This window comes from Chiloscyllium punctatum, chromosome 25 (assembly GCF_047496795.1).
Source record: "Chiloscyllium punctatum isolate Juve2018m chromosome 25, sChiPun1.3, whole genome shotgun sequence".
Classification (NCBI taxonomy): domain Eukaryota; kingdom Metazoa; phylum Chordata; class Chondrichthyes; order Orectolobiformes; family Hemiscylliidae; genus Chiloscyllium; species Chiloscyllium punctatum.
In genome coordinates, this window is record NC_092763.1 from 17,607,279 (window position 1) to 17,679,367 (window position 72,089).

The window sequence follows — 72,089 nt, forward strand, 5'->3', positions numbered from 1 at the left end:
CTGCCAGGCCTGATGACTTTTTTCCAGCAATTTCTGTTTTTGTTTCTGATTTGCAGCATCTGCAGTGTAGTGATTGTAATGAGATCATCCAGGTGGACCTCATAGAACATTTGTTCCCTGCCTGGGGCTGTTAACCGAGTTGAATCGGGGAGTCCTGGCTGACAGAGAAGTGTCAGAGATTCTGTTCACTCTGAGAACTGGCTCTGAGGCAACTGGTTCAGTGTCAAGGACTATCCATGTGTAAATAAAGGGTGACTTTGTAAAAGGATACTGGTTTCTGTGTAGTTATTTAACATAATACTTGTTTCCTGAAGAGTTTAGGATTGTCAGTCAGGCTCACAGTATGGTGCACTTACATGCATTGGAAGCTCTGCATATTACAGACAAGGAGAACATGCACACACTCTGCACCTTTTTAAAATGAACAAAAGTGGCGTCACCCATTCTCTGGTATAAATGTGGTTTTACTTTTACTTTGGCATTTCTTGCAAATTATCCTGATATGTGGAAGATGAAAAGCTTCAAAAGAAAGTGACCTTTTACAGTAAAACTCAAATTCTGTACCCAAAAATGGCTAAATTGTGGGGCAGCATGGAGGCTCATTGGTTAGCATTGCTGCCTCACAGCACCTGGGACCTGAGTTCGATTCCCACCCCGGCCGACTGTCTGTGTGGAGTTTGCACATTCTCCCCGTGTCTGTGCAGGTTTCCTCCCACAGTCCAAAAAGATGTGCAGGCCATACTAAATTGCCCATAGCGTTCAGGGGTGTGTAGATGATATGCATTAGGCAGGGGTAAATATAGGGGAATGGGTCTGGGTGGATTACTCTTCAGAGTGTCGGTGTGGACTTGTTGGGCCAAAAAGCCTGTTTCCACACTGTAGGGATTCTATGATTCTAAAACATTTTGTGGTGAATTTATGGTAAATTTCTGCTGTTGCTAACCCACATTTCTCATGGAAAGACACCACCAGCATAGTTGATTGAAGTACAGGTAGTATTTAAGATACAAAGGACCAAGCATGAAATAACCAAAGCACAGTACAGACAAGACAAGACAAAACCAAGCTGCAGATTTGCCAGTTGGGTGGCTCGGTGATGTTTCAGTAATACAGACTGCTGGAATACCTTTCATTGCCAATCACACAGTAACACGGAATTTCAAAATTCTCATTTCTGTGCCCCAATGGCTTTGCCCTTTTCAGTCTTTGTTAACTCCCATGTATTTGCAATCGTCTGAGGTTTCTGCAATTCCCCAAATGTTGACCAATTTTCAAAGTCTTCATTACTCCATCTTTGCAGGCACCTTTTCAGCAACCTGTGTTCGAAGCTACGGAATTCCCTTCCTAAATCTCTCTCTTTCTCTCTCTCTTCCTTTATGATACTGATCAAACCTAGCTTTGATCAAAATTGATTTAGATTTAGACTTTTTTAATTGTCATATTTACTTAGGTGTAGGAGTACAGTGAAAAGTGAATAATATCACCACACATGGCGTCATCTTACGTCTCAAGGTATTTTAATATGAGAAAAACCTTAGGTACAAACTAGTAAGAGAAATGAAAGTTTCAGCATTTTTTCATAAAATAGCAGAAAAATATAGAAATAAGGTAATACTATTCATTGCTTTTGTGTTTTTGGCTTTGGATTTTGACTGATAATAGTCCTTGTGCAGCACTTTGGACTGTTTTACAACATTCAAGGCACTGCATAATTGCAGGATGCTATTATTATTGAGGAGGCATTAGGTGGACAATATTGTGAGGCTGCAGATAGGGTATCAAAGCAGTCAGGTTAGTCCAGAACTGTCAGCAATAGAGCAAACTAACTGAGCCCGACTGTTGCTGCTAAGCTGCTGTACGGGAAGTTAGAAGCTGTCATCTTATTATAAATCAGCAGTAATCTTGTGAAAAATTTATTTAGTGTTCACTGACAGAGGAAAGTAAACAAATGTCTCACTCAAAATAAATTCCTTTCAGCCTTGCTGACAGATACTAACTACAGAAATAAAAACACCTTTGGATAACCATGAAGAAACCCCAAATCAAGGACAATTAATTCAATAAACAGGAACAGAAGCAGCCTACTTTATTGATTTGACTTTGAGAAAATAGGCATTGTATCAGGCAGAACAGATAATCCAATTTTTCGCAAAGTCATACTTTTCATGTGTCTGAATCTTCTGTTTTACGAAGGTTTTAATCATAGGCTGGAAGAACAGCAGCAGTTCATAGCTATTTATTCCACAAATTAACTTGACAGCCCTGCAGCATTTGACCTTGAGATTAATTTAGAATTGGATATGAAATCTAAAGGTTGAAATGGCTGTGAGCAATTTGATCATATTGCTGCTTAACATACTTGCTCTAAATCTCTTTTTTTTTCTCAGCCTTTAATATTTAATGAAGCTAGTTCCCATTTGTGTTTATGTTAAATGCATAATATCGCTGCAAAATAGTCAAGAGAGGAGTTTTGAGGAATTGGGCTCTGTACATGTTGTTTGGTAACATTGTCAATGGTAAGCTTTTACCCTATGTTCCAAATACAGAAATATTGGCATTACATTTCTGCTATTCTTTATGCTCCTTTCAGAGTTTCCCCCCAATTTAACCAAACCTCTGCATAAAATGTTGGAATTTTAAGCCAAGCTGAACCCAGCACATATTTACCTTTTCTGTGAATCTGAAAAAAAAGGTAGAAGATGAATTTTCCTGAAAGATTGGCTGTGCCCATAAGACCCTGAGCTGTAGGAGCAGACATAGGCTATTCAGCCCATCACATCGGCTATGACATTCAATAACATAGCACCATTTGATTTGTCCTTATCACCATTTTCCTTCCTATTGCCCATGAACCTTGAATCCCTGACTGATTAAAATTTCTGAGTCAAGAAATGTGTTGCTGGAAAAGCACAGCATGTCAGGCAGCATCTGAGGAGCAGGAGAGTCGATGTTTCGGGCGTAACCCTTCATTCCTGATGTTGATCCCGAAACGTCGATTTTCCTGCTCCTCGGATACTGCCTGACCTGTTGTGCTTTTCCAGCACCACACTTATTGACTCTGATCTCGAGCATCTGCAGAGCTCGCGTTCTCCTCATTAAAATTTATGTTTACATTAGCCCAAGTCAAATTCATTGGTTTTGTTTGTGAGAATTTAAGAAGGTTCTTAAAATAAAGGCTTTTATTAGGTGCACATATTAGCATCTGGATTATGAGTTAGTGAAATGTGGGTATGGACTATGTCTGTGAATAAATTGTAAGCATTACTGTAGTCAGACTTTGTTTCTTATTATGTTCAGTATCATGTTTAAAGAGGCACTTTTAGTCATTGCATCAAGTCAGATCTTGAGTAAAGGTCGATCACTGACTTTGATCTGAAATCATTCAGTTTTTGTATTCCTTATGCATGGATGGGCCTTCAACTTTTAGTCAAAACACTCACACTCTCTCCCTACTCAACTATTTACTGATGAAGTCAAAATTGCCCTGATGCAAAATCTCTTGATAGAATTAAAAAATAGCACACCACTGAAGATGGCTCTAAGCTACAACTGTGTCTGCCCATATACTTTTGGCTCTTTTAGTGTTAAACTTGGGGGCCGGGGTTGGTGGGAACAGTCTCTAACTTATCCACTGTGAAATTGCAAAAGAGCAGATTTCAATGTCATTCAAACATTACTCCTGTAAAATTGGACTTCCTACTTCTTGACAAAATGTTAATTTTAGAAACTTGACTTTTGCACAAGTATATCTGCTAGTTAAGATCAGTTGACTCATAAGTGGTGAGCAGACATTGAAGTTATGTACAATTTTTAACGATAAACATTTTTCCAGGTGTATTTTTCAAACATCACCAAGTTGCCACTTTCGAATAGATGTAAGACTGGTCTAAAGCAAACATGTTTTCAGAGAATCATAGAATTTCTACAGTGTGGAAATAGATCATTTGCCCCAAGTCGGTGTGGACTTGTTGGGCCAAAGGGCCTGTTTCCACACTGTAAGTAATCTAATCTAATCTAATCTAATCACACTGACCCTCCGAAGAATAACCCACCCAGACCTATTCCCCATTCCATTGCTCAACATTTGCCCCAAAGTAATGCACCTAACCCCCACGTCCCTGAACACAATGGGCAAGTTATCAAGGCCAATTTATCTAACCTGTGCATCTTTAGACTGTGGGAGGAAACCAGTGCATCCGGAGGAAACTCATTCAGACATAGGGAGAATGTGCAAACTCTACACAGACAATCACCCGAGGCTGGAATTATATTTCAAAATGCTGCCTATTCTGTTCCATGGCAGATTTCCATTTGCTGATATGCAAATAATTTTGAACATAAATCTGAATCATCCTATCCCTAAGAATTGCACAATTTATGTCTGGATGCCAATTTCACCCAAAGTGGGAACTCCAGATCACCATATCCATTCTTAGCTCAATAAAATGTTTATAGAAAGCAGCAAAATCACAATTAATTGTTTTCACACTTGGTAGTAATGAACCATTTGAGTATTATTAAATCTGGTGCAGTGTGCTATATGTTCAGAATGTGTTCATTGCAGATTATACTTGAAAATGTCTCTTTGTGTCATGTCTGTATGGAAAATTTGAATCTTAAATTGGCCAAATAACAACACGCTTAAAGCCATTTGAATAAACTATCATTGATCAAGCTCAGAACTTACCATTGAAACAGTGGTCCTACTATTAAAGAAACATGAACATACCATTGAAGAAGGAGCAATCTGGTTTATAAACTGCCAAGAAAGAATCAGCGGGCAGCGAGAAGGAACTGAAAAGCACGTGCAACCAATGAAAGTAGGTGAAATATCTAATGCTTATTTTGCAGCACTTGATGTATAAAGAAACACTCTGAGGTTCCTGCCATAAACACAACAGGTATGAACGTGCAAGTATCTGAAATTCCCTCTCTATGGCATTGCGAGTCAACCTACAGCACATAGACTGCAGCAGTTCAAGAAGGCAGCTCACCACCACCTTCTCAAGGGCAACTAGGGATGGGCAAGGAATAATGGCCAGCTACTAATACCCACATCCCACAAATGAACAAGTAAAATGCACAAATCCATTCACACCAGCCCTTACACGGAGACTAGATTAGATTCCCTACAGTGTGGAAACAGGCCCTTCGACCCAACAGGTTCACACCAACTGTCCGAAGAGTAACCCAGGCAGACCTGTTTCCTTCTGACTCATGCACCTAACACTATGGACAGTTTAGAATGGCCAATTCGCCCAACCTGCACATTTTTGGACTGTGGGAGGAAACCGGAGCACCCGGAGGAAACCCACGCAAGAAATGGGGAGAATGTGTAAACTCCACACAGACAGTCGCCTGAGGCTGGAATCAAACCTGGGTCCCTGGCACTGTGAGGCAGCAGTGCTAACCACTCAGCCACCATGCCACCCCAAATTACCTGACCCCAAATTATGAAGATAGGGTTAGGTACAAATTACTGCAGATCTGTCCTAAAAACAACCAATGCTGGAGACCACAGCAGGTCAGGCAGCATCCATGGAGAGAGAGCAAGGCACATTTTGACTCTTCATCAGAACTCTGACAAAGAGTCATCTAGACATGAAATATTAGGCTGCTCTCTCTCCGTGGGTGTCGTCTGACCCACTGTGATCTCCAGTATTTGTTGTTTTCACTACAAAGGTAGGGTTGTTTGCACAGTCCAGGGTGGAGTGAGCTCTTATAAAGGTCCTCACCTTGATCCGCTGGACATTTAATCATGTCAGGGTAATGAATTCACTTTCTTCAGTCTTTTGGTAGCCTCTTCTGTTCAAATAAGACCAGGGGAAACAACGTTGAATCCCAGTCTGACTGAGTTCTTCTGCCGCCAGCTGAAGATCTCAAAACATCAGAAGAATTGCATCAGGATAAATCATTGGTGGCCAAGGATTGCTGCGTTTCAGCAATTCTAAATTTATGTGGGAACGTCTGTGTAATAGACAATAGACAATAGACAATAGACAATAGATGCAGGAGTAGGCCATTCTGACCTTCGAGCCTGCACCGCCATTCAATATGATCATGGCTGATCATTCCTAATCAGTATCCTGTTCCAGCCTTATCTCCATACCCCTTGACTCCACTATCTTTAAGAGCTCTATCCAATTCTTTCTTAAATGAATCCAGAGACTGGGCCTCCACTGCCCTCTGGGGCAGAGCATTCCACACAGCCACCACTCTCTGGGTGAAGTAGTTTCTCCTCATCTCTGTCCTAAATGGTCTACCCCGTATTTTTAAGTTGTGTCCTCTGGTTCGGCACTCCCCCATCAACGGAAATATGTTCCCTCCTGCCAGAGTGTCCAGTCCTTTCATAATCCTATACATTTCAATCAGATCCCCTCTCAGTCTTCTAAACTCAAGGGTATACAAGCCCAGTCGCTTCAGTCTTTCCGTGTAAGGCAATCCTGCCATTCCAGGAATTGACCTCGTGAACCTACGCTGCACTCCCTCAATAGCCAGAATGTCTTTCCTCAAATTTGGAGACCAGAACTGTACACAGTACTCCAGGTGTGGTCTCACCAGGGCCCTGTACAGCTGCAGGAGCACCTCTTTGCTTCTATACTCAATTCCTCTTGTTATGAAGGCCAGCATGCTATTAGCCTTCTTCACGACCTGCTGTACCTGCATGCTTGCCTTCATTGACTGGTGGACAAGAACACCCAGATCTCTCTGAACAGCCCCTTTACCTAATTTGATACCATTGAGGTAGTAATCTGCCTTCCTGTTCTTGCCACCAAAGTGGATAACCAGACATTTATCCACATTAAACTGCATCTGCCATGCATCTGCCCACTCACCTAACTTGTCCAGGTCACCCTGTAATCTCCTAACATCCTCATCACATTTCACCCTACCACCTAGCTTTGTGTCATCAGCAAATGTGCTAATGTTATTGCTGATACCATCTTCTATATCATTTACATATATTGTAAAAAGCTGCGGTCCCAGCACGGATCCCTGCGGTACCCCACTGGTCACTGCCTGCCATTCCGAAATGGAGCCGTTAATCACTACCCTTTGTTTCCTATTCGCCAACCAATTCTCTATCCAATCTCGTACTTTGCCCCCAATACCGTGCGCCCTAATTTTACTCACTAACCTCTTGTGTGGGACTTTATCAAAAGCTTTCTGAAAGTCCAGGTACACGACATCCACTGGATCTCCCTCGTCCATCTTCCGAGTTACATCCTCATAAAATTCAAGAAGATTAGTCAAGCATGATTTCCTCTTCATAAATCCCAGCTATTACTTCTTAAACCGTCATTCGCCTGAATGGGACGTCCAACCCTGTATCTGCAGGATCATGCAGCTGCTCCTTTAGGTATGGAAGCTCTTCTTCTTTGAGCTGGTGGAATGAATGAAGCAGTGGAGCATTTCACAGCTCCTGCACCAAACTGTTTTCTACAGCCAGTTAAACCATTTTGAAGTGCAGTCTCCATTGTAACATAACCCAGACCTACTACGAGTAAACCTTGCTCAGTCTAGGCTGGTGGACATAGCCGCACATCAGGATGAGATGATTATAGATGCACAAAGAAAGCCAGCAGGACTGCTGACAAAAATAAAGTAAGAATAACTGACAGTCTTAATCCCTACACACTTGTGCAGCTTGTTCCAAAAACAATTGATTAGCTTCATATTCATTCACCTAAAATATGAAAACCTGTGCTAATCAGCAGGTTTCCATACCACAACATATCCTTGATCTGCTGTGGTAAGGACTGGAGATCCCCAACCCTGGAAATCTTACCTCAATTTCTTTACAAGTTCAGACAGATTCTAAAGGGTTAATTTTGCCTCAGTATGAATGGGTTGCCTTCCCTCTCTTTCTCAGACGGATTCTAAAGGGTTAATTTTGCCCTCAGTATGAATAGGTTGCCTTCCCTCCCTTTTATGAGGGTCGTTGAAAGCAATAAATAGGTCATCGGGAGCAAAAAGTATTATAAGTTCCAGAAGTTAAATAAGCAACTCATTGTCAGCAGGCTATGAATCACGACTTGGATAATGACTTTTATCAAATGTCTGTCTAGGAAATGAAGCAAGGACATCCTCTTTGTGGAGTTACTCCCTGTCAGACAGGAGATTGTTTGAGTTTTATACTGTCACAATACAATGGTGAGCCAATCAAACAAACACTTTGGAATAAACTTTCTAATCGCTGGTTTTCTGCAGAAATTTACACTTGAAATGGACCAGAACAAACCCCCTTAAAATAGTTTAAGAAAATAGCCGGAGCTAAGTTTTTTCTTATTGCTCTAAAAACACTGCTCCAGGCTAACTTAGTACCTATGTTTTATATTTTAAATTTTAATCAAGAGATAGATCTCAATAAAACATATAAACCAAAAAGAACCCACTCTACTCACTATCAAAAAAAAAGACAGCAAGGTTACACTTAAAAACCATGCACTTATCTGTTCTTGTGCTGTGAGCTTTCCCACACACGTTCCTCTAAGGTCAACTGTGAATTTGGCTGTTTGTTCATTTTTCTTATTTGCACTCCGATGTCTAAAGATACATGAACTCAAACAGCAAAGGCAGTAGCTGTGCAGATTCACTGCTGTGTCAGACAGCAGTGTAGGTTTCTTCCTCTGTCTCCCTGGTTCTCTCTCCCTCACTCTTTCACTGACTATGTGGTCTCTGCCTTTGTTCTTTTCCTCCTTTATTTCCTCAAAGTTCCAAAACAATGCAACATCTTAGAAAACAGTGATTACTGCTCTTGGAATTCAAGGAAATCACCTCCAACACCTAAAATACCTCAAAAAAGAAGCAGCTCTTACATGCACAAATTTTTCCCGTTCTCCATCTTGGATCACCCAGAATCATTAGGAGATGAAAGACTCACCAGCAAGCAGTCTAACGTTGAAAAACATTGAGCTCTGATTTAGGAATGTGCGCTGAACTATATTTCAAGCAGCTCCTTAATGGAGTAGCAGAGATAAAGGAAGAATGGATTTGTAAATAAGGAGTGGAAGATTCTATCCATTTCCTTCTTTTCCAATTTCATTAATTTTTCTCAGAACACAGCCCCCTCATGAAAAATCAAATGGAGAAACAACCATTCACAAAGCACTCAAAGATTGCTATAAACCTCATCTCTGCTGAGGATACTAGTCAACAATTAAAACAGGTATGGTCTCAGGATGAAAAAGCATCGAACTACTTAAGGAGTCAAAAGAGTTTTAAACAGTGTAGCCTCCACTTTTTCTATCTGTACCAGATATCCTTTCCTTTTCAAACTTATTGCCTGTGCTTTGTGTGTGTATGTGTGTTTTTGTCACATTTTAGAGATGTTTTTTCTTAGTATTAGTAAAACTCCTCTTCCTTTCATGTAGAAAATCCATGTAATTGAGTCATAAAGTCATACACTACAGAAATGCATAGAATGGGGAAGGAATCTGCATGGGATGAACGTAATTGAAATGTGGGGCTTATTTAATGAACACCTACTGCATGTCCTTGATAATTATGTACCTGTCAGGCAGGGAGGAAGTGGTCGAGTGAGGGAACCATGGTTTACTAAAGAAGTTGAATCTCTTGTCAGGTGAAAGAAGGAGGCTTATGTGAGAATGAGACATGAAGGCTCAGTTGGGGCACTTGAGAGTTACAAGTTAGCCAGGAAAGACCTAAAGAGAGAGCAAAGAAGAGCCAGGAGGGGATATGAGAAGTCTTTGGCAGACAGGGTCAAGGAGAACCCTAAAGCTTTCTACAAGTATGTCAGGAATAAAAGAATGACTGTAGTAAAATTAGGGTCAGTCAAGGACAGTAGTGGGAAGGAGTGCGTGGAGTTTGAGGAGGCACTAAATGAATATTTTTCATCAGTATTCACACTAGAATGAGACAATTTAGTCAAGGCAAATACTGAGATTCAAGCTTTTAGACTAGACAGGATTGAGGTTCACAAGGAGGAGGTGTTAGCAATTCTGGAGAATGTGTAAATAGGTAAGTCCCCTGGGCAGGATGGGATTTATCCTAGGATTCTCTGGGAAGGCAGGAAGAAGATTGCAGAGCCTTTGGCTTTGATCTTTATGTCGTCATTTTCTACAGGAATAGTGCCACAAGACTGGAGGATAACAAATGTTTTTCCTTTGTTCAAGAAGGGGAGTAGAGACAACCCTTGTAATTATAGACCAGTGAGCCTTACTTTGGTTGTGGGTAAGCTGTTGGAAAGGATTATAAGAGATAGATTTCTCATCCTCTGGAAAGGAATAATTTGATTAAGGATAATCAACACAGTTTTGTGAAGGGTAGGTCATGCTCCCAAACCTTATTGAGTTCTTTGAGAAAGTGACCAAACAGGTGGATGAGGGTAAAGCAGTTGATGTGGTGTATATGGATTTCAGTAAAGCTTTTGATAAGGTTCCCCATGGTAGGTTATTGCAGAAAATACGGAGATATGGGATTGAGGGTGATTTACTGGTTTGGATCAGAAATTGGCTAGCTGAAAGAAGACAGAGGGTGATGGTTAATGGGAAATGTTCATCCTGGAGTTCAGTTACTAGTTACTGTAACCTGCAACAATTACAGGTTACAAAGGGACATAGATAAGCTGCTGAGATGGGCTAAAAGATGGCAAATGGAGTTTAATGTGGAAAAGTGTGAGGTGATTCACTTTGGAAGGAGTAACAGGAATACAGAGCACTGGGCAAATGGTAAGATTTTTGTGAAGTAGTGTGAATGAGCAGACAGATCTCGGTGTCCATGTAAAAGATCCCTGAAAGTTGCCACCAAGGTTGATGGAGTTGTCAAGAAGGCATACGGTGTGTTAGCTTTTATTGATAGAGAGATTGAGTTTCGGAACCATGAGGTCATGTTGCAGCTATACAAAACTCTGTTGCAGCAGCAGTTGGAGCATTGCATACAGTCTGGTCGCTGCATTATAGGAAGGATGTGGAAACATTGAAAAGAGTGCAGAGGAGATTTACTAGGATGTTGCCTATTAAGGAGGGAATGCCTTATGAGAAAAGGCTAAGGGACTTGAGGCTGTTTTTGTTAGAGAGAAGAAGGTTGAGAGGTGACTTAATAGAGAAATGTAAGATAATCAGAGGGTTAGATAGGTTGGACAGTGAGAGCCTTTTTCCTCAGACAGTGTTGGCTAGCATGAGGGGATACAGCTTTAAATTGAGGGGGTGATAGATATAGGACAGATGTCAGAGATAGTTTCTTTACTCACAGAGTAGTAGGGGCATGGAACATCTTGCCTGCAACAGTAACAGACTTGCTAACTTTAAGGGCATTTAAATGGTCATTAGGTAAACATACTGATGATAATGGAATAGTGTAGGCTAGATGGACTTCAGATTGGTTTCACAGGTTAGCGCTACATCGAGGGCCACAGGGCTTGTACTGCACTGTCATGTTCTATGATCTAAACTGATCCTTTGGTCCATCTCGTTCACGTTGACCATAATCCCAAACTAAACTAGTCCCACTTCTCTGAGCTTGGCCCATATCCCTCCACACCTTTCCTATTCATGTACTTATCTAAACACCTTTTAAATGTTGTAACAGTACCCGCATCTATCACTTCATCTGGTAGATCATTCCACATACGACCCACCATCTGTGTAAAAAAAGTTGTCCCCCATGTCCTTTTTAACACTTTCTTCTCTCACCTTAATGCGCCCCTAGTTTTGAACCCCCTTCCTTGGAAAAACAAATCGCTTGCTATTCACCTTATTTATGCCCCTCATGATTTTATCAACCTGTGGGACATTTTATCACACACCTCCCCGGGCAGGTGGGATGTGAAACCAAATAAGTGAAAGTGAGGACTGCAGATGCTGGAGACCAGAGTCAAGATTAGAGTGGTGCTGGAAAAGCACAGAAGGTCAGATAGCATCTGAGGAACAGGAAAATCAACGTTTCGGGCAAAAGCCCTTCATGAAAGACCTGCTGTGCCTTTCCAGCACCACTCTAATCTTGGGATGTGAAACCAGAGGTGACAGAATGTCTGGGTTCACTCCACCATCGGGTCACATAAATGTATGGACAACAAGTAATAAATGAAGGTCCAGCTGTTCCAGCGAAGCTCAGTGCAAGTTGGAAGAACAGCACCTCATTCTCCACATGGGAACTCTACAGCCTTCTGGACTCAATATCACGTTCAACAATTTATGGGCTTGAGGCAACTTCGCCCATGTCCTTATCCAAATGTCAGACCTTGTTATCATTTAGTCTGCTATTACACACAACCCATTGTTAACCACTAACAGCCCCCATTAGGAGCTATGCATTCTCCCAAGCTAATTGGTATCGACTCCTTTGTCTGTCCAACTGCTCTTCTCTTTCCTTGGGTTCTATCTCCAGCTATCATCTACTCCTTATTCCTGCCCTCATCCTATCTTCTGCATGTAGACTGACATTTTCCTACCTACTGACAGTTCTGCGGAAGGGTCACTGGACCCAAAACATTAACTCTAATTTCTAACCACAGATGGTGCCAGATGTGCTGAGCTTTTCCAGCAACTTCTGTTTTTGTATTCAGGATACAAAGAGTTCAGGAAAGTGAAGGAATCCAAATGATGAATCCAAAGGTTTCCGATAAGCATGTAACTAGTTAAAAAGCAGTAAAAGGAGAGAGAGCATTTACATGGGCAGGCAGGGGCATAACTGATGTATTAAATAAACACTTCCTCTTTAAAGATAACTTTTTAGGGTCAGGTGAATTGGCCATGCTAAATTGCCCATAGTGTTAGGTGCATTAGTCAAGGATAAATATAGGGTAGGGGAATGGGTCTGGGTGGCTTACTTTTCGGAGGATTGGTGTGGACTTGTTGGGCTGAAGGGCTGGTTTCCGTACTACAGGGAATTTAATCTAATCTAAACCCTTTGTCTTTATCAAGAAGGTGCTGCCAAGGTCATGAAGAAAGGGGGGATGGATGACAGATTAGGTAAGAATTTCCTGCTCGCCTTATAAATTATTCATTGCTCTAAGCTCTGTCACAGTCAAGGAGATGCTGGATAAATCCGGATTGTTTTCTCTGGAGCGGCAGAGGCTGAGGGGAGACCCGATGAAAGTTCATAAAATTATGAGAGGCACAGATAAGGTTGACAGTCAGGATCGTTTTCCCAGAGTTGAAATGTCTAATACTAGAGAGGGTGCATTTCACGTGAGAGGGGAACAGTCCAAAGGAGGTGTGAGGGCTAAGTTCTTTACACAAATAGGGGTAGGAGTCTGGAATGCACTGCAAGGGTTGTAGTGGAAGCAGAAACAATGGGGGCATTTAAGGGATGTTTAGATAAGCACATGAATAAGCAAGGAATGGAGAGATATGTACCATGGGTAGGCAGGAAGGATTAGTTTAATTTGCCTTCATGTTCAGCACAGCATTATGGGCTGAAGGACCTGTTCCTGTGCTGTACTAATCTATGTTTTATATTCTCTACATGTGCTGCCGAACCAGCTGAATATTTCCAACATGTTTTGTTTTGTTTTAGTTCAGATTTGCAGAATTTTGCTTTTGTACTATGCATTTTGAGTTTGGTATCTAAATTCACTCGACAATTTTCACCAATTCTTCCCTCAGAGATGACTAAGATATAGCTCCAAATATCCCAAGAGAACATGTGTTTAACTTCAGCTTCACTAAGAACGCATTGACAGTGATTTGTGTCGAGGTGAACTGGCAGCCTTTTGTTATTTTTGACAAGAAAAAGTCATACTTCTTTAATTCTAAAAACAAATGTGATTTCATTTGTAACAAATCACGTTGCTTTGAACTTTCCTGCTTAGTTTTGTCTTTACTCAGCATTTCTCTTACATTAATACTATTACTATATGTGGCTATGCGTTGTCTATATTCAGTCTTGTTAATATATCAAAGGACTGTCAGCACTGTGTTGAATCATGTTGTATTAGTCAGAATGTATGACCCTGGACCATTAAATTATTGCTTTAAATAGGTTATTAGTTCCCCTTTGTAGTCTATTTATTCATCCACAGAGAAAATGGTTTGTGAGTGTTTTACAGATTATGAGCTGTATGCTGTGCGAGTTGCATACTTAAAATGAACAGCGAGTGATTAAAAGAGACGCAGCTTAAAGGATATTCAAGCTGAAGGTTGTAGAATGCATGAATTAACAAAATCGTGAGTCTATAAAGGATTTGTTTAACTTATTAAACACATAAGGCAGGAATAGCATGCCTTCTCCCCTCTCCCTATTTGATGCCCTTATAGCTAAGGGGTTGATGATTTTCTGACTGCCACAGATTCTGATGAGCCAACTGCACCTTCTGGTTTCCTTCACAGCAACATCATGAAAGACAGAAGTGATACATCCTGCACTGTGTGAGTCTTACTGCTGTTGAGAAAAAGATCAGTATGTCGTCTCACCGGTCCCTCATCCACCATATATTTGAAATGGAATGAATTAAATCATAAATTCTTAAGGATGAAATGATGAATATTGCTCAATAGATGGAAAGCAGAGGGTAATATGTCTCTATCCAAAGTTAAAAGTTGTGAGGAAGTGACCATCATGAGGAATAGAGAAATCCCAGCCTTCTCCACTCCTCTGTCAATGGCGCCATCATTGAGTTGCCACCACCACAATTAGCAATGACCTTGTCGCTATGAAGAGAAGCTGAACTATATCAGTCAAAGTAACTCTGTGACTGCAGGAACATGTGGTAGAGTGAGTCATCTCGGATAAGTGTCTCTGAGAACCCTCCTGACCACTGACAAATCACAATGCAGGATTGAGGTAGGTGCTGCTAGAGTGGATGAATAGATGAATGGAAGTTTATGAAGGATTGAGGATGGGAGGCTGGCCAGAAAAATACCAGGGTAACCAAGTTTGGAGGTGATAAAGACAATGATAGTGAGATAAGTAGAGTGTTACAAAGAGGAACTAGACTCATAGTTGACATTGGAAATACCTGAGATATGAGGAGAAGATGAAGAGGTTGGGAACATTATGGATAAAATAGATTATTGCATTGATCAAAAAATTCAACAGAAGGTTAGGTAAACATATAGGATAGAAAGTTTCATAAATACTGGAACGAGCCAGTTGGATCCTGTAGATTTCTAAATCTCGTACAAAAACAATTCAGGTAGGTGAGAGAAGAGCTTAAATATATTTTCAAAAATCTTGGAACAAAAACAGAAATCACTGGAGAAACTCAGCAGGTTGGCACTATTTGTAAAGAGAAAGCAGGTCAAAGTTTTGCATCCCATAAGCCTTCTTCAGAACTTTGAAATAGACAGCTCCTGACAGGACAACTAGACAGCATACAGTCATAGTGATGTATGGCACGGAAACAGACCCTTTGGTCCAACTTGTCCTGAATTAATCTAGTCCCATCTGCTAGCGCTTGGCCCATATCCATCTCAACTCTTCCTATCCATGTACCAGTCCAGATGTCTTTTAAATGTTACAACTGTGCCAGTCTCCACCACTTCCTCTGGCAGCTCATTCCATACATGCACCACTCCTTGTGTGAAAAAGTTGTCCCTTAGGTCCCTTTTATATCTTTCCCCTCTCACCCTAAACCTATGCCCTCTATCTCTGGACTCCCCCAACCCAGTGAAAAGACCTTGTTTACTTACCCTATCCATGCCCCTCATGATTTTATAAACCTCTATAAGGTCAGTGAGGTTTGCATAAGAAATCTCTCCTCCACATGAAAAAGCAGGTATATCAATGTCGAGCTGTGTTGTCTCAGGTATACAGTTATATATTTAAGAGGCAGTGATGATCCAAGTGTATAACAGTATATTGCACACTAGCTGTGAGATAATTTAATAGGTAGTATACTGGTTCTGATGCAGAATGAATAAAATCAGAGGTCACTGGTTCTAATCCTACTTCTAAAAGTTGCAAACATTGTTGAGTACTGTGCAATTTGAACTAGTTCACAAAAAAAAACATTTCCCAGTCCATTCAATCACAAAGGGTTATTGGAATCAAAACATTAACTCTTTTTCTCTTCACAGATGCTGTCAAGCCTGCTGAATTTCTCCAGCAGTTTCTGTTTTTATTTCAGATATCTAACACGACAGTATTTTGCTTTTATTTGGTTCATTAATGTCTTCAGGAAGAGAAATCAATTATGACTCTACCGTCTGGTCAATATGTCTGTCAGGTACCTCTCTCGAATGGCCAAAACAACTTCCAGAAGAAAATGGCTACCAATCTTCTCAGACCAACTTGAGGCATCCATTAAAAGCAGAGCAATGCAGAAGATGGGGATCAGAAATATAAAAAGAGCACGTGAGAGAAGCTCAGAAGCTGCCTTCAGTTCTAAAGAAGAATCATCTCAGACTGAAACATTAACTCTGTTTGCCTCTCCACAGTTGTTGTTGTCGTCAGCCTGCTGAGTTCCTCCAGCACTTTTCTTTTTAATATTGGAGGCAAACAATATTAAAAAAGAAACAGAATATTATCCTGGGATAGGTGGAAGATATGGGAAGAGACTTGTGTGAAGCATTAACACTAGCATAGACAGATAGGTTGAATGGCCATTTCTATCCGGTGCCTTTTATTTAATCCTACACAAGGAACAGAAACAGGGACTTATTTTGAGGAAATGCAAGTGAGATTTCTTTCAACGCTGTAACACAGATTGATGTTGGAAAGTTTGCAGATGATGTCGTGTTAACTCTGTGCTCCTAAGGTTCATTGCAATCAGAGACAGGTAGCATTGAAGCAGAATAGAGGTCAGGATTGTGTATTACTAAAACATACTGTTCCCTACTTAATCCACCTCTGAAAAAAATGCCTTAAAGACAGATCACATTTCAGATGTCAGTTGACATGTTTAATTTTATATTTAACTTTAATGGATTAACTGAGAAAAGTACGCATCAAAGCAAGATTACAGCATGAACTCAGTATACAATAGACTTTGACTTTGAGATCATATCAATTATATTGTCTATGGGTCATTTAATAAAAGGAAAATACCATAAAGTGCCTACTTTAACATTGTTTTTGCACAGATCCCCAGGCCATGATTTATGGCTGCTAATGTTTGTGTTTATCTATTCAACTCATTTAAAAAAGTTTGGGTTTTACAGTTTGTATAAGCTGGTGACATTGTGCTAAAAGTATCCACATTTAACACTAATGAACAGTCCTTCTGGCTATGTGCACTGTACATCACAAGTTGGATAGCCCACACCACCACTTTCAAGTTCCCCTCCAAGCCACTCACCATCCTGAGTTGGAAATACATCGCAGTTCCTTCACTTTTGTTGGGTCAAAATCCTGGAATTCCCTGCCTCAGGGCATTGTGGGTCAACCCACAGTAAGTGGACTGCCGCGATTCAAGAAGGCAGCTCACCACCACCTTCTCAGGGCAACTAGGGACGGATAATAAATGCTTGCCCAGCCAGAGACGCCCACACCCCACAAACGAATAAAAAAATACTCAGCTGCCGCAGGTTTCTTCATAGTCGCTGGATCAAAATCCTGGGACTCCCTCCTCAGTAGCACTGTAGGAGCGTCAACACCACATGATACTGCAGTGATTCACCACAACTTTCTCAACAGCAATTAGAGATGTGCAATAATTGTAGACCTAATTGGTGATGCTTACATCCCACAAACAAAGAAAAATAAGCTAGTTGCAGAAATGAGCTATGATGATAAGGTTTCGGGTTTGATTTGCTTACTGCTGGGAGACTCCAAAGGTGATCACAGTGCCTTCAGCTATGATCAGAATTCATAAACCTGATCAATAATACTGTTGGAAACAGCTGGCTTACTCTAAGCTCAAAACTAAAGAATACTAATAATGTACAATGAACAATACTGCAGCCTGAATAAATGTCCCCAGAAAAGGAGGAGAGAAATTTGAACGGGGAACTGGGTATAAAGTTAATAAGAATTAAAGAAAATTACAGTTGGAATACCTCCTGATTCCATGAATTATTTAATTTTTCCAACCACACACAGAGATAAAAACGTCACTGCAGATATGAGTGGTAGTTTCTCTCACCAGTGTAAGTAATAATAGTCATAGAGTCATAGAGATGTACAGCATGGAAACAGACTCTTCGGTCCAACCTGTCGATGCCAAACAAATGTCCCAACCCAATCCAGTCCCACTTGCCACCATCTGGCCCATATCCCTCCAAACCCTTCCTATTCATATACCCATCCAGATGCCTTTTAAATGTTACAATTGTACCAGCCTCCACCACTTCCTCTGGCAGCTCATTCCATACACGTACCACCCTCTGTGGGAATAAGTTGCCCCTAGGTCCCTTTTATATCTTTCCCCTCTCATCCTAAACCTATGCCCTCTAGATCTGGAATCCCCCACCCCCCACCCCAGGGAAAAATACCTTGTCTATTTACCCTATCCATGCCCTCCATGATTTTATAAACCTCTTTTTGAGCTCACACCTCCGACGGTCCAGGGAAAACAGCCCTAGCCTATTCAACCTCTCCCTATAGCTCAAATCCTCCAACCCTAGCAACATCCTTGTCAATCTTTTTTTGAACTTTTTCAAGTTTCGCAACATCCTTTCGATAGGAAGGAGACCAGAATTGCACGCAATAATCAAAACTGGCCTAACCAACGTCCTGTACAGCTGCAACATGATCTCCCAACTCCTGTACTCAATGCTCTGACCAATAAAGGAAAGCATACTTCTTCACTATCCTGTCTCCCTGTGACTCTACTTTCAAGGAGATATGAAGCTGCACTCCAAGGTCTCTTTGTTCAGCAACACTCCCTAGGACCTTATCATTAGATGTATAAGTCCTGCTATGATTTGCTTTCCCAAAATGCAGCACCTCGCATTTATCTAAATTAAACTCCATCTGCCACTTCTCCGCCCATTGGCTCATCTGGTCACGATCATGTCGTAATCCAAGGTAACCTTCTTCGCTGTCCACTACACCTCTAATTTTGGTGTGTTCCACAAACTTACTAACTGCACCTCTTCAGCTCACATCCAAATCATTTATGTAAATGATGAAAAGTGGTGGACCCAGCACCAATCCTTGTGGCACTCCCTCAGAATCACTGACTCAATTATCAATGGCAGAGATTTTTAGAGGTAATTTCACAGTCTCATGTTCCCCAGTTAAACACCAAGAGTGTCACTGGCTAAGCTGCATTTATTTCCCATCCATAATTGCCCAGAGGGCAGTTGAGAGTCAACTACTTTTGTTGTGGGTCTGGAGTCACATATAGGTCAGACCAGGTAAGGATGGCAGTTTCCTTCCCTAAAGGACATTAGTGAACCAGATGGGTTTTTCCAACAATTGGCAAGGAATTTATAGCAGTCAGTAGATTCTTAATTCCAGAGATTTATTGAATTCAAATTCCACATTTTGCCCATGTGGGATTTGATTCTGGGCCCCTTGGACTTTATCTGGGTTTCTGGATTAACAGTCTGGTGATAACACCACTAGGCCATTACCTTGCCACAATCAGCATGGCTGGAAAAACTGGATTCACAGTATTACCACCTAGGCCTCTGAATTGTCTGGGTGGCTTTTCCATTAACCCTTCAATATCATGGTGTCACCTCTTGCTACCCCTAACACATTGTGAATCTATACGAGGCAAAAGTTGTTGCTCAACAAAGTTAGCACAGCCAACTATTAAGTGACAGCTTTTAGAGACTATAGTTGAGATCTATCATTGTATTTGACCAAGGACAGAACTGGAATTCTGCATTGTATTAGACTTAATTCAAGTGGATTGACATTGATAAGTGGAATAATAAAAATGCATTCTGTTGACCAGGACTTTTACATAAAATATTTAGATACAGATGTATGACTAGTTGAGGACCTCCCCTCTTTTTAATCCCCTTACAGTTTGGTCCAACAGTACTTTTCTTATTTTAAACATGCAGCTATATTGCAAAATGTGGTTGGTGGTAAGCAAAACTAATAGCAGATGGGGGTCAATGAAGATAGGTCAGCAGTACCCAGTTGTAGAGGACACCTTGGCTTGCTTATCAAATCGAACATCAAGGAAAGGAAGTTCAGTGTCCTGGTCCATTTCAAATTTCAGCACAAGATGAAACCCATGAATACATGGAAGGAAATTCTTGCACACAGTTGTGAATTTAAATATTGGAAATATGGCATCTAAAAAGTGTTAATAAATATGGTTCAATTTTTCAGCAATACTCAAGTTCTGAACTATCAGACGACTACATAATAACACACCACACTCATTGCCACACTCACAAACACACATAATAAATTTTTAAAGGGTCGGTGTTTGATACAGATAGGGAGAATAAAGGTTTTGCTGTTTCAAAGTCCTTAAAGTTCTCGAGGTGTTCGATTGTTAATCTGAGACAACGATAGTTTCACTGTTGACTTGTGTTCTTAACAGTGACAACGTTTTTAGTAGCCTTGAATTCCCAGTAAAATGTTGTTTTCCCAGTTTTCTTTTCCACTGGATACTGTCTTCTAAGATGATGAAGAGGAATCAACTAAAGATAGCAAGGCTTTTGGCTTTTGAGTCCATCATCCCTTCTGTTTGCTTTGCTGCTCAAAAGCAGATCATGCAATATAGTTTAGTGTGCATTCCTAAATCCGGCTTTATTGTCTTTCCAAACTGAATATCTTTTAAGTGAGCCCCAATCATCTCTCAACGTATGAAACTAATATACAAGTGCATTTTGACCACAATTATAGCATGGGTCACATAGCCAAATCAAAATACTAAATGGAATCAAATAGACTGTGGAGCGTGGTGGCCATGTCTGTCAAGTACAAGGAAGGTTAAGATCTGACATCAGGAGCACCTCCACATGTAAAGAGAGATTTGTGCTTGAAAAGATTCTTCTACAGGTAGAATAGAACATCCTTTATTGCCACATGTAGTCAAGTACAGGAGTACAATGAAAGTATTCACAATGCCATCTATTAAGGTGCAATCTTAGATCCAAGTACCTCGGCACAAACCTTGGTACAAAAAGAGGAATAAAAAAGAATAGTAGTTGAATTATTTTACAGTGCCTCACAGAATGTGTTATAAATAAGACATAGTTAAAAGGATAATCATTTCAGTCACATAAACAAATTGCACACAAAAATTACCTTGCAGTTGCTCAGCACAAGGGCTTCCACACATGGCCTGACTACCTGCACCAGACCCCAGCCCAACATCCATCCCTGCTCCAAACCTCTGGGTTGTTCCGCACTGACTCTCAGCTGCAATGGCGTCCACTCTGCGAAAGCTTCTCCACACCTGCCTCTGCACTGAGTCCGCATATGGGGGGAAAGCCTCTGGGGTCATTCGAGAGGAGGTTACACATCTTTATTAAGGGAGTTATATGTTACTCAGGTGGGGACTGTGGAGTATTCCTCATTCATATTTATCTTTATATGTTCATGAGTGCACAATATCGCTGTGTAAATTTCCAATTTATCAAATATCTAATCTTCTCATTCTAGTTACTCTCAGATAAACATTATGAATGCATTTATTACATTGATTTGTATTTGATGTTATAAGAGTAATCTGTTTTCCTATAAATCTTTGGTCACTAACCTGGCATGTGTAGTTTTCAATTCAATGATAACTTTGTGCCTGACCATTTATGTGTGACGCAATGGAAGATGTTTCGAAATGCAAATATGTTTTCATTTCTGACAACTTTGAATTCAATCAATTTTAGTGAATGCAAAGTGAAATGATGTATTAGAGAAAGTGATGGCAGCTTGGCCTGTGTACATGACAAATGGGTCATCAGAATAACACATACTCACTTTGCAGAAATGCAGCCCGTCGATTACAATGAGTGAATGCAGTGACTTTGGACAGCAAATGGCTCAGAATTCTTCTTTACAGACCTTTACACAGACGCAAGTTAATTGCAAGTGAAATTGTGAAAGACAAAAAGAAATGAAGCTGTTTCATTTTAACTAGCCTTAGGTGTCTGAAGGCAACCAATAAGGGTCTACATTATCTCAATGCCCTTGAGATTACTAAAAGCAAACGAGTCCTACTTATAACATTGACTTTTGTAATTGCATTGTCTTATGTTATTCCAGATGCAATCCATGTCACTTTTCTGTCTCTGCCTCTGATCCATTCCTGTATTTTCACATAACCACCTCTCCACTATTTCAGTGATAACCTTGGAACTTGCTACAGAGCTGTTCAAGGTTATTTGGCAGCCAGGGTATAAAAGATCTATCAGGGTCCTGTGTCTTGAACATAAACAGTGATACTCCTTGCAGTGCTGTTGACAAGGGTGCTACTGTCCTCACTGAGCGATGGCGTTCAGCTCTAACTCTGCCCTTCAAAGGAAGTGTCACTGTGAAAAGGATAAGATAAATCAAGGCAGCATCCTTTACCACATCTTAAATCACAAAAGAAATCCACGTCTACCCACCTGCAGCTGCAAGCACGAATCCAAAGAGAAGGCAGCACTGGGATCACCGTACATCGCCTGCAAGGCTGCCTCTGAAGTTCTGCTGAAGACTGTGAACTTTATGAAAAACCTGCCCTCTTTTTGGGGGCTGCTGCAGCCAGACCAGCTGCTGCTGCTGGAGAACTGCTGGGCTGCCCTTTTCCTGCTGGGCTTGGCTCAGGAAGGTGTGGATTTTGAAGTGATTGAACCGTCAAAGACAAGCATACTGAAAGAAATTCTAACGAACCAGAAAGGAAAAGGCACTGATGAGAAAACAAGCTCTGAGCCGTCTGCTGCGGAAGTGCAGAAAGTGAAATCATTCCTAACTAAGTGCTGGAGCGTAGATATCAGCACTAAGGAGTATGTGTACTTAAAGGGAATCGTTCTATTCAGTCCAGGTGAGCTGTCCCATTGAGACCCCTGACCCAATGCTTTGGTTTTTGTTTTTAGTGAACTCAGGTGAAAATGCTTGAATTGCTGTTGAAGCATTAGCATTATTCCAGAAGGATGAATTTTGCCATTGATTGCAGAGAACAGCAAATTCATTCACAGTGAAAGTGGCTATTCAAGGCAGCAGAGAGAAAAAAAAACAATTCTCTGACACTGGAAGGTAGAAAGTATATAACAAGCTGACACTCACAAACTTGCAGGGAAGATGTTTCAGTTAAAGGGAAGTTGGTGAATCCAAGTTAGGGAAGGAAGCTGAGGGTGAAAAGTGGGGAGAGAGGAGGGGGGGGTGAGAAAGGTCAGCTTTCGTTTAACTCTTATCACTTGGCAGATTTCCCATCCTCCTTTACCTTTTGAGGAATTAAAATCGATGCAGGTCTTTATGATTGCTGACTGAAATTTCAAGTGCTAAAAATACATTCAAACACATTTCAAAGAGGTACAATGATTGGATTGCTATCAAAGTAATTGTATTGTAATGTTACATTGGAAATGATCAGTTATATAGCTCTATAGTTACACATTACTATTGTTACCGGTAATGTTTGCTTTAAATTTTATAAGAAGGACAGATGTTTTTGCTTCAATGACAGTTTGATCAACATAATATTGTGAAATTTGTTTGATAAGGAACAAAAGTGTTCAACCTTGATGCAAACTGGTGGCCTTCAGAACTGATTGGCACCTTAGAAGTTCCAGAAACGTGCTGGTGTCAGTGTTTTCTGCAAAGGCTATATGCAAAATCATGACTGGCAGCTCACTTATTGGATTGCACTATATCCAGTAAGATGCTAATACATTTGAACACTTTGAACATCCCAAAGGTTGCCTGAGGAGATTAACAGCTAGTTAAAGTGAGCAAAATTAACCTCGCAACTTGAGCTTGTTCTGTGCTTGGTTTAACTGGTGTCCCATTCATCGTGAGGCAGATCCTTGGTAGCTAGTTTCATGAGGTACTCTCTGATGACATTACAAGTCATAAATTTGTGTACCAGCAGAGGAATGTGCAAGATCAAAGCTCATTGTTATCCAACTGGTTAGCCCCGATGACATGTAATAAATCGGGATGAGAAATGTTTGAAAAGGAGTGGGCTAATTAGTTCCTCGGGCCTTCTGTCATTCAAGGAGATTTGCATGCAACATAATTTTTACGTCCTTTGAAATTCTTAACTCAAAGACTCAATCTTGAAGTTTTCAATTAACCTGCCAACAATTGCAGGCAATAGATAGAGGGAAATGCAGATTTCCATTACATTTCTGTGAAAGAATGTTTATTCCAGAGAGGTTTGACTATTCTTTCCTAAAAGCAGTTGGGGAATGTGTTGAGTCCAGTTGGACACAAGAGTTTGCAATCACGTGGTCTGGGGGGAGTTTGCATCAACGTTACTTAAGAACATAGAGCTTTTTGTAGTTGAAATTATTCACCTTAACAAATGCACCACATTTGGTGCCTCTCAGCCTCACATTCCTGCTTTTCTCATCATGTTTCTTATTCATTTCCATCTCCAGGAAGACATATGTCTCTTAAATATATCTCTAATATATCATTGACTGCTTGATGTTCACCCCTTCCCTCTCTTCAGCTGCAGGTTGACCACATTCATAAATGTGCTTTCCACAAAACACCACATTGATATACTGCAGAGATTCCCCAGTGCTGTTAAAATGCAGGAACCCAGAACCTCATCTTTAAAATGAACACACAAAATGCTAGCAAACCTCAGCATATCTGACAGCCTCCATGCTGAGAGAAACAACATGAGTGGCTCAAGTCCAACAAGGCTTTTCTTCAGAACTGCTCATTTTCCTCCTTCTTCTACATGTTTAAAATGTATTCAATACCCAATGTTATTCTACTGCAGCTACAAACAAATCTCTCAGTCAGTCATGGAGAAGAGAAAAAGCAGACTAACATTTTGGATGGAGATTCTGAATAATATCTGTTGTTTTGTCACCATAGCCTTACCAGACTATAGCGGCTCCTCTCTCATAGAGAGGTTACTGGGGGTGATTTAACCGAAGGGCCACCAGACCTCAGGCAAGAGATAGGGAAGGAGAGCCCTTCATGGTAACCTCAAACCTGTGAAGGGAATTGGACTCATACTATTAGTACCACCCTGCTCTGGAAACCAACAATCCAGCCAACTGAGCTAAACTAATTCCCAGAATAATGGGCATGTATACATTGCTAAATGCATCCTTGTTAATATTCTGACTTCATACTGAGTCAACCACAACCAAACTGATCTAATTCTTATTTTCAAAGATGATGTACTCAGGCATAGAGTGGTGGATAGGATTGATTTGAATTTCTGTGTTTGCTATTGGATTTCCTCTGAAATAGCTTAAATCAAGAGCACTTTATAATATTTGGATGTTAGGATAATAGCAGGGTTGCCTCCTACAGGCAAGTGACCCAAATACACTGAAGCTAAAAGGCAATATTTGTTTGCAAATATCTGATTTCAGGAGGGATGGACCCAGCATAAAGAATTTTCCTTTCTATTGTTGTTTCTGACTTTTTTTTACAAATTAAGTAAACCAAAGCATGACATCACGTGTGTGACAAATGGAGATAAACTCCTGGAGCATTTTGATGCATTTTGTAGTTCATAATAAATTGCAGCTGGGGAGGTTCACGTGTAGGTCACTGAGTAATAGGTATAACTGAATGGAATAGGCCATTGTTAACCAAGCAAGTAACTGCATGGCTTGGGGCAGGAAGGCATGTGACAGGAAGTCCATATAATTGGCATTGTTGAAGTGACCCACAAATACCAATCCATCACCAGGCATCTTCATCAGTGATGGGGTGGTGTTGGGCATCCTACTTGTCTGTGGGTCAATTATAGATCCTAATTTGCTAATTAATGGCACTTAAAGTCTTCTTGCTACTGCTACTGGGACTTTATTTGGGGTTGGTGAAACCAGCACCAAGTACCCAGTTCACCAGGTGGACTGAAGGCCAGGCTGAAGGGGTGCTGCCTTCTTTACCAGTTCCCTGCATCCAAGATCTGTCTGTCAAATCCCCAAAGCACCCGCTTCACATTTACCTTGCCCTGAACCACACCCTGCTGGTTCTGCCAGCCTGGTCCCAGTGAGATTCTGAGCTAACCTTTAATTCTGTCTCCATTAGAGCACTCTTCCTTCTGTGACTTGATGCCGTTCCAGTAATGAGCCCTATTCTCAATGGGTACCAGAGAGCTGATGGCTGTTAAATGTCTGAGAGGCTAGTCTGTCAAGCCAGGGCGCGATCACCTTTGGCTGTTATTTCAGCTCCTTGCTAAAGTCAGAAATAAATAATTCTACATGTGTCTAACCGATGGAGGTCAGCTCTGAAGAAATGCTGTTATTCATTTCATAAAGCACCCTTGGCGGACTAACAGGCAAGAATATGATGACTTGAAAGTGCAGATGCCTAAAATTGCACAGACCATGAAAGTAGCCATTGAAATGTCATAATGCCTGATTAATCCATACCCATTAAATGTAACAACGGCAGCATGCTACTGTTTGATCATTTACATGGTTTCTATGCGCAGCCTTATCATGAAGCAGGCTGCATCACCGGGGACCAACCATTGGTACGTGCAGCTTCTAAGTAGAGCAAACCTGCACAGCTTGAAGCGGAGGTGCATGGTGCCTGGGACAGGAGCTCGGAGACATGTGAAAGTAACGTGAGAAAGACAGTTGAATGTTGAAATGTGAAAAAAGGAGCTGAAATGAGCCATTTGGTCCTTTGGGACTGGTCTAACATTCAACAAGAACATAGCTGATCTTTTACATAAACCCCACCTCCCGCTGTTCCTCTTATGTCCCTCGACTTCCGGATTTAAGTCATTTAATGAGGCAACAGGGAAAGGGGATGAGTGTAATGCAGTTGTTGTGGTCAACACAACCTTCCAGAAGACATTTGATTATGCGGCACATAGTAGATTTATCAGTAGAGTTAATGATCCTGGAATAAAACACAGTTTGAATACAAAGTTAGATGAGTAGTCAGAAAAAGAATCGCAGTTGCAAATGGTTACTTTGGGATTGGGGGTAGGTATACATACAATGGTGCTGTCCAGGTGTTGGTACTAGGATTAATGCTTTTCTTGATCAATACTAAATTCCAGATTTTGGAAATGTGATGAACTGTTGTGTGGGGGTGGAGGGGTGGTAGTGGGGGGGGCTATCATAGACTTCAAAAGTATGCAGAGAGGCTGGTGGAATGGATTTGATGGATACCAACAAACACAGAAAAATGTGAAGTTACATTATTTGAAAGGAGGAAAAAGGAAGCCAAGATAATCTAATGATGATTAAGGTAGTGCAGCAACAGAAACACCAAGGAGTGGGCAGGCTGAAAAGTGGTTGAAAAGGCATATGAGATTCCTGGCTTCCTAAATAAGAGCATTGACTACTAAGGCAAGGAAGCTATAATGCAACTTCACTCAATACTCACCTGGAATACTATGTACAATTCTAGGTCATACACCTCAGGAAGGACACGAAGGATTGAGAGGCTGCAGAAAAGCAGTATAAGAATTTTCTGAAAGTTTAGAGATTTTAGTTTCCAGAATAGTTGGGAGAAATGGCATTTTTTCTCTTTATAGGAGAAAGTTTTTTTTTTCTCTTGGTCGAGGAGTCCAAAATCAGGAGGGGGCTAACCAGAGTCATAGAGACGTTTCCATTGGCAGAAAGACATTGACATGAAGACATGCATTTTTAGACAGAGTGTCGTTCAGGTCTGCAACATACTGCCTGAAAGTATGATGGAGACAGGTTCAGTCAACGTTCTCAATAGGAAATAGATAAGCATCTGAAAAGAAAAGAATTGCAGAGTTGTGGGGAAAAGTTGGGAGAGTGGTGCTTGCTACATTATTCTTGCAGTGGGTTGCCATGGAGTTGAAGGGCCAATTGTCCTCTTCCTGCGTTGTGATTGTTGTATAAATTAATGGTTCTGAAATCAACAGCCTGGGAGAGGGTCAGAAGGTCCAGCTCACAATAAGCTCACAACAAGGCATGGCTACAGAAGGGAAATTAATTAGCACAGATGCAGTTTAAACTGCAGCACTGCTGATGTTGCAAAGGAAAAAATAGGTGGCAAACACACCATCTAAAAATGTAAACAGAGTCTAACTGAAAAAAAGGTAAGGAGGCTGTTGAAGATGCAATAAGAATGGACATCCATAATTAAAATCATGGTTCAGGCAGCAAGATTATATTAAGATCAAAAACAACAGGCTTTATTTGGGTATGCTTTATTGGGCTTTGAAAAGTGGGAAATTATCTAATTTGCCCACAAAAGAAATAGAGTCATAAAGATGCACAACATGAAAACAGACCCTTCAGTCCAATCCGTCCATGCTGACCAGATATCCCAACCCAATCTAGTCCCACCTGCCAGCAGCCGGCCCATATCCCTCCAAACCCTTCCGATTCATATACCCATCCAAATGCCTTTAAAATGTTATAATTGTACCAGCCTCCACCACATCCTCTGGCAGCTCCTTCCATACACATACCACCCTCTGTGTGAAAAAGTTGCCCCTTAGGTCTCTTTTATATCTTTCCCCTCTCACCCTAAACCTATGCCCTCTAGTTCTTGACTCCCCGACCCCAGGGAAAAGACTTTGTCTATTTATCCTGTCCATGCCCCTCATAATTTTGTAAACCTCTATAAGGTCACCCCTCAGCCTCCGACGCTCCAGGGAAAAAAGCCCCAGCCTCTTCAGCCTCTCCCTGTAGCTCTGCAGAGGGTGGGAAATGACAAAGATAAGGCTTTTTTTTTGCTCTCAGCAATTTGTGTGACTTGGGGACTCTCTGCCTTAGAAGATGGTGAAGCTGATTTTCTTTAAAACTGAGATGGATAGGTTTTTGTTTAGCAGATGAATCATGGGTGATCAGAGTTACATGAGAATGTGAAACTTGAAACACAAACAGATCAATATTTTATTGATCAACAAAGCAGGTTTGAGAAGCCAAATGGTTTATTTCTACTCCTATTTCATATGCAACCTTGATTTTGCCCATGAAAAAGTAGGAAACCTCTATTTTGATTGCAAAGTGAGGATATATTTAAAATAAAGTTCTTGAAAGAGCAAGAAATAACTGAAAAGTTCAGTACACAGCAGTATCGATAAATGCATTCCCTACAGATTAAAGGAAAACTGTGTCTGTGACGTTTTGCAAAGAATTTATAAAAGACAGAATTGTCTGACAAATATTTGATGAATCTTTGTCAGATTTATTACAGTCCAAAGAAGATTTAACTTTGAAGAAAGCAATTCAGATTCTGCTGAAAACAGAAAGCAGGAGGAATAACAAAGAAATCCTGAGGGGAGAAGGCCAACCTTATCAGTGAAAAGCAACAAACGCATTACGTTACAGACAAATGCAAAAAACCAACAAAAGGAGCTAGGAGCTAGACAGCAGCTACTAGGAGTCAATATCAATGCTATGGAAGAAGGAAGCTTTACAAACACAAACCTGCCTTAAGGTTTGAATGGTTATTGCCAAAGTGCAGCAAAACATTTGGCAGCTGGTTTAACTTAATTGCAGTATGCATCTATTAAAAAAAAAGAATGTGACATTTGGAAGACTATGGACCACTTTCAGAAGTTTGTCAAAGTAAAACACAGTTACAAAGCAGTAAAAGATGTTAATACCATAGAATTGTCAGCATAAGAAAAGATATCTAATGCATTCTGAAGGGAGCTCAGTGATCTGACCAACTTAGGCTTCACAGAATGTATAAACGTGCAACTCTCAATCTGGCAAAGAGGGTGACTTCAGTTCAGTCCATGGGATTATGCGTGTAATGTATGTAAGAAGGAACAGTGTTAGCCAGAGCTGCAAACTGCTAATACAAGAGACAACAGTGGGCATGACAGTTGGTGCAGTATGGTCAAGGATAACAGATTTGATAAGGGATCTGAAAGGAATGAGTCAATAAACCATCAGTGGTCTATTTTATTTTTATAGCTGAAGGAGTTGTACATAGTCAAGGCAGAAAACTTTTCCCTTTTTGGAACAATCATTCACAAATAATTGATTAAGATTAACCCAATGAGTAATATCATGATTTGTAGATATCACAAGGTCAATTAAGGTAATCACTCCTCAAGTCAAGTACCTATAAAGATGCCAAAGCAAAGAGAACAAGCTTGGGGAAAATAGTGAAACCTCTAGACCACTTGAATTTGTGAAGTCAGAGATTTAGAGGAGATGGGGTAGTCATAAATTTCACCTAAATGTAGAAAGCTAACAATGGGAAAAAGGACCTGGTGGCAGGGGTGAAATGGGAGGTGCTCTATAAAATAATGTTTCTGAAAGAGTTAATGTTTTACACTGCATTTTGCTCCATGCAATCTGATGATATGACAAGGATTTGCAGGGAGGAGGCAAATATTATAGAATCCTGTGGAATGATAATAAGCATACCCACACATGCACAGACATACCCACACGTACACCCACACATGCACAGACATACCCACACATACACCCACACATGCACAGACACACCCACACGTACACCCACACATCCACACATGCACAGACACACCCACACGTACACCCACACAGACACACCCATACAGACACACCCACACCCACACATGAACAGACAGACCAACATGTACACCCACACAGACACACCCACACCCACACATGCACAGACACACCCACACATGCAGACACACCCACATCCACGCATGCACAGACACACCCACACAATCACACCCATAAAGACACACCCACATAGACACTCCCACACATGCATAGACACACCCACATCCATGCATGCACAGACACATCCACACAGGCACACCCACACCCACACCTACACCCACACAGACACACCCACACCAACACCCACACATGCACAGACACGCCTACACGTACACCCACACGGACACGCCCACACCACCACCCATACATACACAGACACACCCACACCCACAAATGCACAGTCACACCCACACATACACCCACACAGACACACGCACACCTGCACAGAAACACCCACACAGACACACACACACCTGCACAGACACACCCACACCTGCACAGAGCCACCCACACAGGTATACCCACACCTTCACAGACACACCCTCACAGGCACACCCACACCTGCACGGATGTACCCCCCACACCTGCACAGACAAACCCACAGAGATACACCCACACCTGCACAGAGACACCCACACCTGCACAGACACAGCCACATCTGCACAGACACACCCACACCTGCACAGACTCACTCACACAGACACACCTACGCCTGCACAGACACACCCACACAGACACACCCACACCTGCACAGACTCACCCACACAGACATACTCACACCCACAGAGACACACCTATACAGGTACTCACACCTGCACAGACACAGACACACAGACACACCCACCCCTGCACAGACACACCCTCACCTGTATTGACAAACCCACACAGACACACCCACACAGACACAGGCACACCTGCACAGACACACCCACACATGCACAGACACACCCACACCTGCACAGAGACACCCACACGTACACCCACACAAGCACACCCACACCAACACCCACACATGCACAGACACACCCACACACACATATGCACAGACTCACCCACACGTACACCCACACAGACACACCCACACATGCACAGACACACCCATACCCACACATGCACAGATACACCCACACAGACACACCCACATACACATCCGCACCTGCACAGACACATCCACACCTGCAAAGACACAGCCACATCTGCACAGACACACAAATACCTGCACAGACACACCCACACCTGCAAAGATACAGCCACATCTGCACAGACACGTACACCCTCACTGACACACCCACACCCACACCTGCACAGACACACCCACATAGACAGAACCACACCTGCACAGACACACCCTCACCTGCACAGACAAACCCACAGAGACTCACACACACAGACACACCCAGTCCTGCACAGACACACTCACACCCACACCTGCACAGACACAGACACATCAGCAAAGACACACCCACATAGACACACCTACACCCACACAGACATACCCACACAAACACACTCACACAGACACACCCACACCTGCACAGAGACACCCGCACAGACACACCCACACCTGCATAGAGACACCCACACAGGCACACCCACACCTGCACAGACACACCCACACCTGCACAGACAAACCCACAGAGACACACCCACACAGACACACCCTCATCTGCACAGACAATCCCACACAGACTCACCCACACAGACACACCTACACCTGCACAGACACACCCACACAGACTCACCCACACAGACATACCCACACCCGCACAGACACACCCACACAGACACACCCTCACCTGCACAGACAAACCCACACAGACTCACCCACACAGACATACCCACACCCACACAGATACATCCACACCTGCACAGACTCACCCACACAGACATACCCACATCCACAGAGACACACCTACACAGGCACCCACACCTGCACAGACACACCCACACCTGCATAGACAAACCCACACAGACACACCCACACAGACACACGTCCATCTGCACAGACACACGAATAATTGCACAGACACACCCACACAGAAACACCCTCACCTGCACAGACACCCATTCAGACACACCCCACCTGCACAGACACACCCACACAGACACACCCTCACCTACACAGACAAACCCACACAGACTCACCCACACCCACAGAGACACACCTACACAGGCACACCCACACCTGCACAGACATTCCCACACCTGCACAAACACACCCACACCTGCACAGACCTACCCACACAGACACACCCACAGAGACATACCCACACCCATAGAGACACACCTACAAAGGCACCCACACTGCACAGACACACAATCACCTGTACAGACAAACCCACACTGACACACCCACACAGACACACGCACACCTGCACAGACACAACCACACCTACACAGACACACCCATTCGGACACACCCTCACCTGCACAGACACACCCTCACCTGCACAGACACACCCATTCAGACACACCCTCACCTGTACAGACAAACCCACACAGACCTACCCACACAGACATACCCACACCTGTACAGACACACCCATAGAGACACACCCACAGAGACACACCCACACAGACACACCCACAGCCACAGAGACACACCTACACAGGCACACCCACACATGCACAGACACACCCACACAGACACACCCACACATGAACAGACACACCCACATCCATACATGCACAGACACACCCACACAGACACACCCACACCCACACCCACACATGCACAGACACACCAACACGCAAACCCACACAGACACACCCACACATGCACAGATACACACACACAGACACATCCACACCAATGCCACACAGACACACCCACAGAGACACACCTACACAGGCACACCCACACATGCACAGACACACCCACACAGACACACCCACACATTCACAGACACACCCACATCCATGCATGCACAGACACACCCACACAGACACACCCACACCCACACCTGCACAGATACACAGACACACCCACACCTGCACAGACACACCCACACAGACACACCCACACCTGCACAGACACACCCACACAGACACACCCATACAAACACACCCACACAGACACATGCACACCTGCACAGACACAGCCACATCTGCACAGAGACACCCACACAGACACACCCACACCTGCACAGACACCCACATAGACAGAACCACACAGACACACCCACACCTGCACAGACACACCCACACAGACATACCCACACCTGCACAGACACACCCACACTTGCACAGACACACCGACACAGACACACCCACACAGACACACCCATACCTGCACAAACAAACCCACACCTGCACAGACCCACCCACACAGACATACCCACACATGCAGAGACACAACCACACAGACACACCCACACCTGCACAGACACACCCACACAGACTCACCCACACCTGCACAGACACACTCACATAGACACACCCACACCTGCACAGACACACCCACACAAACACACCCACACAGACACCCCCACACCTGCACAGACAAACCCACACAGACTCACCCACACAGACATACCCACACCTGCACAGACAGACCCACAGAGACACACACACAGATACACCCGCACCTGCACAGACAAACCCACAGAGACACACCCATAGAGACACACCCACACCTTCACAGACACACCCACACAGACACATCCTCACCTGCACAGACACACCCACACAAACACACCCACACAGACACACCCACACCTGCACAGACACACCCACACAGGCACACCCTCACCTGCACAGATAAACCCACAGAGACACACCCTCACCTGCACAGACACACCCTCACAAACACACCCACACAGACACACCCACACCTGCACAGACACACCCACACAGACACACCCTCACCTGCACAGATAAACCCACAGAGACACACCCACACAGACACACCCACACCTGCACAGACACACCCACACAGCCACCCCCTCACCTGCACACACACCCACACCTGCACAGACACACCCGCACAGGCACACCCACACAGACACACCCACACACACACAAGCACAGACTCATCCACACGTACACACACAAGCACAGACTCACGCACACGTACACCCACACATGCACAGACACACTCACACAGACACACCCACACAGACACACTCACACCTGCACATGCACAGACAAACCCACATAGACACACCCACATCCATACCTTCACAGACACACCCACACCTGCAAAGACATAGCCACATCTGCACTGACACACAAATACCTGCACAGACACAGCTATTCAGACACACCCTCACCTGCACAGACAAACCCACACAGACTCACCCACACAGACATACGCACACCTGTACAGACACACACACAGAGACACACCTACACAGGCACTCCCACACATGCACAGACACACCCACACAGACACACCCACACCCACACATGCACAGACACACCAACACGTAAACCCACATTGACAAACCCACACATGCACAGATACACACACACAGACACATCCGCACCAATGCCACACAGACACACCCACAGAGACACACCTATACAGGCACACCCACACATGCACAGACACACCCACACAGACACACCCACACATTCACAGACACACCCACATCCATGCATGCACAGACACACCCACACATTCACAGACACACCCACATCCATGCATGCACAGACACACCCACACCCACACCTGCACAGACACACCCACACAAACACACCTACACAGACACCCCTACACCTGCACAGACAAACCCACACAGACTAACCAACACAGACATACCCACACCTGCACAGACACACCCACACAGACACACTCACACCCACAGAAACACACCCACACAGCACACCCACACCTGCACAAACCCACAGAGACACACCCACACAGACACACCCTCACCTGCACAGACACACCCTCACCTGCACAGACAAACCCACCCAGACTCACCCACACAGACATACTCACACCTGCACAGACACACCCACACAGAGACACCCACACAGGCACACCCCCACCTGCACAGACACACCCTCACCTGCACAGACACACCCACACCTGCACAGACATGTTCACACAGGCACACCCATACCTGCACGGACACACCCTCACCTGCACAGGCACACCCACACAGACGCACCCACACAGACACACCCACTCATGCACAGACACACCCACACAGACACTCCCACACACATCTGCACAGACACACCCACACAGACACACACACGTACACATGCACAGACACACCCACACGTACACTCACACAGGCACACCTACACCCACACATGCACAGACACACCCACACAGACTAACCCACACGTACACGCACAAGCACAGACTCACCCACACCCACACATGCACAGACACACCCACACAGACACACCCACACCCGCACATGCACAGACACACCCACACATACACCTGCACAGACACATCCACACAGACACAATCACACCTGCACAGACACACCCACACGTACACCCATAGACACACCCACACCCACACATGCACAGACACACCCACACAGACACACCCATACCCACACCCACACAGACACATCCACACAGACACATGCACAGACACGCCCACACGTACACCCACACAGACACATCCACACCTGCACAGACACACCCATTCAGACACACCCTCACCTGCACAGACAAACCCACAGACTCACCCACACAGACATACCCACACCTATACTGACACACCCACAGAGACACACCCACACAGACACACCCACAGAGACACACCTACACAGACACACCCACACATGCACAGACACACCCACACAAACACCCACACATGCACAGACACACCCACACAGACACACCCACACCCACACATGCACAGACACATCCGCACAGACACACCCACACCTACACAGACACACCCATACAGACACACCCACACCTGCACAGGCACACCCATACAGACACACCCACACCTGCACAGACACACCCACACCTGCACAGGCACACCCACACAGACACACCCATACAAACACACCCACACAGACACCTGCACACCTGCACAGACATAGCCACATCTGCAGACACATCCGCACAGACACACCCACGCCTGCACAGAGACACCCACACAGACACACCCACACCTGCACAGTCACAACCATACAGACATACCCACACCTGCACAGACACACCCGTACTTGCACAGACACACTCACACAGACACACGGACACAGACACACCCATACCTGCACAGACAAATACACAGAGACACACCCAGACAGACACACCCACACCTGCACAGACACACCCACACCTGCACAGACACACTCACACAGACACACTCTCACCTGCACAGACACACCCACACAGACTCACCCACACAGACACACCCACACCCACAGAGACACACCCACACAGGCACACCCTCACCTGCACACACAAACCCACAGAGACACACCCACACAGACACACCCTCACCTGCACAGACACACCCACACAAACACACCCACACCTGCACAGACACACCCACACAGACACTCCCACACCCACACAGACACTCCCACACCCACACAGACAGACCCACACCTGCACAGACACACCCACACACCCACACAGACTCACCCACCAAGACACACCCACACAGGCACACCCATACCTGCACAGACACACCCACACAGACTCACCCACTAAGACACACCCACACAGACACACCCACACCTGCACAGACACACCCACACCCGCACAGAACCACCCACACCTGCACAGGGACACCCACACAGACACACCCACACATGCACAGACACATTCACACAGACACACCCACACACCCACAGACACACCCAAACGTACACCCATACGGACACATCCAGATCCACACCTGCACAGACAAACCCACAGAGACACACCCACACAGACACACCCACAACTGCACAGACACACCCACACTAACACACCCACACAGACACATCCCCACCTGCACAGACACACCCTCACCCGCACAGACAAACCCACACAGACTCACCCACACAGGCACACCCACATCTGCACAGACACACCCACACTTGCACAGACACAGACACACCCACACAGACATACCCACACCCACAGAGACACACGTACATAGGCACACCCACACCTGCACAGACACAGCCACACAGACACACCCACACAGACACTCGCACACCTGCACAGACACACCCACACCTGCACAGGCACACCCACACAGGCACACCCATACATGCACAGACACACCCACACAGACACACCCACACAGACACCTGCACAGACACAGCCACACCTGCACAGACACACCCACACCCACACCTGCACTGACACACCCACATAGACACTCCCACACCCACACATGCACAGATACACATGCACAGACACACCCACACCCACACATGAACAGACACACCCACACGTACACCCACACACACAGACGCACCCACACATACACCCACACCGACACACCCACACCTACACACCCACACCTGAACAGACACACCCACACATACACCCACACCGACACACCCACACCTACACACCCACACCTGAACAGACACACCCACACATACACCCACACCGACACACCCACACCGACACACCCACACCTGCACAGACACACCCACACATACACCTGCACAGACACATCCACACAGACACAATCACACCTGCACAGACACACCCACACGTACACCCATAGACACACCCACACCCACACATGCACAGACACACCCACACGTACACCCATAGACACACCCACACCCACACATGCACAGACACACCCACACGTACACCCATAGACACACCCACACCCACACATGCACAGACACACCCACACGTACACCCATAGACACACCCACACCCACACATGCACAGACACACCCACACGTACACCCATAGACACACCCACACCCACACCTGCACAGACGCACCCACACGTACACCCACACAGACACATCCACACCCACATGTGCACAGGCACACCCACACATACACCTACACTGACACACCCATACCCATAAATGCACAGATACACCCACATGTACACCTGCACAGACAGACCCACACCCACACATGCACAGACCCACCCACACAGACACACCCACACCCACACATGCACAGACCCACCCACACAGACACACCCATACCCACACAGATACACCCACCCCTGCACAGAGGCATTCAAACAGACACACCCACACCTGCACAGAAACATTCACACAGTCACACTCACACCTACACGGACGCACCTACACCCACACATGCACAGTCACACCCACATGTACACCCACACAGACACTCCCACACCCACACATGCACAGATCCACACAGACACATCCACACCCATGCCCACACAGACACACCTACACCCACACATGCACAGACACATCCACACGTACACCCACACAGACTTACGCACACATGCACAGACACACTCACACAGACACACCAACACCCACACATGCACAGACACACCCACACATGCATTGACACACCCACACCTGCACAGACGCATTCACACAGACTAACCCACACCCACACATGCACAGTCACACCCACATGTACACCCACACAGACACACCCACACATGCACAGATACACACAGACACATCCACACCCATGCCCACACAGACACACCCACATCTACACATGCACAGACACATCCACATGTACACCCACACAGACTCACGCACACATGCACAGACACACCCACACAGACACACCAAACCCACACATGCACAGACACACCCACACCCACACATGCATTGACACACCCACAGAGACACACCCACACCCACACATGCATTGACACACCCACACCTGCACAGACGCATTCACACAGACACACCCACACCCACACATGCACAGACACACCAACATGTAAACCCACACAGACACACCCACACATGCACAGATACACACACACAGACACATCCACACCCATGCCCACACAGACACACCCACACATGAACAGACACACCCACACAGACACACCCACACATGCACAGACACACCCACACAGACACATGCACACACACACAGACACACCCACACCCACACCCACACATGAACAGACACACCCACACGTACGCCCATACAGACACATCCACACACACACATGCCCAGACACATCCACATGTATACCCAACAGACACACCCACACCCCCACATGCACACACACCCACACATACACCCATACCGGCACATCCATACCCACACATACACAGAGCCACCCACACCTGCACAGAGCCACCCACACAGGTATACCTACACCTGCACAGACACACCCACACAGGCACACCCACACCTGCACAGACACACCCACACAGACACACCCACACCTGCACAGAAACACTCACACCCACACAGACACACCCACACAAGCACATCCACACCTGCACAGACACACCCACACAGACACACCCACACAAGCACATCCACACCTGCACAGACACATGCACACAGACACACCCACACCTGCACAGAAACACTCACACCCACACAGATACACCCACACAGACACACCCACACCTGCACAGACCACACCACCACCTGCACAGACACACCCACACAGGAACACCCACACAGACACACCCACATAGACGCACCTGAATAGAAACACCCACACCTGCACAGACCCACCTGCACAGACACACCCACACAGAAGCACCCACACCCGCACAGACACACGCACACCTACACAGACGCAGCCACACCTGCACAGACACACCCACACGGACACACCCACACCCACACCGAGACACCGCTACCTGCACAGATGCATTCACACAGACACACCCACACACACACCTGCACAGACACACCCACATAGACACTCCCACACCGACACACGAACAGACACCCACACAGACACACCCACACATGGACAGACACACCCACACCTACACATGAACAGACGCACCCACACGTACACCCACACAGACACACCCACACCCACATGCACAGACACACCCACACATACACCCACACCGACACAGACAGACCAACATGTACACCCACACAGACACACCCACACATACACCCACACAGACACATCCACACCCACATGTGCACATACAGACCAACATGTACACCCACACAGACACACCCACATATACACCCATACCCACACATGCACAGATACACCCACATGTACACCAGCACAGACAGACCCACATCTACACATGCACAGACACACCCACACCCACACATGCACAGACTCACCCACACAGACATACCCACACCTACACAGACACATTCACACAGACACACCCACCCCTGCACAGAGGCATTCAAATAGACACACCCACACCTGCACAGAAACATTCACACAGTCACACCCACACCCAGACCCACACATGCACCGTCACACCCACATGTGCACCCACACAGACACACCCACACCCACACATGCACAGATACACACACAGACACATCCACACCCATGCCCACACAGACACACCCACATCTACACATGCACAGACACATCCACATGTACACCCACACAGACTCACGCACACATGCACAGACACACCCACACAGACACACCAAACCCACACATGCACAGACACACCCACACCCACACATGCATTGACACACCCACAGAGACACACCCACACCCACACATGCATTGACACACCCACACCTGCACAGACGCATTCACACAGACACACCCACACCCACACATGCACAGACACACCAACATGTAAACCCACACAGACACACCCACACATGCACAGATACACACACACAGACACACCCACACCCATGCCCACACAGACACACCCACACATGAACAGACACACCCACACAGACACACCCACACATGCACAGACACACCCACACAGACACATGCACACACACACAGACACACCCACACCCACACCCACACATGAACAGACACACCCACACGTACGCCCATACAGACACATCCACACACACACATGCCCAGACACATCCACATGTATACCCAACAGACACACCCACACCCCCACATGCACACACACCCACACATACACCCATACCGGCACATCCATACCCACACATACATAGAGCCACCCACACCTGCACAGAGCCACCCACACAGGTATACCTACACCTGCACAGACACACCCACACAGGCACACCCACACCTGCACAGACACACCCACACAGACACACCCACACCTGCACAGAAACACTCACACCCACACAGACACACCCACACAAGCACATCCACACCTGCACAGACACATGCACACAGACACACCCACACAGACACACCCACACCTGCACAGAAACACTCACACCCACACAGATACACCCACACAGACACACCCACACCTGCACAGACCACACCACCACCTGCACAGACACACCCACACAGGAACACCCACACAGACACACCCACATAGACGCACCTGAATAGAAACACCCACACCTGCACAGACCCACCTGCACAGACACACCCACACAGAAGCACCCACACCCGCACAGACACACGCACACCTACACAGACGCAGCCACACCTGCACAGACACACCCACACGGACACACCCACACCCACACCGAGACACCCACACCTGCACAGAGGCACCCACATAGACACACACACACTCACATGCACTGACACATCCACACAGACACATCCACACAGACACACCCACACAGGCACACCCACACCTGCACAGACCCACCTGCACAGACACACCCACACCCACACAGACACACCCACACACACGCAGCCACACCTGCACAGACACACCCACACCTGCACAGAGACACCCACACAGAGACACCCATACCTGCATAGAACCACCCACACAGACACACCCACACTTGCACAGAGACACCCACACAGACACACCCACACACACGAAGAGACACTCACACCTGCACAGAGACATCCACACAGACACAACCACACAGACACATCCACACACACAGATGCAACCACACACGACTACTCATGCACACATAAAAACACAGTTATTAAGAGAGTTATCTCAGTGATGTGAATTTAGACTAATCCATTACACAATGGCTGATAGCAGCATGATCTTGTCAAAGATGACCAAAGAGACTATGAGAAGGACTTTCATTCTGCCATTTTAGTTTGGGCTCTTGAACAGGGTTTGCCCTTGTATTTCCAATTATAATTGCACTTCAATATCATCTCATTCTTTCTGAGTATGAATGTGCGTGCGTCTGGGATTGAGGGCATAGAACTTAAGTCTACATAGTAGGTTAGGTAATAATCCATTTTACTACATGCTTAAGAAATAAGTTGGGTTTTAATAAACAAACTTATTTTTGAGTTTATTAAAGATACCAGTTTAAAGTCTTTTTTTTAGATAACTGCAATAAAGAGAAACAAATTGATTATTTTGATGATAGACAAGTGATTTACATTTACATTTCATGAAGTGTTGGGACTTGATTTGCAGTCTGCTCTGCTGTCGTAAAAAGACCTATATCCTGAGATCTCCTGTTGGTCTGAATAACATTGCCTATCTCACTTAATTAATTTGTCTAGCTGTACTCTTTGATCATCTCATGATCATGATCCAAACGAGGGTGTAATTTTTTGGACCCAAAGGTTGGAACCCATTCGCAACCCAGGGACTGCCATGTTGTGAAATAAAGTGCATTCTGTTCAAGACAAGAACCTCTCTCATTAAGCCTCACCATCATTTTCCTCTCTCATTGTAAGCCAAGTAAAACCCTTAGACTCAGTTATGAAATGATGAGAGTGGCAGAAAATTAACCCAACCTTAAGCAAGGTGTTAACATTGAAGGTTGCATAACAGCAACCATTCTCTTGTTTTCTAACAAAACCAAATGCAGCCTGAGGGAAATGTTCTGACATGATGAGTTTTTGGATCTGGAATACACTGCCTGGGAGTGTAATGGAGGTGTATTAAATTGTAGCTTCAGAGTTGGATAAACACCCGGTGGGAAAATAGTTGCAAGGCCATAGTGAAAAAACAGTGAAAGGGACCTTTCTTTGAAAAAGCACAGACTTACAGAGTCACATAGCCCAGAAACAATCCATGCTGACCATAATCCCATAGGTCTTGATGGACTGAATGGTCACCTTCTGTGTCATAATCCTTCTATGATTCTATGATGCTCTAAAACTCAAAAACCTATTGGCCTCTGTTTTGAATATGCACAATGACTAAGTGTGACGATGCTGCCCCTTTAATAAATTATTTTGTCCTTGGTTTTTTTTAAAAGAGAGGTCGTAAAGGCAGAGGTGACGAAATGTCTGGGCAAGAGCCTAGTTTAAACAATGACAGGGATGTGATCAGTTCTCCCAGTTAACGTCCTTCTTTCTAGTTTGGGTTAGTTTTTAGCAGGCAGTCAGAAGCTGCTGCAGAGGAGAAAGGTTTGAAGCTTTAGCAGAAATGTCTCCTGCCTACAAGAACCTGAGTTTGAATTTGCCTTTTGCCAAGGGGTGTATTTATGGGACATCCAGGAATTGGAACAGCTTTTTAGTTAAGTTTTTATGATGAGTTGGGTTGGGTTTTCAAATAATTATGTTATTCCAAATTCTGTTTTCTTTGCTCGTGTTTCAACTGCTGCATTTAGATTAGATTAGATTACGTACAGTGTGGAAACAGGCCCTTCGGCCCAACAAGCCCACACCGACCCGCTGAAGCGCAACCCACCCAGACCCATTCCCCTACATTCACCCCTGCACCTAACACTACGTGCAATTTAGCATGGCCAATTCATCTCACCTGCACATTTTTGGTCTGTGAAACCGGAGCACCCGGAGGAAACCCACGCAGACATGAGGAAAACATGCAAACTCCACACAGTCAGTCGCCTGAGGTGGGGATTGAACCCAGGTCTCTGGTGCTGTGAGGCAATAGTGCTAACGACTGTGCAACCAACTACATTCTGCTTTGCTTAAAGTCCAGTGGTTTGACCAGCTGCATCACACCTGGAATATCCATTTCACATCTGCCTTTAAAATAAGAAAAGTTAAGGTCTGGGCTACCTTCTTAAAGCATTTTGAGGGAATCTGGCCTCCTTAACACTAAGCTTCCATAGCTGTCTGTCTGGATCAGAAAATTTCAAAGATTCAGAACTCTTTAGTGGAGAATTTGTTCCTCACTTCAGTACTAAATGGCCAACCCATTATTCTAAGATGGTAATCCTGTGTTTTAGATTCCCCAGCAAGGGGATTCATTTTCTCAGCAGCGACCCTGACAAGCCCCTCAATAATTTCATATGTTCAATTACGTGAACTCTCAACCTTCCAAACTCTAGGGTTTTATAAGCTTAATTTAATCAATCTCTCTCATAGAATAATCCTTTCATCCTAGAAACCAATCTAGTGAATAGTTGTTGTGTTCTCTCTAGGACATGTGTGTACATCCTTAAGGAAGGAAACCAAAAGTATACACAATACACTAATGTGATTTCCTCAATGTCCTGCATAATTGTAGTTACTTTTTTTTTAAGTTGCGTGCCTTTTTAGCTAATATAACCTTTGCCTTCCTAATGGCAGACTGTATCTGCTTATCAGTTCTCTGTAATTCATCCAGCAAGGACACCCAGGTACTTCTGAATGTAAATATTTACCAATCTCTTTTTTTTTAAGCATTTTTCTAATTTCTCCATATTGCATTCCATCTGCCATATTCTTGCCTACTCAGCCAATCTGTCTACATGACTCTGCATCACTTACTTTCTCACCTAACCTTTATATCTTCAGCTAAGTTGAACAAATTACGTTCAGACTCTTTATCTGACTGAGATTGTAAACAGCTTAGGCCAAACACTAAAGCATCCAGTCCTCGATTATCTACAGCTACATTTCTTGTCTGCTGATTTGGCTCTAATCTATTAATTCAAATTTTGTTTTGTAATTTCTTCTGTGGTGCCTAATTGAATGCACAACGTTTCTGATTTCCTCTTCATCCTCTCAAGCAACGTAGATATTGCTGTTTGAACTGAGTGACAGTTCAGAGTAAGGGCAATGCTGTGGCCTCTGCTGTCACACGTTGGCTAGACTAATGCATTCTCTCCCAAAAGAATGCATTAGTGAGCCAGATGAGGTTCTTCCGAAATGGGTTGCTAGGGTCACCATTTTACTGAGGCTGGAAATGAAATTCCAGCTAACTGGCCTGTAAGTCCTCTTTTGCATTTTTGCTTATGTATTAAACAGATCAGTTATGTTTGATTTCTTCTAATGAATTTGAGAAACAGTTCTAGAATCTAAGAAATTTTGGAAGATCATATCTCTGTAGACACATCTTTTAAACTCTGGGGTGCAGCTTGTCAGTTGAAGATTTATCACTACCTAATCACTTAGTGTTCTTTTACTTGCACTCACGTCAAACTCATGAATCTGCACAGCACCCTCCGAAAAGGCAGTGGGAGCAGCTAGCCAATGGATGGCAAGGTCAGAGCTTGAAGCACTGGGATCCAGTGCAGCACCAGGTTCACACATGTGGGCAAGGCCAATGTTTGGACCTTCAAATGTCATATCTGCTCGCATGGCTAGAACCATACACTACTCAACTCAGCACACCCCACACATACGCGTCTTTCAGTAGTCTCTCTCAGCCACTTACATGCCCCGCCCCACCTCACTGTCACACACAAGCTATGCAACCAGGGTAGCCACACGAGCCAAACAAGGTGCACCAGATTCAGTGGCACATGTCCCTCTCAGTTTTGCAGGAGGAGGTGAGGCACGGCCAGAAGCAGTCGGAAAGAGCTGTAGTGGGTGACAGACATAGCTTCCTGTTCCAAACTCCATGGAGGAAATGGTGCCAGTCATAATCAGAATCGACATTGCTGAGGGCATGGCCAGAGGAAGGGCTGAAACTATTGAAGATGGCTTTATCCTCATACCTCATGCTACGTCTCACACTCCACTTCCTCATCAGACAGTCTGTGATGATTTACAGATGTTATTTACCCCTCTTATTTACCCCTCCCCCCATTTGATTCTTGCCCTCACCATAACATTTTCCCTGTTCCTTTCGAGATGCAACTTGGCCAAGCAATGGAGGAACTCAGGAATTGCACAATGTCGAAGGTGCACTATCAGGTGATTACAGGTGCACAGGCAGCACTGCCCATTCTGATGTTGTACAAATCTTAGAGGGACATACTTTTCTGGAATCTGCATGTGCTGAGACAATGAGCACATTCAAAAAAAAAGAATATAGCTAGGTCAGAAGGCAAGGTTAGTGCAGATATCAGCATGTTTGAGGATATGCTCACACAGGAGTTCTCCTGCAGTGACTCTGATGAGAGTTTTGATGAGGCAGACTGTAGTAAAAGATCCATGGGTGCGCACAATGGATGGATAGGGAGGCCGAGAGGCATTATCTCTGGACTGTTAATCTGGAGACCCAGGAAATGTTCTGGGAACCCGGGTTCAAATCCTGCCATGGAAGATGGTGGAAATTGAATTCAAAACTCTGGAATTAAGAGTCTAATGATGACCACAAAACCATTGTGAATTGTCAGGAAAGGAAACCATCTGGTTCTCTAATGTCCTTTTAGGGGAGGAAACTGCCATCCTTACCTGGTATGGACTACATGTGACTCCAGACCCACAGTAATGTAGTTGACGTCTAACTGCCCGTGAGACAATAAATGCTGACCTAGTCAGTGATGCCCTCATCTCGTGAATAGACAAAAAAAAAGGCACTCTGGTACCATGGAATACTCTGGTATAAAGGTGGTGTATAAATTTGTGCAGAGCTTCTAGCTAGTTCATAATTACCAATACTGGGTTTGGTGGTGAACTCCAACACTTGTCGACCCAACCATGATGTAATGTCTGGTGTCTCAGTTTCCATTGCAAGAAAGCACTGCCAACCATCAGTCTAAAATTTGCAGTGGAAACCCATTCCAGCTCAGATTGCTCCTGTTACCATGGTTTTGGTTACTGTTATCAAAAGAGCGTGAAGGAGTCAGAGCCGTTCAGCTATTTAGTTGAATTAAATAATCCAATTTAATTACTATGATTGTTCAGGTGCTAAGCCGGTGACACGGTGGAGCATTAAACTGTTAGCCATTTTGAGATTAAGAGTATTCATCTTCTTACCCCTGCACTCTGTCAGTGTTGCGACTGTAATCTGCTCAACAGCTCACTCTGCTGCTGCTTTGCCTTAGATGTTGCAGACAGAAGATTAGCCTTTTGTCTGCTCAATGCCATCCTTCAAGGCCATGTATCGTCACCCCATTTCGAGCCTGTAAACTCACCTGATTCTGCTGTGGCTTGCACTGTATCAGGCCATTGTTCACATAGTTCACTGACGAAGAATCACACATTCGTTAACCCTATGTTGCAGGGAAATGGCTTTCTCTGTCACTGGGTTTGCTCGAAACCAGTCAGAAGGAAACAGGACAAAAGGGAGGAAGCTCCTGCTCTGAGTGCTGCCAGCTAACCACCATTGAAAAAAAAAACAGACAAAATTAATTTCAACTCACCTGGCAACAGTCCCAAAATGGTCTGCTCAATTATTAATGCTCCACTGTTGACTCTTCATGAATGACCCAGAGGCTGAACCATATATCTTTCAACTTTTATCTTGGCGACTGACTGTGTGGAGTTTGCACATTCTCCCCGTGTCTGCGTGGGTTTCCTCCGGGTGCTCCGGTTTCCTCCCACAGTCCAAAGAGGTGCAGGGCAGGTGAATTGGCCATGTTAAATTGTCCGTAGCGTTAGGTAAGGGGTAGATGTAGGGGTATGGGTGGGTTGCGCTTCGGCGGGGCGGTGTGGACTTGTTGGGCCGAAGGGCCTGTTTCCACACTGTAAGTAATCTAATCTAATCTAATCTTTTGTGGGAGTTGCTTCTTATTTCTATTCCATGTGTGTTTCTTGATTTTCCTTCTCATAATTAGCAAAAAATAAACTCACCCCTTTGTTAACTCAAGAAAGACTTCTGAAGAAATTGGCTCCTTTAAAAACATCAATTCATTTCTTTCGGGAGTAAGGTATCCACAGTGGGATGGGGTACTTTTTAAATTAATTTTGTTGCAGCCGAGCAAAAGGGCAGGTAGATAAAGAAGTGGAGCCAGTTCATTGTTCCTCACCCTGGACCCAGCCAATCTACAGTATCCCTTCTGCAACTGGAAGAACTCAGCAGAACCTCATGCTCGGACCGGTCAGAACTCCTTCCAGGTTTGCTCCTGCTTGTTGGTGGTGAGGGCTGTTCCATATGAAGTTGAGATGATATAGCAGGCGTCAGACCAACCCCAAATCCCAACCCCATGAACTACAGGACTTCCCTCGGGCAGCACACGCGCAACCCATTGCTCTACTCCATCACATTTTGTCAGCCAGCACAGCTTTCAGTATATACTTGCTACATATATACATGCAATTTGGCAACTGGTCTTCGCAAGACCACAAGAAACTATAGAGTGAAGACAGCCCAGTCCACAAACCAGCCTTTCATCTATCCTTGACTCCAGCTGTACTGCACTGGGAAAGCAATCAGCATAATCAAAGAGCCCTCCCACCCCAGTTATGCACTCTTCCATTGTGCACAAGGTATAAAAGTTTGAAAAGTAGACCCAAGAACAGTTTCTTCCCTGCTGTTATCAGACTTTTGAACAGAACTCTCAAATGTTAATTCTGCCCTTTCTCTCTGCATCTTCTCTGTGGCTGTAACACTGTATTCTGCACTCTGTTCTGCTACCCTGATGCACTTTGTATGATACCATCAGCCTGTATAGCATGAAAAACAACACTTTTCACTGTATCTCAGTACATGCGACAACAACAATAAATCAAATCCAAGTGTGTGCGTGATTGCTAACTGCAGTGATGACCTAGCAGGTTAGGTGTTTTCTGTGCTGGTTGTAATGCAGACGACATAAGCTAATAGCAACCTCAAGCATGAGGAACCTGCAATCCTACTGAAGCTCACTCCACCAGTAGATCTCTGGAAAAAGGAAACGATATCATCTCTGAGAATTTCCATTGTGCAACAGTGAATGGAACATTAGCAAATAATGTAAACATCTCAAGCACCATGCCAGAAGCAAACAAATCGGCAAAAGCTCAATGCTATTGCCACCTTCATAGCAACTGACAATGCAGCCTTTGCCTTGCTCTGAATGTAAAATGATAACTGCAGCAACTGGCAGATATTAGCGAGGTATTGACAATACAGACCATCGGGGACTCGTGGTCTTGACACTCCGGAAAGGCGTAGACTCTTTCTCCTCTTCCCTCTTCCAGCAGCTTGTCCTGCTCTGTCTATCTTCTGTTCATTCTCTCCACCTTGGTGCATTGCAGTGATCCCATGTCTTGGGAGCAATTAGTTTGTGCATTAGTCTTGAAGTTAATGAAGTACCCTTCTGCAGCTGTCAGAGTTTTATCTTAATAAAAGTTAAATCAACCCTGGAAAACCTAAAATGAGTAGAATTGTGGTATTAGTAGAACAAATCAATCAGAACTTCACCTCTAAGTAGATTCCTTTAAATTGCCCCAATGGGGATTATTCCTACTATCGATCATAGGGTCACCTGTTAAAAAATTAAGAAGGAACTTGACAGGAGTGTGGAGCTGAAAATGGTTTTAAAAAATAGCAGAATTAGTGTCAAATCAGTATGGCATTAATTCAAATGTTTGATCTCCCTACTTTGTATAGGTTAGTTAGAGTCATAGAGTCATAGAGATGTACAGCATGGAAACAGACCCTTCCGTCCAACCCGTCCATGCCGACCAGATATCCCAAACCAATCTAGTTCCACCTGCCAGCACCTGGCCCATATCCCTCCAAACCCTTCCTATTCATATACTAATCCACATGCCTTTTAAATGTTGCAATTGTACCAGCCTCCACCACATCCTCTGGCAGCTCAGTCCATACATGTATCACCCTCTGAGTGAAAAAGTTGCCCCCTTAGGTCTCTTTATATCTTTCCCCTCTCACCCTAAACCTATTCCCTCTAGTTCTGGACTCCCCCACCCCAGGGAAAAGGCTTTGCCAATTTATCCTATCAATGCCCCCCATGGTTTTATAAACCTCTATAAGGTTACCCTTCAGCCTCTGACACTCACATGCTAATTGCTTTCCCAAGATGGATTCCACTGCGTTTCACATCAATGTATGTGTGTGTGTCCTAGGCTCAGCCATCTTCAGCTGCTCTATTAATGACTTTCCCTCCATCTTACGCTCAGAAACAGGATATTCACTGACGATTGCACAATGCTCAACACAATTCACACTTCTTCAAGTACTGAAGCAGCAACATCTGGATAACATTTAGACTTGGGTCGATGTAACATTCTTATTACATCAGTGTCAGGTAATAACTATCGCCACCGAGAGAGAGGGTAGCCATTGGCCCTAGAGATTCAATGGCATTACGTGAACCACCCACGATCTACATCCTGTGAGGATCATTTATCAGTTACCAGCAATATAAATACAAGATTGGCTCAGAGGCTGGGAACTTGACAGTGAGTTGTTCACCTCCTGACTCCTCAAAATCTGTCCATCATTTACAAGACACAATCAGGAGTGTGATGGAATACTGCCAATTTGCCTGGATGGGTGCAGCTCCAACAACACTCAGGAATTTTGGTACCATCTGGGTCAAAGCAGCTTGTTTGATTGGCATAGCATCTAAAAATGGACATTCACTCCCTCCATTACCAATGTACAGTAGAAGCAGTGCGCACAATCTACAAGATCCACAACACTCCCATACTCCTTTGGCCACACCTTGCAAACGCACAACCTTTACCATCTGCCAGCAGCTACATGTAAACACCATCACCTGCAAGTTCCAAGCCACTCACTTGGCAACATATCACCATTCCTACAGTGTCACTGGGTCAAAATCTTGGAACTGCCCTCAGGAACAACATTGTGGTTCTACCTTTAGCACACGGACTGCAGTGACTCAGGAAGGAGACGCACCATTACGTTCACAGGTCACAATAAATACTAGCGTAGCCAGTGATGCGCGTATCCTATGAATGAATTGTTTAAATGTGCAATGATGGAGTTTTACAAAAAAGGATTGATTCTGCTTCCATGTCCTTCAAGACCAATGTTCATAACAAACTGAATAGTGTAATCGAAATAGGCTGAGACATGCCCCTGTGAGCAGTTGGAACCCTAAAGCAGGAACACTGCAATATGTGTCTCTGTGCTGCAATTAATTATGATTGAAGCTGAGGGTCCAAATTCCAATTACCATACCTGGGAGCTTGCTGTGCTCAAATCGGGCTGCTGCATTTCTGACAATATTTTTCAGGATGTGACTAATGTAGCACAATTATTCTCTCTGATCAATTACTCTAACTTATTTTGGTGTGTGTATGTGTGTGTTTTGTTTTTGTTCTGCAGATGTATCAGGGCTACATGCTCCCCAGTACATCTTGTATCTGCAGCAGGAAGCTCAGCGAGCCCTCACTGAATACATCCACTCTGCCCACCCTCGGGACACAAGCCGTTTCAGCCAGATACTACTTGCACTGATGTCCTTGAAGAGTATCAACGCACCGGTCATCACACAACTCTTTTTTCGACCACTCATCGGGAACGTGCAAATGAATGCCTTGCTGATGGAAATGTTGTATACGAGTTAGCCACACATTGCTGTGCATACCACAACGTGTAAACCATAAACAAGACAGTTGAGCTTTTCTTTCTATTTGACATGCTAACTTATTTGTTACAAATGTGTTTTCTAAATGTTTAAGTGTTTATGATTATGCCTGAATTATGCATCATCTGAAAGACAAATGGATTCATTAAAGTATATAAGATATTTACCTTTGCTGTGTGTTTGTTTGAAATATGATGGCCTACGAGTTTGTTCACACTTGCCTGGCCATCCAAAATAGGCAGCAGGAATCTCGGGCAGACATAGCGTGGCCTTATTTAATGAGAGATGGAATGTCCATTTGAGGCTAAGGACATGAGCCATCTTTGTCTCATTAATATGATGCATGTAATGAGAACATTCAGCACTTCCACCATATTGGAGGCTGAGCCATCTGTTTAGCATTTGAAGACTGACTGTGCACCAAAGAATGTCTAGGCCCACTAATCCAGGACAACAGCAGAGAACATTTTAAACCAAGTTATGGGCTGTTAGAACTGGAAAACACTTGCTAATTCAGACACAGTAACCCCGATTTTAACCCAAGGATGGGAATCACAAATGTGAGGTTGGCTGGAGGAGACAGGTAAACAATTCTCCACCAGCCCTTTAACCACCTTGGTCCCCCCTCCTTTCTCCACTGCCCCCTCCCCTTTGACAAGAGTGCAAGCCCAGGCAATTTTTAGAATGTGGGCTGACCATCCCCTGCCCTCAAAAATGGAAATCGAAATCTGAAATGACAACGAAAAATGCTGCCAATACTCAGCTGTTCAGGCAGCCTCTGTGAAGAAAGAAGTGGAATGAATTCTTCAGGTGGTCAGGAAAGAAAGAACAGGTTTTAAACAAGCAGAGAAAGAGGGAAGGAATAAAAGGGAATTGCAGTGACAGAGTGGAAATCAGAAGAGATAAATCACGAGAGGGATAATGGTGCAAGGAGGTGGCTAAGGAGGCAAGAAAAGAAAGGAAATCAATGGCTACGGAGAAAGTGTAAAGCAGGAAAGTTTCTACTTTACTCAATGGCTAATGTCCCACCAAACATGGGGTCTAAGATGAGAATGTAGGAGGCATGGTTAGTTAGTTTGCAGATAACACCAAAGGTGGTGGTAAGGTAGACAGTGAAGAAGGTTATCTCAGAGTACAATGGGATCTTGATCAACTGGACCAGTAGGCAGAGGAACGTCGGATGGATTTTAATGCAAGGTGCTGCCTTTTAGTAAGATAAACTAAGGTAAGACTCAATAAAAACCAAAAGAACTGGGGATGCTGTAAATCAGACACAAAAGCAGAAGTTGCTGGAAAAGCTCAGCAGGTTTGACAGCAATTGTGAAAAAAAAATCAGTGTTAACCTTTCGGGTCCAGTGAGGAAGGGTCAGTTTTTGTTTCAAGGCAAGACTTACAGAGTTAATATAGGGCTCTGGTGAGTGTTGTCAAACAGAAAGACTGAGGGGTGCAGGTACACAGATGCTTCAAAGTGGTGTCACAGGTAGACAGGGTGATGAAGGAGATGTTTGCGTTTCATCAGTCAGAACATTGAGGCCAGGAACTGGGACATCATGTTACACCTGTACAGGACATTGGTAAGGCCACATTTGGAATACTGCATACAATTCCGGTCACTCTGCTATAGGAAGGATATTATTAAACTGGAAAGTATGTAACACAGATGTACAAGGATGTTACTGAGATTGGAGCGTTTGACTTATATGAAGAGGCTGGATAGGCTGGGACATTTTTGCTGGAGCATATAAGGCTAAGGAGTGATCTTATGGTGGTTTATAAAATCATGAGGGGCATAGGTAAGTGAATAGCCAATGTCTTTTCCCCAGGGTAGGAGAATCCAAAAGGTTTAAGGTGAGAGGAGAAAGACTTAAAAGGGGTCTGATGGCCAGCTTTTCCATGTGGAGAATGAAGGGAGTGAGCTCCCAAAGGAAGTGGTCAAGGTGAGTACAATTATAACATTTAAAAGATGTTTGGACAGCTACATAAATAGGAAAGATTTCGAGGGATATGGGCCCAAGTGTGGGCAAATGAGATTAGATCAATTTAGGACACCTGGTGGCATGGAAGAGTCAGGCCAAAGGGCCTGTTTCCATGCTATATGACTCTATTCCTAACTTACTGCTCGCTCCAAATGATTGTAAGGGGTCTAAGTGAAAGTTGGGAGTGCTGTTTCTTGAAGTTAGCTTGTGTGTCACTGGAAACCCACAGGGCACAGACTGGCCTAGAGTTCATTGGGTGATGGAGACAATATATAAAAAGTCCAAAATAGGAACTTGTGGTTTGAGAGGCTCTGTGTTGGGGCAACATGCATTTCAAGGGGAATTTAGATCAATGCTAACCAGGCCCTGTTGTCTATCTCCCCACCACACTCTTATACCAAGTCATTCATGGAGATTTAGGGCATGTGGAATGTTGTACCTAACCCAAAAACTTTGTGTAGATTGTTCACATCTGCCATTTTTAGGTAACTGCATGTATATCAGTACACTGTGTTGCATATTTTATGTTTGATTTACCTCAGAGAAATGCAGACACATAATTTCTAAATGTCTTTTTTACAAGGCTTTAAAATAACTCTGCACTTACAGCTCAGCATCTAGAGGCTTCTGCTGTTCACTTTCCTCTGATTCCACTCCATGTTTACCAATCAAGCACAGTGAGCATAGATCAGTTACCAGACTCACATAACAAAACACAGAACTACTGAACACTGCAAACCAACTGCCCACCAGCAAATTGTAAGTGGATGTGTACTGAAACAACTCACCCATACTCTCTAAAAGGTTGCGTTGGACAGCTGATAAAAAGCCTAATTAAGAGACAGGCTTTAAAGAACATCATAAAAATAAACGCAGAAATCTTTTGGAAGGGAATTACAGAACCTGGCATCCTGGTGGCTGCCAGTGGTCGAGTGATAAAAATCAACAATGCTCAAAATACCAGATCTGGAGGGGTGCAGAGAGATACAGACCGGAAAGAGATTACAAAGCCATGGAGCAAGTTGAAAATAATGACGATGTTAAAGTTGAGGCATGAATTTAATGAAAGCTAATATAAGTGAGCATGCACAGAGGTAATGAAAGCAAGGGCTTTAGTGCAAGTTAGGAAAATAGCAAGAAGTGTTTTGCATGACATAAAATCTGCTACAGGTTGGGATGTCAGACAGGAAAGTAATGGTATCACAATATCTAGAGTGTGAGAAACAAAGCTCACACACCTCAATAATTGCAGTCCGAGACAAAATCTGAATCAGCAGTGTCCTTTATTTTACACTTGCAAGTGGGTGAGATGTCCAGTGCCTATAAGGCAGAGGACATACACACACCAAGTTCAATTCATACATAATATTTATATGATTTGATGTCTTTTGTTTTACATTGCTCCTCCTCTGTTTACATCCTCCACTTCCCTAAGACCGGCCCCCATTACTCCTGTTTATCTCTTGCCTTATCCGGCCTTGTCTGTGACAAAATGCTTATTTCTGGCTTCACAAGGCTGTTTGACCTCATCCCGCTATAGGTCATTGTTGGGCATATTCTTTCTTCATCATTATCTACCCCCTCTATCTGTGCCTTTCCCGAGGCTGTTCTGATCCCTCTGACCCTTTTAATTGGGGTTTGTTCCTGTGTTTTTGTAAAAGTGGGAAACAGATGTTTATACCTACTGTTTGTACAGGCGTATCTAGCTTAACTTCATCCCCTCACAACATCTTATCTATTTGCCCGTAATGTCTACCATTGTTTTGCTGGCACATCTTATTCTGACATACAATTTTAGCTAATACAAAAACAATTATATATTTCCTCCACATCGTTTCCATTCTTGTTGACTCAGCTCTTGGCTAAAACAATTACACACTGGTGTGAGTCCATTTTACTTTGTAAAATGGAATTGCAGAATTGCAGAAGTAACATTAATTTACCTATATCCCACATAGAGCGAATGAGGTCGTGGATGAGGATTTCGGCAGCGGAGGAGCTAAGGCAACAGTGCAGGCAGATAATGGCTCAAATATGTGTTCATAAGCTCAACTCAGAATTTAATACAGCACCGAAGTTGCAAGCAGTCTGCTTTAACCTTCTGCTGTTACTAAGAAGAAGAATGGAGTTGATGGCTTTGGAAAGGAGCTGAGGACAGCGGCTGAAATCGATGATTTCAATCATCCTGCTATTCAGTTGCAGTAAATTTCTGCTTCTGCAATATCAGTTGTTGAGCAAAACAGTGACAAACCAGACAGTCGAGGGGTTGAAAGGGGTGACAGTGAAGTAGAGCGAGGTGTGGTGAATCGTGTGTTTTCAGATAGTGGCAGCACGGTCCATAATGTAGATGAGAGATGGGATGGCAGGGTGGAGATAGGATCCAATCTGAAACCAATCACTTGTCTGCACAAAGTGTGTGATAAACCATTTTACATATTGTATCTGTACTGTATTCTGTACACATGCTAAGCACAGTGAGAGTGCTGTGATCTCATACTGCTCAGTACTTGAGGTCATGTATCCCCTCAGAATTTAATACAATGATACACAAAATTTGACAGGGGCTATCACATTGAAAGAAATGCATAACTGGGACTTTTTTGTTTGTTTTGATTTATTAGTGATTCTTTAATTTAATAGCAATGTGTGGTGCTTATTATTGTCACCATTAGGAATCCTATCCGACAATTTTCCCACCTTCAACTTCCATACAAATATTGTAAGGACACACTTATTGACTTGTCTCCTAGGATGAAGACTTTGGGAGAGGAGCTAAGCTGTACAATTCAAGTTAAAGCTACTGTGTGGACTATTGAAGTCTATGCGGGTTTGCATGTTTCTTTCCAACTTAACTGACAGTTATTCAAATACTTGGGCCAGCAACTAATTTTTACACAGAACATGTGCCAAATGTGGAAAACCGTCGTTAGAAATTTAAAAATTAACATGATAGGCCAATTATATGAGGAGAATATAAGACAGATTGGGTATGTAAATGCTACCCACATCCATCTTAATTTATTTTAGTTTAAAAGGTTAACGTAATGTAAAAGCACACTGAAGCCAACTCTGCTTTCACTCCACGGATGCTGCCACATCTGTTGAGTTTCTTGAGCAGTATCAGATTTCCTGAATCCGCAATTCTTTTTGTCTTGTTTGGCTTTTCGTAGTTCTTGTTGAGTGTTCGTGAGGCTCTGTAGGGAGTGGCTCTTACCTCTGCCTTTGGAAAGGCACTGAGCACATTTGTGTCAGGCAAAAGGTGAAGCTTAAGCTTTGGAGAGAGTGTGGACAAACATCTACCATCCTTCCAAGCACAGTGAGCTCTATAGATCATGTATTGGAATACCATAGAATCCCTACAGTGTGGAAGCAGGTCATCTGGCCCACCAAGTCCACACCAACCTTCTGAAAAGTGTCCCATCCAGACCCATCCCCTTACCCAATAACCCTACACCTCGCATGATCAACACATCCAACCTATACAGCCATGGACACAAAATTTAACATGGCCAGTTCACCTACCCACAGACTGTTGAATTGTGGGAAGAAATCAGAGCACCTGGTGGAAACCCATGCAGACACAGGGAAAATGTGCAAACTCCACACAGACAGTCACCCAAGGGTGGAATCAAATCCAGGTCCTTGGTGCTGGGAGACAGCAGGGCTAACCACTGAGCGATCATTCCTGATGAAGGGCTTTTGCCCGAAACATTGATTCGCCTGCTCCTTGGATGCTGCCTGACCTGCTGTGCTTTTCCAGCGCCACACTGTCGACATTGAAATCGAGAGCTAGCAAACAGGCGAATCCAACTCTCTACCAGGATATCACTCCAAGCATTCAGCACCCTTCTGCATGCTGCAGAATGATCCACAAACTGTCAAATGGAGATTACTGCTTTTAACAAAATGTTTGTGAGCAACTATCAAAAGGGTCAATTCATTTTGGCACTGATATATTTTAGACACGTGCAAGAAAATGCCTTTGTAGAACAGCTGGTTAAAAGGGATAGAATCTATGTAAAGACTGGCTATGTAAGCTAAGCACATGGGCACACTGATTTCAACAAGCATGCACTATGATTTCCCTCTACTTCTTTGTTTTAAGAAAATAATATGTTGGAGTAAGGTGCTGAGTATAGATGCTAGTTATTTAGTGTTAGCTTCCTGCCTGAATTTTTGCTGATGTGAGTTGTTTCATTTGAAATAGAGCAGAAAACTTTGAAAATGCATGTCAGCAGTATGGTGCATTTACATGGCACCTGTAACATAACAAAAGGCATTCCAAGGTTGAGTCACAAAAGAGTCATCAAGCAAAATTAGTCCCTGAACTATGTTTGTTGAGAGATGACAGCAGTTTAATCAAAGAGGTGGATCTTAAAGGGTGTCTTATTGGAATAGAATACAATAAAATCACCTTTAATGTCACATGCACTTGAATGAGTGCAGTGAAAGGATTGTGATGTTACCACCTTGTTGCCATCTTAGGGACAGGATACTTAGGTACAGATACATAAATATGTGCTACAGACTTGAAAGTGAAAAAACAAAGTTTGAAAGAAAGTACTCAATTAATTCAAAGTCCAGAATAAGCATAGAAGTATCTTTAAAAACTACTCAAATTATAGTCACTGAGTCCAGGCCTGCCAGGCTTCAGAATGCGAGTCCTCAAACGGGCCTCCAGCCCTGGGCCCATCACCAGGTCTCACTTCCAGGACATGTCTCCCGGGCCAGCCTGGACTCAGCCTGCCTCCCACTCTGGGCTCCGGCCCACCACTCTCCCACCAGGAATGCCTTCCGGACTCGCCCTTCCATTCTCCATTCCCTCCAGGTAAGTTTACAAAGTTAAAGGTTGGGGCGAATGGGAAGAAAAATTGCAGAAAAGAGAAGAGAAAGAAAGGAAAAGGAAAATGAACAGGTAAGGCAGAGGAGCTCTGGCTGGAGGGTCCCACTCTGCCGCCAACATGCACTGGGCAAGAAGAGTGTGAGTTATAGAGTCATACAGTCATAGAGTCATAGAGATGTACAGCATAGAAACAGACCATTCGGTCCAACCCATCCACGCTGACCAGATATCCCAACCCAATCTAGTCCCACCTGCCAGCACCCAGCCCATATCCCTCCAAATCCTTCCTATTCATATACCCATCCAAATGCCTTTTAAATGTTGCAATTGTACCAGCCTCCACCAGTTCCTCTGGCAGCTCATTCCATAATGTACAACTCTCTGTGTGAAAAAGTTGCCCCTTAGGTCTCTTTTATATCTTTCCCCTCTCACCCTAAACCTATGCCCTCTAGTTTTGGACTCCCTGACCCCAGGGAAAAGACTTTGTCTATTTATCATATCCATACCCCTCATAATTTTGTAAACCTCTATAAGGTCACCCCTCAGCCTCTGACACTCCAGGGAAAACAGCCCCAGCCTGTTCAGCCTCTCCCGATAGCTCAAATCCTCCAACCCTGGCAACATCCTTGTAAATCTTTCCTGAACCCTTTCAGGTTTCACAACATCTTTCCGATAGTAAGGAGACCAGAATTGCACACAATATTCCAACAGTGGCCTAACCAATGTCCGGTACAGCTGCAACATGACCTCTCAACTCCTGTACTCAATACTCTGACCAATAAAGGAAAGCATACCAAACGCCTTCTTCACTATCCTATCTACCTGCGACTCCACTTTCAAGGATCTATGAATCTGCACCCCAAGGTCTCTTTGTTCAGCAACACTCCCTAGGACCTTACCATTAAGTGTATAACTCCTGCTAAGATTTGCTTTCCCAAAATGCAGCACCTCACATTTATCTGAATTAAACTCTATCTGCCCACTTCTCAGCCCATTGGCCCATCTGGTCAAGATCCTGTTGTAATCGGAGGTAACTTTCTTCGCTGCCCACTACTGTTGAAAGTATAAAGGTTTTAGGGAGTTTACTCAAAAGCCTAGGGCCCACGTAGCTTAAGGTGAAGGCTGCCAACGATGGGGTGTTTATCCTGTCTCCCATTACCAGAATGTCATCAGGATATTATATACAGCTACAGTGCCATCTTGTGGCTCCATTAATGAATAACACAATTGTTTCAATCTGTGCAGACTGAATGAACAGCTTCCATGGATGTTAATGACACTACACAGACCCAGGAGCAGGCTATTTAACTCCTTTAGCCCCTCCTGCCACTCAATGAGGCCATGACTGACCTGGTACCTGCTCTTGCCCAAATGCTTTAACACTTTTGCTTCGTAAAAATCTCACGTCTAAAATTAATAATTGGTTTTGCAACAATTTGTCATTTTTGGAAGAGAATTCCATTCAGCCAAGTTGTAAAACTTGGCCAGTGATTGGTCTTCAATTCCATGAGCTCCAACTTTAGTGAACACTCTGCCCTTTCTGTTCCAGTACTGATGTCAGAGTGTTATGAAGTGGGAACCCTTCATTCCCACACCACATCTTCTCCCACCAGTCTACCTCATTGATCACCACTCCACAATTTGCTCAGATAAGAACTTTAGCAATCAAATTGCTGTACTTTAAAATCAATCCCTAGTTTCCGTTTCTCTACAAACAGGACCTGTTGCCTACTCTCGTTGTTGTTGTCTATGTGGATCACAGTGACCGAGCCATTGCCTGTTTTCTACAATCTCCTTACAGGCTTGATCAACATTAAGTGGAAGTGGGTGCTCTAGATACTGGAGATTGGAGTCAAGGTTAGAGTGGTGCTGGAAAAACACAGCAGGTCAGGCAGCATCCAAGGAGCAGGAAAATCGACGTTTCAGGAAAAGCCTTTCACCAGCAAACTTTTCCTACTCTTTGGATGCTGCCTGACCTGCTGTGCTTTTCCAGCACCACTCTAATCTTGATCAAGATTAACCTTATCTGACAACAGGTGGGCAACAACCAATGTGGGACTCTTAATCCTGCTGACACGGGATTTTTTTGTTCCATCCTTCCAATCATTAAATCTATCACATGATGCTTCCTCCACTTTAATCTTTGGTCAACATCCTGCTCCAACAGGTGCACAGTCAGTGTGCTGGCCGACTTGCCAATAGTTTTTATCTGGGTCCTCATCATTAGTCAGTGTATAGTGATTGTTGACTTGGAGCTGCTGCTGTAGATTCGCCTTCTCCATTTCACGTGGGATCTCCTTACTCTGCACAGGACCGGTCACATGAAACCCAATGTGAAAATATATCGCTCTGCGTGGTGTGACTCAACCAACCTGTCCACATACACCTGACACCCGCGATATGACATCTCTTCCTTTCCTCTTGCTCCCCATTCCCAACCTCAACAAATTCTCAACTTTTACTCTGTGTGCAGAGCCTTCCTTATGAACCACGCTGTGCACGATCAATCATAATTCTCACTTTAATGTCACTGAAAGTCAATGGGTAGGTTTTTGTTCCCAAGGGTAAACTTGCTTCCAATTTCCACCCTAATTTCGCTAATCGGGCGGATGACCTGATGTGGGGTGAGATATTTCTGCTTCCCCCAGGCACATGTTCAGACATCCTTGTCAGTTTAACATGTGAAAGCCAACTTTGTGCGAGCAGGCAAGGGAATTAGACAGCTAAGGATGGTGGTTGGGGTATGGTACTCCCATCTTGATGTGAGTCACCATCTTGCGAGTCACCTTTAGACCATTCGGCAGTCTGAAGTCACAGACAAAAGAGATGGGTCTATATTAAGGGAATGCTAAGGAGGAATGGCTTCATCCCAATGAGGGCTTACCCCATGATCCAGACAGAGACCTCCCTTGTGTTTCTCCTGCAGGCAGTATAGTAAAGGAGAGACGTAGAGTTTTCAGGACCCAGGAGGAGGACAGCAAACCGAATGAAGACGTGATGGCTAGAGGGTGGCAGCAGCTGATGTGTTTTTTAAGAACCTGAATCCAGTACAGGAAGAGACTGAATGGCTGCTACAGGTTGGAAAGGTGAGTCGTTGTTAGAGTTACAAACCGGAAGGGAACCGTGAATTAAAAGGCACCTGTTAAATTCCCAGTATGTGACCTGTGGGCATCTGTGTGGGTTTTTACCACCACCTACTCCCGGTCAAGAGAAAACAGAGGGGCCTGGTTGGGGGAGTAGCTTTTTCCCTTTAGTCATGTGTCTCCCAGAGGTATGGAAGCCTGATAAAAGCCCAGAAATTGCTCGGTGCCCAGCATGACGGCTCCTTGTCTCGATGGGACAATGCACAGTCCAGGTCAACACTCTCCGTCACACTGCTGGAGACTAAACAGCTGCTGGCAACCCTCAGAAAAGTGCTTTTCTCCCACCTGGAAATGGAAGTCTCATCCTGAGCCAATTAAAGGCCTGATGACCATTCAATAGGAGCCAAGTGGAGATCGACTCCCTTTTAACCTTGAAGCTATGAGTGCAGGCCACTGCATCCCCATCAGATTCTAGAACATAAAATCTCTCCTTCTCCACATCTGCTGTCTGACCTGCTTGAGCGTTTTCTATTTTGTATTTTGGGTTTCCAGCTTCTACAGAATTTTGCTCTAGTCTAAATTTACATTGTGGGCATCTCTGCTACTACTTTAGGGTCAAAGTGAAGCTACTCAATAAAAGTGGTTCGAAAAAAACCACATTTGGAATTGCCAGTGACCGCTGGACGCTGATGTGAATTTGATGATGAAAAAGATCAAAACTTGCTACATCGGACCTGACATCGTTTCAAAACATGGAATAAACCTGATTCCTGACAAAAAAAAACCCCGACAATTTGTTTATATGTGCGATTCTGAATCTTTGGTGGAATTGCCTTGGAGGGGACTTTACAGGGTGGAAGTAACATTTCATCAGGGAAAGAAGGGGAGGGATGGAGTCAAACTCCCTTCCACCCTAATACCAGTGCTCCCTCTCAGATATTGCCATCCTGCCTCATATATCTCTCCATCCAGGGATTGTTCCTATAAATGTCCCATTGTAGAATGGCAAGAGGCTGGAAGAACTCAGCAAGCCAGGCAGATGGGCTGTGGTCACTGTAGTATAATGGGAAATAGTGTATCTAACCAAATCAGCAGAGCACAGGAAGAGAGGAACTTGTAATATAGACTTGAAAGAAGCACTGCAATAGTGAGATGTATTCAGTATGACGTATATCTTCTTGTAAACAAAACATTCACAGCATTATTGAGATAGAGACTCATTCTCGGTCAATGAATAGTAGAAGCATAGTAAGATGGTGCAACCTCCAAGAGTGTTGGTCGAGACACTGAGCGCCCTGGAGAACTAAGAGACGATAGAATCTTGAGTGGACAACCTGCAGGCAAGGGTCTCTAGGGGGATCAGAATCCAGAGACATAGCTGCAGTGGCCCAAAGCAAAATAGGGACATCATTTGTTGCATGGAGAGGGATCAGCAGAGAGGGCAAGCAGGAGGTTGAAGGGTCTTAATGGCAACAAAGTTAATAAAGTGTTGAAGTAGGTAAAGAATGGAAAGTATGACAGATGGAGGCTCGAACAGATGAGCTTTAAGCGAAAAAGTGAGTTTCAACATATTGCACAAGTTTGCAATTAATGTTTTGATTTTGAAAAAGCTGTAACTAAGATGGTGGAGTAATTATTCTCTGAACAGTCACAGAGAATGTTAGAGAACCGCAGCAAGTCTGGCGGTATCCATGGAGAGAGGAATGGAGTTAATGCTTCAAATCTGGCCTGACCCTTTTCAGAATAGGAATTCTTCGGAGTAGGCAGTGTGACAGCTTTGATTTTCTGTTTGACCATAGCGCCCCAACCTTTAGTCGAGGGAGAATTGAAATCACTTGGGTTCAATTCAAAATGAACCAGCAAATCATCACAGCTTATGACAGAACTTTCAGTGAGAGCTCTTGGAGTAAAAGTACATTGTGGCCAGATACTATTTCATTATGTCCCACATAGGCAGAAAGCAATGGATGAACAAAGATATATATCATCTGTATGGTGCCCAGTTGGTGGAGGCCATCTATTACAAGGACTGGAATCCCTTCTGCAAAATTCTGAGGGATAAAGTTAAGGCTGGAGGAGACATATGATGAGGGTGGGGAGGTTGAATGAGTGTAGGGGTTACTAGTGGTTCTGGCATGCCAAAACCAAGTGTTGCTACTACCTCCCTGAAGTGGAGATGACGAACAGGAAGTAGTAGTGACGTTGTCTAAGTATCCTGGCTCCATTTACCTGTATGTTTGCTCACACGCGGTTTCCAAGGAGAATAGGCCCAACTTCTTCAATCCATCCTGATAACTGAAGGTTCTCACTTCTGGAACCATTCTACTGCCTCTGTACGCTCTCTAATGTGTTGACATCGTTCCTGTCATGTGGCACCCACATCTCCAAGATGGCAGTAGAGGAGCAGCTCAGGGTGCTGGCTCCTACCCGGAGTAGATCATCTGCTTTGACTATTTTTTTCCCTTCCTTCACAGCCTTTTTAAAAATTTCTCTTACTTTAATCTGCTTACCTTCTGTGGAGAGAATGAGCATGGGTGACAGTGAGAGATTATGGGGCAGGTGGGGGGGGCAGAGATCCCAATGTGGAGGAGAACAATCCCATTGCAGGGGAGATTGAGACAAGCGTGGTGACGATAGAGCACCCCCTGGCATCGGGGGCGGTGAGAGCAAACAGCTTGAGGTCTCACGGCATCTGCGAGTGCAGAGAGATTGAGCCCAGCACAGAGGAGATGGAACCCAGCACAGAGAAGATTGAGCCCAGCACAGAGGAGGTTGAGCCCAGCACAGAGGAGGACATTGAGTCTAGCACTGGGGAGATGGAATCTTTATTGAGAATGCAAACCCAGTACGGCCAAGCACTTAAGAAGGACTGCAATGTTGAACCTTTAACTTTATTTCCTTATTTTTCTACTTTATACTAAGGAAGATTTTAGTGGTAAACTTTTAACTATATTTCCTTATTTTTCTACTTTGTACCTAAGTACGGTTGTATCCAAGATGGCACCAGGAATGGTGACATTGTACACTTTTCACTGTACTCCTGTATCCCTGTACTTGAGTACACCTGACAATAAACTTGATTCTAATTTGAATTCTACCCCAGGGTCGAACAAGTGTCTGAGACATGTTTACTTTTGTTTTTATTTTTGAAAGCACTTGGCTGGGAGGCCATTCCTTGATCTTTGGAGTTTGGATCATTCACTGAGAGTCTTTTCAATTCGTATTCACGTTTTAAATGCTGCTATTTTTAAAAATTCAATGTGCTGGGCCCTATGATTCCCTAGTCATGTCAAACTGCATGAAGATACCTAGCTTTTATACTAATTACATGTAACCATAGCTGTAACGTGGCATGTACTCTCACAGCCAGGGGCTATGAGGGAAGCAACATCATGGGTTTTGCTTCAAGCAAAGAGGAAGTTGATTAGGGAGTTCTCACACTGGATTAATGGTGCTGGAAGAGCACAGCAGTTCAGGCAGCATCCAAGTGGCTTCGAAATCGACGTTTCGGGCAAAAGCCCTTCATCAGGATTAAAGGCAGTGAGCCTGAAGCGTGGAGAGATAAGCTAGAGGAGGGTGGAGGTGGGGAGAAAGTAGCATAGAGTACAATGGGTGAGTGGGGGAGGGGATGAAGGCGATAGGTCAAGGAGGAGAGGGTGGAGTGGATAGGTGGAAAAGAAGATAGGCAGGTCAGACAAGTCCGGACAAGTCAAGGGGACAGTTACTGAGCTGGAAGTTTAGAACTAGGGTGAGGTGGGGGAAGGGGAAATGAGGAAACTGTTGAAGTCCACATTGATGCCCTGGGGTTGAAGTGTTCCGAGGCGGAAGATGAGGCGTTCTTCCTCCAGGCGTCTGGTGGTGAGGGAGCGGCGGTGAAGGAGGCCCAGGACCTCATGTCCTCGGCAGAGTGGGAGGGGGAGTTGAAATGTTGGGCCACGGGGCGGTTTGGTTGATTCGTGCGGGTGTCTCGGAGATGTTCCCTAAAGCGCTCTGCTAGGAGGCGCCCAGTCTCCCCATTGTAGAGGAGACCGCATCGGGAGCAATTGATACAATAAATGATATTAGTGGATGTGCAAGTAAAACTTTGATGGATGTGGAAGGCTCCTTTAGGGCCTTGGATAGAGGTGAGGGAGGAGGTGTGGGCACAGGTTTTACAGTTCCTGCGGTGGCAGGGGAAAGTGCCAGGATTGGAGGGTGGGTTGTTTGGGGGCGTGGACCTGACCAGGTAGTCGCGGAGGGAACGGTCTTTGCGGAAGGCGGAAAGGGGTGGGGAGGGAAATACATCCCTGGTAGTGGGGTCTGTTTGGAGGTGGCAGAAATGTCGGCGGATGATTTGGTTTATGCGAAGGTTAGTAGGGTGGAAGGTGAGCACCAGGGACGATCTATCCTTGTTACGGTTGGAGGGGTGGGGTCTGAGGGCGGAGGTGCGGGATGTAGACGTGATGCGTTGGAGGGCATCTTTAACTATGTGGGAAGGGAAATTGTGGTCTCTAAAGAAGGAGGCCATCTGGTGTGTTCTGTGGTGGAACTGGTCCTCCTGGGAGCAGATCCGGCGGAGGCGGAGGAATTGGGAATACAGGATGGCATTTTTGCAAGAGGTAGGGTGGGAAGAGGTGTAATCCAGGTAGCTGTGGGAGTCGGTGGGTTTGTAAAAAATGTCAGTGTCAAGTCGGTCATCATTAATGGAGATGGAGAGGTCCAGGAAGGGGAGGGAGGTGTCAGAGATGGTCCAGGTAAATTTAAGGTCAGGGTGGAATGTGTTGGTGAAGTTGATGAATTGCTGAACCTCCTCGCGGGAGCACGAGGTGGCACCAATGCAGTCATCAATGTAGCGGAGGAAGAGGTGGGGAGTGGTAATGTAGCAGAGTTCTCACACTGGAACATGTTCCTGAGCTCTCTCACATCCTGCTTGACATCATCACTCGCCTGATTTCCTCACTATCCCTACAGTCCTGGAGAACATTAACAATGGCATTACAATTGCTGACCATCCTCAGTGACTGTGACTCAACCAGGACGGGCTGCACAAATCCAAAGACCCCATGCCATTCTTTTGAGAGAGTGAAGTCCTTCATATCTCAGTAGAGTTTCTCCCACCTCTCACCCAGAGAATGTTTGGCTGGCTATGGAAATTACAGTCAGGCAAAAGATATTTCCTTCCCTTATCCTGCAGAATTGGGTGCCCTTTATCCATTACTCACATAGATTGACCCTTTGGTGGCCATAATGTTAGTCTCCAGGCCCAGTGCCCCTACTATGACCTCATTAAACATGGTCACTGGCCCTGAATTCAATTGTAAACCTCTCTACAATCCCCAAATGCTACCTTGATGCTTCTCTGGGTCATGAGGCACACACATATTGCTGATGGGGTAGCGCAATAAAAGTTGACCTGATGGAAGACTAGCATTTTATAGAGGAAGATGCTAGACTCCATTTATTTCAAATAGCCATGTCAGCACCTTCTGGGTGTAATAAGACTACAATAAAAGTTACAATAGGGCAAGTGATTAGATACCTACAGAGGTGTGGACAGTATACATTGATCAAACACCCATAACCTCGAACTGTCTTCCTCTTTTTGGCTACCATTATATCTAGCTGCCACCTGACACCCACACCCGAGGTGAAGGTCGCTTTCTGACTGGTAGGTGCTGGTAAATGTGGTGAGTTTCACTGGTGCCCTGCAGAAATTACTGAGATTCTTCAGCTGAGGTACAGGTGGACCCTGACATACTGCAGGTAAAGGAGTCACTGACTGAGGAGAGATGGAGAGGCAGACCGAGGATCCTGCGATGAGGTTTCTGGGGTACCTGGCTGTTGACTGACATCACCCTATCTCCTCAAGATGAGGAGGCTCCTGGTGTTGGACTGAACCACCCAAACTTGGCCTTGCTGATGACACAAACATCAATGAGGAGAAAGTGAGGACTGCAGATGCTAGAGATCAGATTCCATAAGTGTGGCGTTGGAAAAGCACAGCAGGTGATGATTCATCATTCTTGATGAAGGTTGTATGTCTGAAACGTCGATTCTCCTGCTCCTCGGATGCTGCCTGACCTGCTGTGCCTTTCCAGCACCACACTGACAACCATTGATGAGTTCACTGATGAAGTACAGCTGCTGAACATTCTGCTGGATCTGAGGGGCTCCAAGGCGAGAACGACCTTTTCCCTTGATCAAACACAATGCTGGAGAAACTCAGTGGGTCTGGCAGCATCTGTGGGAGAAAGAATAGGGTCTGCTACGGATTGAAAGGTTTTGGAAATCGTTGAAAAAACCTTTGATAGATGCAGAGGACAGGCAAAGTGGTTTCGTGACTCAGAGCAAAAGACAACAGGGTTGTTAATGGTGATCAAATGGAAGTAAAATGGGTGTAAATTAAGGCCTGAAAGGGAGTGAAATGGATCCTCCCCACTGAGAGCAAAGAAACAATTGGGGAATCAGGATGAGATATAAGTTATAAAAAATGCAAAACAAACACCACAAGGCTTTGAAGTTGTGGAATTCACTATTAAGTCGTCAAAGCTGTGCTTGTTTTTTGGTACCAGCAATATTTTTCTTTTATTTCCTCTTTCTCTGGACGCAGCCATGGGCTTGAACGAAGCGTCACAACAGACAGTATTCAGATGATCCAATTGTTCCCGTCTACTGAGAGTCTCTGGCACATCTATCTGATGTTCCCCTTCCTGGTTCTGCATGGATGACATCCTGCTACCATTCCCGAGAGAAGAGTACCTCCCCACATTCTCAGGTAGCCTGACCTCAACCTCTCATGGGGCAATCAAGGCATCTGCCCTAAGGTATCTCCAGAGCTGACCAACACAGCAATGATGCAGGGTTTGCAGGAGTGAAGGGGCTTTGAAGTGTGGTGCCAGAACGTTCGAACCAGTAAGTTTCTGGAAAGGACAAGAGTTTTTGTGTCATTTACCCATACGATTCATTGCTCAGTTAGCACAATAACTGGCTCACCAAAAAGTGCATGATTGCATGAGGAAACAGACCCTCACGGACTTGATGACCTCTAACATATCTTCTGTTATTCGTCAACTTAAGGGAGATTCTGACCCTTGTTAAGCAATAACTGATTGCTGCATGACAACTGTTATCGGGAATATGGCACAAGAAAGGAATGTAATCCCTTCACGACAACAGATGCCAACATTTTGCTTCCAGTGCCCATCACTTAGCCCAAAACTGTCTTGGTGTCCATTTCCCCACGGGGCCAGTTTCCACATACAATTAAACAATAGTGCCATCTAATTTAAAACTTCACGTCTTGAGGGCCTACATTATTCCAGCAACAAACTTCTTTCAAACATTTCATCAAAACCTCACCGCGACCTAACTTACAGAACGTGGGCTGCCGCAAACATGATTCATCATAAAGCTTTTACAGATTGTTCAAGTTATTTTTAACTGAGAGCTTGAGTCAGACCCCACCAACGAATTATTGCTAATCCTGGTTTTAATTTGCTTCTCTCGGTGTCACAGCTGCCATTTTAAATCCAAAATGAAGCTGTTATATAAAAGATAATGTGAAAATGAAAATAAAATTGAGCCAGTAATTGGCACACCTAATCTGAATCACCAACAATGACAGGATGTCAGAATTTAAAGAGGAGATTGTGTGAAATTTGCCAGCAATCATCTTACATATTCTGAAACACCTTTAAAATGTTAAAACAATTTCAACATTAGACAGGAAATTCACTTAACGATTGGTAAGTGATGAAAGAAAATAATAAAGCTATCTGCTTTAATTTAGGTTAAATTCCCTACAGTATTGAAATAGACCCTACAGCCCAACAAGGTAAAAACAATGACTGCAGATGCTGGAAAGCAAATACTGGATTAGTGGTGCTGGAAGAGCACAGCAGTTCAGGCAGCATCCAACGAGCAGCGAAATCGACGTTTCAGGCAAAAGCCCTTCATCAGGAATAAAGGCAGTGAGCCTGAAGCTAGAGGAGGGTAGGGGTGGGGAGAGAGTAGCATAGAGTACAATGGGTGAGTGGGGGAGGAGATGAAGGTGATAGGTCAAGGACGAGAGGGTGGAGTGGATAGATGGAAAAGGAGATAGGCAGGTCGGACAAGTCCGGACAAGTCAAGGAGACAGTGCTGAGCTTGAAGTTTGAAACTAGGATGAGGTGGGGGAAGGGGAAATGAGGAAGCTGTTGAAGTCCACATTGATGCCCTGGGGTTGAAGTGTTCCGAGGTGGAAGATGAGGCGTTCTTCCTCCAGGCATCTGGTGGTGAGGGAGCGGCGGTGAAGGAGGCCCAGGACCTCCACGTCCTCGGCAGAGTGGGAGGGGGAGTTGAAATTGAAATGTTGGGCCACGGGGCGGTTTGGTTGATTGGTGCGGGTGTCTCGGAGATGTTCCCTAAAGCGCTCTGCTAGGAGGCGCCCGGTCTCCCCAATGTAGAGGAGACCACCAAGTCCACACCAATCCTCTAAAAAGTAACCCACCCAGACCTGTTCCCCTGTCCTAAATATAACCCTGACTAATATGCCTAACACTATCTGCAATTTAGCAAGGCCAATCCGCCTAACTTGCACATCTTTAGGCTGTGGGAGGAAACCAGAGCACCCGAAGGAAAGCCACACAGACACAAGGAGAATGTGCAAATTCCACACAGACAGTTGCCTGAGGTGGGAACTGAACCCAGGTCCCATGAGGTAGCAGTGCTAACCACTGAGCCACCATGCCACACTGCCTTCCCGAGGAATGATTTGTGGTATGGATCTGCAATAGAGAATAACGTCTACCTGTTTGCTGACAGGATCCCTGAGTCTCCAGATTACACATGGTCACATCCTATGACTGGACACTGAACAGGTAAGGATCTCCATTGAATAGAAATTGAAAGTGAGGCTCAGGCTTTATCCAGTTTCAATAAAGCCATTAACACCTCAAGTTAACTGAACATCTCTGACTAGTACGAAGTGCGCAAGTAAAAATTTGAAAACTAAGCACTGCAGGTGCTGGAAATTTCCAATATAAAACTTACAATGCAGGAAGAATTTTGAGGCAATACCAACGATGTGGTTCTGATTCACCAAGTTGTTGTCGAGAATGAGAATACACAAATGCAACAAAAAGACTGAAACATTTGCTACTTTGTTTATGTAGGGGATGTGATGTGCTTAATATTTTGAAGGAATGGGCTGGAATTAGTAAGGAAGTACTGGGTGGAAGCTTCCCACCCCTGAACAACACAGGCATTGGCGAGGACGTTAGGAAAGTAAAATGAGACTCTCGACATCGAGTGTAAAAATCTCAATCTCCAGCCAAGCATTGAATGGAGAGATGTGAATCTCACTAGTGAGTGTCGAGAGGCCTATTTGCATCCATTTGCAATCATAAATGTTTCTTTATTGCCTAATCTCGACTCATTAATGTACGGTTTCGCCTCCTTTCGCACACTGGATAGAAACTAGGTGATATTTCCCTCGTGACTCCTGTTCACTGCATCGTGGACTGCCATTACCAACATCTCAGGGCATGTTCTATGGTAGTTTAACCCCCTTAACTCCCACCTTCCCCATGGACTTTGATGGCTAACAGATACCAGCCTCATTGCCCCTTGTGGATGATCTCATATCCGCTTACAACAGGGGTCAGCGGGTTAATGCTGCAATGTGGTGCACTAGTCTCTGTGGAGTTATTTCAGTGCCGACTTGGATTCTCACAGCATCTCTGCCATGAAGTCCTTTATTGCTCTTTCCCTCCACCTCCTCAGTAAGAGTTTAAAGGCCCTCAGTACTTCTGTCTTGCTTTGCAGTTGAGCACAAAACCAGGCAGCTTGTCATAGCTGTCAGTGATGAGTCAAGGGGCGGACATGTATGTTCCACGTGCACCATGTGCTATCACCGGATGTGGCAAACCACACTGCTTATGCTTCACCCAAATGGCCAGGTCTCAAATTGGAAGGGGATTAGTCCTGGGTCAAGTTAAAAGAGACTTCTTTCAATTGGTGAGTCGGGGTCTTGACACATGAAGTCAAGGGACCTGGACATGGTAAGTCAGCTGCTTGGGCAGTCATGGCCAAGGGTTATGGATCTCTACAGTCCATGTTCAGTCCTGCAGGCCCAGTTCAACCTGTTCACCTAACCACAGTATGTTAGTTGGAGAGCAATTCAGAGTTTGGCCAGGGCTCCTATATGTCCACTATGCCAGTCAAAGGGGTAGGCCACAGTTAGCCCTGGAGGGTGGTCAGGTTAGTGAAAGTCAAGGGGAGTTGTCAGGGACCA

General features: G+C 44.6%; 1 protein-coding gene across 1 annotated transcript; it reads left to right on the plus strand.

The window, feature by feature from the left end:
• Positions 1 to 22,033: 22,033 nt before the first annotated feature.
• LOC140495644 (nuclear receptor subfamily 0 group B member 1-like) lies at positions 22,034 to 52,101 on the plus strand. The gene is made up of 2 exons (XM_072594638.1): positions 22,034 to 22,780; positions 51,674 to 52,101. The coding sequence occupies exons 1-2, from the start codon at positions 22,246 to 22,248 to the stop codon at positions 51,913 to 51,915; spliced, it is 777 nt and encodes a 258-aa protein (XP_072450739.1). The 5' UTR covers positions 22,034 to 22,245; the 3' UTR covers positions 51,916 to 52,101.
• Positions 52,102 to 72,089: the final 19,988 nt, after the last annotated feature.

Excerpts from the sequence above, each read along its gene's own strand:
- LOC140495644 (XM_072594638.1), top strand. The coding sequence starts at position 22,246 with ATGGCGTTCAGCTCTAACTCTGCCCTTCAAAGGAAGTGTCACTGTGAA. Across the intron at positions 22,781-51,673 it reads AATCGTTCTATTCAGTCCAG|ATGTATCAGGGCTACATGCT; the intron begins GTGAGCTGTCCC and ends TTTGTTCTGCAG.